The 72,089-nt window shown below is 33.5% G+C and overlaps 1 protein-coding gene across 1 annotated transcript; it reads right to left on the bottom strand.

The window, feature by feature from the left end:
• Nucleotides 1–31,767: 31,767 nt before the first annotated feature.
• LOC149543131 (uncharacterized) lies at nucleotides 31,768–53,067 on the bottom strand. The gene is made up of 7 exons (XM_089796248.1): nucleotides 51,530–53,067; nucleotides 50,143–50,318; nucleotides 40,426–40,527; nucleotides 40,248–40,334; nucleotides 40,038–40,161; nucleotides 39,873–39,944; nucleotides 31,768–31,925 (listed from the first exon to the last, which is right to left on the bottom strand). Exons 1-7 carry the CDS (start codon nucleotides 52,764–52,766, stop codon nucleotides 31,834–31,836), a joined length of 1,890 nt encoding a protein of 629 aa, XP_089652374.1. The 5' UTR covers nucleotides 52,767–53,067; the 3' UTR covers nucleotides 31,768–31,833.
• Nucleotides 53,068–72,089: the final 19,022 nt, after the last annotated feature.

The following is a 72,089-nucleotide window of genomic DNA, read 5'->3' as shown; positions in this document are numbered from 1 at the left end:
GGTGTTGGCTTTTGAAACCATAAAGCTTGAAGGCAACCAATTGGGTAAACGAGCCATGAATTGCACACTAACATCATATAGTAGTCTTAATAATAGTTACTACTTGTATATAAAAGATATCCATTAGTAGAATAGAGTATTAAAAAGAAACACACTCTCTCTCTCTCTCTCTCTCTCTCTCTCTCTCTCTCTCTCTCTCTCTCTCTCTCTCTCTCTCTCTCTCACACACACACACACACACACACACACACACACACACACACACACACACACACACACATAGCAGAGATCTAACCAAAGAGTTGATTGAAGTCCAGAACATCATTAACATTGTGCTCTGGTCATCCAATAAGTCTATTAGACCTAGTATCCAATCTGATAACTTCTATTACATCCTCTCTAATTTTCTCCAAAAGAGATGGTGTCAAGGCTTTCTTTAACTTCTTACAAAGAGTTTAATGTCTTCCCAACAGGATCATTTTACCTAGATGTTGAGAAGGGATGCATTTAAGGTCACAAAGACCTTGAGCCATCAGGTCTTGTGCAATGCACGAAGTTTTGGTGATATATTTTTTGCGATGGAGGCTAGGGTGATTAGAAGTACTAGCAATGGCATGCGAGGAGGGAGATTTAAAACCAATTTATCATTAGAGAGGTACATCTGGGAATATCGTAGATAATAGATGAGTTTCTTGATACCAATGGACCTACCTAGGGTACCCAAGATTATAAAATCCAAAGAGGAGTCAAAATATGGAGAGCCTTCAACCAAAATGACTTCAATTTGTTTTGAGGGACATAGAGCAAGATGGAAGGGGTAGAGGTGAAGGATTAGTATTTGGAAAAGAGATATGGTGAATATAGATCTATATTTTTCAATACCAACTCCAAAACATCCTTATGGAGCTAAGTAGAACATTTTTGTGATAATGGCTAAGGAGGGGAAATAAAAATGTAACAACATTTAAATCTCACTTTAAGTGTTACAAACTTCCTAAAAATTAATCATACCTTATCTCAAGTGTTTGACAACTCACAAGTGCCAAACTCACCTTAGAGCTTGAAGGGATATTTACATCTTTGAAGAAACGGGACAAGCTTTCATTTTTTACCACTTTAATATTTTTTTTTTTCCATTTTCTTCTTCTAGTATTCATCCACATTGCTTATGCATTAATATTTTCATTATTTGAAGAGATGTTCCTCCAAACCTCATCCTCGAGCTATCAAGGAGCAAGCAAATTAAATGGCGGGCTTTCATCATTGCCCTTTACAACACTCCAAGAGAGAAAAATCACTCCTTCACAACATATATGTCAATCAGTGGCATTGGCACTAGATCCCATGTAGGAGACAAGATAAATTCTAAACCATTTTCTAAATTTATTTCCCTTTGTGTAACATTAGAATCTCCTATAATGAGCTTCTTTAACTAATGAAGATACACATTCCCATGTTGATGTGCGGTCAGATTGATGACAGCATTCAATCCATAACGTCATCCAATCTTGATTGTTTGCAATATACAAATGTAGTTCACCCCACTCTCGAGCAACTACAGAAAAAAATATGAATAAGACTTACGATTGATTTATTTAAAAGATTAGGAAATAATTAACTACATTAACATCTTGTAGTTTATTACCTCTCACTTTCCTCAATCTACCTTTCCCCACCAAGTACTCCCCTTGAAATTTTTTAGTGGGGTTTGGATATGGGCCTTTGCTTCAAAATTAGGAAGATATTGAGTAATGTACACCATAGTCTAGTATACCATATATTCCTCCATCATAGAAACTTTAGGACGTGCACTTTATCAAACCAAAGCCTTCAAAATTTCAAGTGTCGCTCCACCATCCATATTGACATACTTTATATAGGGTCGACACACAATTCAATATCCTTAACTCTGTGTATGAGGTAGTGTTCTTGTGAATTGAAAAAAATTGGAGGTAGACGCTTTTGCATTTAATGAATTAGTTGAGGAATTCTTGTGTTCCAATATTTTATATCTTTTTTAAGGATTTCCTTGGATGACAACCAGCTATAAGAGATTCAAGACACAAATATATATAAATATGAGACAAATCTCAAATATAATAAATATATACAAGAAATTGAATAGATATCATTGTTTACCTCATGTATTTTCCAAGATCATATATCATTTTTTGATGTTATTGTCGAAGTTCTCAGGGAGAGATAGGGGTAGCACATACTGCAACAATTTTAAACTATATATTTCATTCTTTTCTAACAGATACAATGAAAAGTACATGTACTTTTACAAATATATTGTAAGTAAAAAAGAATGTGACTTACCTTGATGAAGGTATGACAATCATGCATTTTCAACCCTGACCCAAAATCACCTTTCTTTGATATGAGATTGCTTATGTTTGTAGCAAATCCTCGGGAAATATAATTGTTTGTACGACTTATTTTATGACATCACTTTTCTACTCCATCAATAACCAAGGAAGTGCACTCATATTAATCTAATATCTATTTCTATTTGATTGAATGAATTTTTTCAATGCACGATTGCATTCATGAATGTCACTGCAATTTTTCACAATTTTTCCTTTGTCACACCTTCCGTCCAATATTTTCCACAATGTCTCTGTTATATTATTTCCAATATGCATTGTATCAAACAAATGCATGATTTATAAGTCCTTGTAATAGGGAAACCTATAAATTATTTGGGATAATATTTTAGTTCCTTTGGAAGGTTCTTTGTAATGCCTTGATGACCTTCATGAGCATCAATTACATTGTTAGTAAAAAAAAGACAATATCAAAATATAAATTTCAAATAAAAACCATCATATGGGATGGCATTACCTTGATGATTTATTGTATTGTATTCCAACTTTCATAGGTGATGTGTCATTCTTTGTGACTTTGATGTTGTCTCTTCTTTCCTGTCAAAAATATGTTTTTCAGTAGTTTGATACTTATGACTTATGTGGAGGAAGTACCTACACTCATCAAACACATGTTTTCCTAAACTTTTTGAATAGCGAGATTTTATCTTTGGACCACAGACTAGACATGCCAAATTTTTCTTTATTTTAAGACCCACAAGATAATGATACAACTAGACTAAATATGTTGATTTTAATAATTAGAATTATCATGTGTATCTTGAATTCACCATAACATACCACAAAATGTGGAAACCATAGGGCATCATGTATTGTCCATACAAACATTGCATGGAATTGAAACAGTCTTTGTCTAATTGGTCTAGAAACATTGTACATAGTAACACCATTCCATAACTCCACCAACTCATTGATAAGAGGCTCAATATATATATTCATATCTTTAACTTGGTACTTACCTAGTTCAATGAACAACAACAATATTATACAATTAGTGGCCATTTTTCTGCAAGATTTATAATTACATGTAGATAACTATAAAATGTAAAATACCTAGAACAATCATTGCCAACGTAATGTGCTCTCTCTTTATTGACATTTATGGAGGAAGGTGATTGTTGGTAACAAAAATAGGCCACATCGAGTAAACAAATCTAAACTCTCCAAATGGATTGATATTATCTACTACCAATGAAAGCCTAAGATTTTGAGATTCTTTTTTAAATTGTGGTCATTTTTTCTCTATGTCCATAAATGTCAAACCATCTACAAGAATTTTAATAATGTCATCTCAACTTCTATTGCATACATGGTAATCTATAAATTGTGCCAAGCTGCTACACCTGAATAATTGTTGCAAACGTGCAATAATGGGGATGCAACAAAGAACCTTGCAAGACAGATTTTTTATTACTTGATCTAGTTGATATCTACTCATATAGGGCATTCTGTTGTAAACTCATGTTCTTTATGGTAAATAACATGGTCATCAAGACAAGCATCTATTGCTTGATACTTCATTCCAATATCTTTCATAGGAGCACATAATTCTTGGTATGAGCGAGGGAACAAATACTCGCCAATCATGATCTTCAGCTTCAATATCCACACATCCATGTTCCTCCACTTCCAAAACCATACTCCTCGGCATGTGGTCGCCCATACCATGCATTTCCCTAGGGAGATTGGCCTATATAAAAATAATGAACATAAAGAAACCATGATCATGATCTCATCATCAAGTGATTTCATATGTATATTAATTGTTATAACAATATAACAAACAACTTACCAGTGGACTATATGTAACGCCCTGCCAAGGGATCCAAAAGAATTAACCTAAAGTTTTACTAAGTTTGCCAAACATTTTTTTTTTAACAAGAAAGATAAATCATTCACATCAATCGCATAGTAGTGGAAGCAATAACATACAATCAATTGTAAACATACATAACAGATTACATTCCTTAAGGATCCCAAGACGTTGAGTCACATTTAAATTTAATTAATTCTAAGTCTAACATCTACCACATCCACATAAAAGAATAATGAGAAAGTCCAATGTCCATAATATACATTTGTTCTGAATGCCTCTTGGAAAATTAATTCGGAATACTCAATCATCCATTGTACATGTCACAGGGTATGAAAGGCTAAAAGAATATACATGTAATGATACACCATCATCCTTGAACCCATGATACAAGTACAATAAAGTAAATGGAATTAATGACATACATGATACATCCATTCATCATAAAAGATATAAAAATCTAACATACTAGAATAAAGCATAAGTAAACAACATCATCTAAATATCATAAACAAGCATACCAAAAAGCTCTAGCCATGTTGACTACGGATGGATCTCAATGGTAAGAGTAAAAAGCACTACCACTCGACCACATGGAACCTAAATGGCCCACTCCCACCACACTGAGGAGATAGTCCCAAGTCCCAAATAGGATATCAAATCACACAACCCAAGTACTCTCTAAGTCCAAGAAATCCTAAAAGTATACTAACTCAAAGGTTCCAACATAGATCAACATCTAGACCCAGAGGCAGACAAAGACACGTAGGAATCTAATATGCAAGCGAGAAAGTGTCATTGCAAAAGTCACGTAGAAGTTACCTGAGCAATCCCTTAGGAATCTCAGGTCCCTAGTGATCCATGCGGCTACTAGTATCCTCTTGAACTAATGAGGCATACTATGGAATGCAAGGTCGCAACCAAGCGTTCTCTCTACCCCATCTTAGTCTGTATTAGCACTCAAGGCATGGGAGAGAACATGCAATTATCTTGTTAGGTTCATTTTTCTCTCATTTAGTGTAAATGTTTTCACTTATTAAAACAACTTACAATGGGTTTACACTAGCAGCCTCTTAGGGCCCCGGCCCCCATTGCAAGCCACTTCCTGACACTACACATAGATAACCTACACTAGGCTCATGAAATCAAAAATTAAGGAATCATAATAAGATCACCTCGGCCCTATACAAGCGACTGGAAAGCATCAAAAGATAGTCCACAATAATCACATCAGTTCTCCATGAGCAACTAAAAAGCATCAAATGATAATTCACAATATCCATCGATTCTCCAATGAGTAACCAGAAAGCATCCCCAAAATAAATCACTTTACTAATCGAAGACTCCATAATGGTCAAGTCAAAACATGTCACAATATGACATCATCAAGAACAAATCATCCAAAACATCTTAGTCCTCTCAAAGCGACTAGAAGGCAAATCAAACATGACTGATCAATGACTCAAAAATGGTTAAGTTAGGTATCTCATATACATACACTTCAGCTTCACACAAGAAGACTAGAAACAATAACAAGTAGTAAATACAACCATATCATAGAGCAAACCATCAAATTACTATGGTTGGGTAAAAAGATCAAGATCAAATCGACATGACAACACAATCACATAACCCCCGAGCCTCTGGTAAACATCCTAAAGTGGTCAACACTCTAGGACCACCCAAACCCCAACCATAACCAGTACATAGAAAACATCATAGTTTCACAATAGGTTTGATTTGAAAACACATAGTTTGAGTTAAACAATAAGGTTTCAGTTTTCAGTGTTTGTGTTCAAGTAAATAGTCTTATAGTTCAATTTGATTGATAATATACTATTGAGATAATGTGAGGTTTCCATTTCCAGTTGAACGTAAGTTTTAAACAGATAGAACCCATAGTTTACCCATACAAATTATCCCATTCCTATTTCCAAATGAAACGCACAATTACCCTTAATTGATTTCAAGTCAAAGTCCTAAAACAATCTAAGAGTAATAATTAAATTATTAATAATACTCGTTGATCTTTAATTATAATAATCTACGCTTTTATTAAAATTAGTATTATAATATTAAACTTACTTAAACAAATTCCCTTATTAATTAATCTTAATTAAATCAAACTTAAATTTAATTAATTAATAATAAATAAAAGAACTACATTACATTTATTAATAATTTATTTAATAATAGAATAATTAAAAAATAATAATTTAAATTCAATGTAATTAAAATTTTAATATAATTTAAAAAAATTAAATATAATTAAAATTAAATAATAATTATATTAATGAAATAATTTTTAAAACTTTTTTTTAAAAAATAAATAAAATACAAATTAAAAGGCATTTTTAAAGGCCCATCGGCCTGCCACTTAGTGTGGTCGTCGCAGCTCTCTGCTGCTGCCACAACAGAGTACATTGCGACAGCAATTGTACCTGTTGCGTCAGTAGCAGAGTACGTTGTGGCAGTGATATGACATAAAGAGGGGAGGGGAGTGCGTGGGATATTCCCCACCCCATCTAATGTATTAATATATATATTTTTTATTTTTATTTTTATTTTTATTTTTTTAAAATATAAAATTTAGTTATTTAACATTTTTAAAATTTTAATAATTTTTTTATTTATTATTTTAAAAATAAATGTTTTTAAATAAATTTATTTAATTTATTAAATTTATAAAATATAAATTTTATGAAACAAACCACCTTCTTCTTTTTATATATATATTTTTTTGAAATTGTTTTCATCAATATTCTGATAGAGAAGATATTTTTAACCATCCGAATTTTCAATCTAAAATTTTCATTTAATTTAAAATTCAACCCTTCCCGATTACATCCTGATTTCTTTAACCTAGCAAACGAGGATTCCTGATCACTTTTCTAATCTCTACGTATGTCAAATATATTGAAAAGCATTTAATAATTTACAATATGAAATATTTAAGCTTTCATCACAAAGAATTCGGATTTACAATCCATAGGCACGAAGAAGACAGGAAGGGATAATTGCATAATTAATCAATGATCAAAACACAAGACCCTACCTGAACCTGATGCTAATACACAACCCCCGAAAACTATGAGAGAATTTGCTCCTCTTCAAGAACCTTTCACTGAAAAATTTTCCAAAATTCTCCTTTTGAAATTCGCTTTCAAAATTCATGTCCCCAGATTCTTCTCCCCAACTTCGTCTCTTAAAATTCATGGTCCCTCAAAAATGAACCCCAAAGTTGTGATAAGGAGTTTTCTCCTCAAATCGTGGCACTAATTGTGCATTCACCCAAGAGGACTCCTTGCTCACCAAACTCAAACTCAAAATTAACTTTTATTAATCTTTCTTTTATCTTGCATTAATCTTTTCCATGCACATTTATGAATTATTAAATTACTTTATTTAATATTCACTCGACTTCTATTTTTAATTAATTTATTACTTTTAATCCCATGTGCACTTTATGAAATTAAAATATCTTTTTATTTAATTAATTTCTTCTATTTAAACTCATGCAATCTAAAATCTTTTATTAAATAATTATATTTTCATTTTTTTAAAATTATTTTTGAAACTTAATTGATAAAATATTTGTTAACTCAAATCATAATAATATTTAGCATTTATTTGAAAATGAACTCTAAATTTATTATTATTAAATTAACTAAATATTATCACGTTCTAAATTTATCCTTAAACTTTTATCTCCAAATTTATTTCTTTTTATTTAATTAATTTCTCAATTAATTATATATAATTAAATATTCAAATATCATAATAATTTCCCATTAATTAAATCATTAATTAATCTTTTAATTAGACTAATTAATAGAAAATACACCAAAGACTCATAAAGACAACATATGAAAACCCATCATAGCAAAACACATACTAAATCAAACAAAGGGTTATAATCACGAACTAACGTTATTCGACATATTCGGAGGGTACTAGACTCAGATACTCGTCCTAATTATCAATTAGGAAAAATGGCTTAAGGGTTTAGGATTTGGACTTAAGAATTTATATCCCCTCTCTTACCATTGAGATAATGCGATAGGGTACGCTCATCCTGGCAATTCAGGGAAGTTGATACCCGGTACCTGTAACCTGCATAAAATCCACGCATGTACATACACAATATATACTAAGCTAAACAGGCAATGGTAGGAAGTGGTGCATTGTGTAGATCCCAACTAGCAGGTGACTACGACTCCCTTCCTTAACCACATCAAAAATGTCATACATAAAGAAAACAAACATGCACACTATACACATGCAGTATGGGGTAAGTATCCATAAGAAACACATATTATAATCTATCTAATTAATCATCATCATTAACCAAAAACACTAAATAATCATCATACATACATGGAATATAGAGTACCAAGTAATCGCATCATATAATAAACTGAATGTAAAACAATATCTAATAATCTCCAAAATAATAGTACTAATCATCAAACATAAGACTAGCCTAAAAGAGTTTGGCAATGAAAGCAAAACGAACTAGGGGCAGGCACTACACTATATTTGAACCCCCCTTCAATGTGACCATTGTCCCTACAATGTATCTTAGTTGTTTTGATTGGAAGTCTTCTAGTGTTTAATTAGCCCTTACACCTTTTGCAAGGACATTAACTTTTTCCATTGCCTTCTCTTTGAAAGTTAGACACTAATCTAGCGATTATCTCCCTATTTCAGTCTAATTCACTTCTATTATCTGACATGATCCTTTTTCTTAGGAATATTGTATGCTTGTACTCTTATTCAATTGGTTTTACTTTCTAGATCTATAATTGATAACCATTTCACCATACACATTAACATTAGAGAGAAAACCTTGAAAATGAACAATGAATTTTATGATACAACAAATTTAAGTTTGACGTCTACTAATATGAAAAGCCTTCAACTAAAATTAACCCTTTTTAAATCTCAAAACATATGCATGTCCAATTTGAAATAACTTGGCATATTTTCATACAATATTAAGTCTATGGTGGTCTATGGTTAATTGAAGTCATTTGTAGATTGATTCATTGATAATCCAAAATAAATTGAGAGGTGTCTAGTTAGTCGAACCATTCGTATGTAAGGTTCATGGTCAATCAAAACCACTCACACGTAATACTTTGAGATGTGTGGCATAATCATAAGATGAACACAACAACGATGATTTAAAAAAGTGACTAATATGACAAATATGAAATATGATTAGTAATGGAGTGGTGGGAACCAAGACGAACTTAGATGTATTTCATTCTCTTCACAAAGTATATAAAGATTTTCCTCATTGGATAAAACTATGAGTTCTCCCTATTTTAAAGATTTCCCTCATTGGATAAAAGTACTATAAAGATATTTCATAATTCTCCCTATGATTTGTACTGATAAATTACGAGTTGTGCCTAGTGAATGTGACTATTGAAACCATCTACATATGAGTGTAGATATGAGAATGGTATAATAACATGGTGTTGATGTGGGGTTATGTTGATTATGTGACTTTGAGAGTTGTAACATACAAGATAAATATTAAGTATGTGCTCACAAAATAATGGTCTTTCCTCTCAACAATTGCAATGAAGCAATGAGCTAACATACCTCAATAAGAGTACAAGAACTTGTAATGCAACTCCTTTATGAATGCCTTTGGGGTTGACTTATATTTTTTTTTAAATGAGTTGTCATACAAACAATAAACATTGCAACATTCAATATTAAATCAATTCAAAGGACAATGTTAACTATTACACATGGTTTTTAACATTTTTTTAATACACATTAGAGGTTCAAAAATTGGGACATATAATATCTTACAAACCTCAGGTCATCTCAATGAAGGGAACAGTTGTGCTAGGTAGTGATACCCTTCCTTCTCCACTAACAAAGATCATTGTAGAGACATAGATCACAAGGGCACATCAAGAGACAAAAAATACATTCACTCCTGAATCCTAGATTCCAAGATCAATGAATGAATTGATGTAATGATATTTTAGATTGACATGAAGATGATTGTGTAGGAAAGAAACTAGAATTAGTTGATTCACATGAAGATAACCTTGTAGGCATAATCTCAATGAAAGCAACAAGTGTGATATACCAATTGACGATTAACCAAGGTAAAATGCCTATTACACCAACATTGTAGAAATCCCACAACATTAGAAATTAGAAGTTGCATATAGGCCCACTACTTGAAATGTTACATATGTTTAATTTTATATTGATATAAAGAAAAAAGTGAATAAGAAAGACAAAATGTTATCTTTATGAATTTAATATTTTTTACAATCATCAACAAAAAGTCTATATAGAATAAGATATCTCTTAAAAAGAATGATTTTGATTGTTCAATCAATAATTAACTATATGATAAAGATGTAGATGCAAAACACAGTAAGATTATATTTAGAACATTGACAAACACAAGTCATTAACGCTTCACCTCTACAAGCAATGTCATTGAAGTGAATAGAAGGTGGATTATCAATAGGATCAACATCCAAACAATAAAAGACATGCACAATATATAAACAATGCATATTGCTAAAAAATAGTAAATTTTTTACTATAATGATGTTTTCTCTACATGGGCAGTGCCCAAAATATTGCAAGAACTCATGGGCATCATAAAAGCAGCCCAAGAACAATTTATTTTTGACATAAATAATCATCTACACATAGATTTCCTTAACAGTTTATTATAATTTTTATTATAATTTTTATGAAAAAGATGCAACCGAAAAGGAATAGCAAGAGTCATGTAACTAAACAATCATTGGGAAGTGAAATAGCTTGTAATTGCCACCGATATTATAAAAGGCAGAGATGGATCGATGAGAGGAGCAGTAGAGGATGGACTGAAATAGAGAAATCATAATTTTTCTCTAGCTATCGATAGCCATAGTCTATATAATAGTTTCAGATATTTGCATAAATGGATTCAATAAATTTCATGTTTTGTTTTTATTCATTTTGCTTTGATGGTGTCGAGCTTCTCAAAGGCCTTGTTCAGCTAAATTGTTTCTAAATGTTGGTATTCAGTTCACAATTTTGGAATTTCAATATACTTCTTTGGCATCTCAAATCTATCGATCCATACTAATGGTTCATATTAGAAATCAATTTGTGTGTTCAGTAGATTTCAGATATAACGAAATGGGTATCAGTTTTCTCTCAGAATTAGTTTTTTTTACATTGAATTAGTACATTCTTATATGAAGTATTTTCAGACCAATTCATAATATGTTTAGACTCATTCAAGTCCCCATTTTATTTGGAAATGGACAATGGTCTTACATGGTTGCTAATTCCCATCAAAATTTGATTTTCAAAATATCTTTCCATGGAATCAGTTTTGAAAGGCATTATGGGATGTAAACAAAGAAGGAAGCCTATCTTAGAATCGGACCTTCAATCTCAAATTCTACATAATATGCAGATTTCAATTTACCATAAGTAAATATGGTGTTTCAAACCCTACAAATCTTACTTGGTGTTTGAAATTTCTAAATTTCAATAAAGGTTAAAAACAGAATTTGTATAAGAATATTGATGGGCTGAAAACATCAAAGATGGAATGTTATAAATGTTGGGAATTATTTGATGATTTTTTTTAATAATGTTAATTGGACTATAAAATTGAAGAGTTTGATGAGAATGGAATGAAAGGTGGATTCATGGACTTTGGCTACAAGAAGTGAGAATCAGAATGAGTTAAATTATTGTAATTGATTTAAGTGTTGAAATTTTCTTCTAATGGACACATTTAACAAATATTATTTCTTAAATATGTGAATTTTTTGTTATTGTTTTGAGAAGTTCTATGATGCTCTACATCAACATGGCATGTCAGTAGGAAGATTAAAGTATTTAGCTTGAGAAATGGTTGGTTTCATTCAATTCAACATAGAAACCAAAATTAATCGTTCATTGTTTTTTATTAAGTAAAACAGGTTTTGAAGGGTGCCTGAAACCCTATACAAATCTTAAGATTTTTAGTAAGTTTTGAAACAAGACTGGGACGGATCTGATTACCCCCTAAGAAGAGAGGAATCCATGGAGATAAGAAAGCCTATCTCTAGCACAAACCAAACATCCAACTAGGAGCCTAACATCCCAACAAAGGAATCCACTTCCAAAAACTAATCGCAACAAGGGAGCTCACAATTTGCCCTTTGATTTAGAGCCTCCCATGCTCGACCTAAGAATCATATCTATAGGATGAATAGAGGGCTTAGATTTTTTTTTCCTTTTTACATCAATCCATCCATCCTGCACCCTAGCTACCTCATCTAGCCAAGCCTCAGAGAGGAGGGCGGGAGAAGCATAAACACCAGACATAACAATCTCCTTAGGAGAAGCTGAAGAAGACAGGCCCCCATCAAGACAAGGAATAGCCAGATCAGAGAAAGGAGGGACAAGATCCTGACCCAAAGGTCGGGCATCCATATCAACCAAAGGCCCTGAAGTAGTGTCTGATGGGAAAGAGTTGGCCATCGAGGGAGAGCCATCCACAGGATCCAGGGACACATCAAGAGACTTATGCCCCATATAGTGCTCGGAGGAGGGCCCAGGCCACCAGGTAAGAGGTCATCGCAGCTTGGACTTCATAGTAGAGCAACGAGTAGCCATGTGACCTATCATATGACAAATCCTACATCTAAAGGGTAAACCTTCGTAATCTAGAACTTGAGTCCAAGAGCCCTGCGAAGAGACTAAGTAGATTTTCTCTGGGAGGCCCTTTGAGACATCCAACTCAACAAGAATACGAGCACATGTCGAATGGAGAACATCAGAAGTAGCCGAGTCCACCAACAGGAAATTTTCAATAGCATTCCCCACAACTTCCAAAACAGAGTCAAGCCAAAGGTACATAGGGAGATTAGGAAGCCGCTCCCAGATAGGAACCTTGTTGAAGGATTTCGTGAGCGAATCAAAATCCATACGCCAAGGTTTGGCCGTGAGAGGGTAGCGATCCAGCCAAGAAAAACTATCACACAGAATAGTCTTCCTGTCTTTGGCAATTTCAAACTTGACAATGAAGAAACTTTTAGCATTAGGGTAGATCTAAACACCATTGTCTAAGATTGGTTCCCAATGCTAAGAGATCCAAGCATGGAGATTAGAGAGAGACGGTCAGAAACCCCAGAATAGAAAAAATAGCAACACGGGCAGAGAAGTCCTCTGCCATACTAAAAATTTCATCAGCAATACCTTGGTCTAAATTAACCCTTGCTAGGCAAGAGACACTCACCAGAGAGGCCACACAGGGACGAGAAGGCCCAAAAGAGATACCCATGGGAGGAACCGCGCCATGTAAGCCAGCCTCAAAGGCAACCACATCAGCAAAGGAGACCCTACCCCGCGGGCTAGCAGCCTCAGGACCCACAGAACAAGCTCCAAAAATAGCAAGCAAAAAAGGGACGCCACCAATAGAGGGCGGGAGAGAAACCCTATCCTCCCCAACTGCAACATCCACAACCTGCTTGAAGGCAGCGGGGGGAAATCTTTTGGTGCAAGCACAGAGGCAGTGACCTGAGAAACCACCAGAGCATGCACGTTTGAAAGTTCTCGTGAGTGAGAAGCCATCAAGCTTATGTACATAAATGGTAGAGTTAGTTGGGGGCTTCTCGATGATTCACTGGTAATCAGTAATAACTAGATGGGGAAATATTAGAAGTTTCAAAAGTAAAATTCAAGTAATACTTATAAATGTCGATGGACCAATACCAATGACATTAATCATTCATTGTTATGTTTACCAATTCTTCATTATTTTTTCCTACGTTATTTAGTGCTTGGTGATCTCATTAACTACTTGTTGGGTAAGGACATATTCTCTAGTTTTTTGTCACGTCTTATGCACCTTATGTGTATTTATGTTACTTTGTTCAATTCATTTCTTTTCTCTAAGAAGATTGAATCAAAGTGGTGCAGTTATGGTTTGGTGTAATAGTCTTCATAGAGAATCATCACATTTATCTATCACTTATTGTCATCGTGATTTCTTTATAGAGTTCAAAACAATACAGTTATGATTTGGGTTAATAGTCTCAAAGGAAACCGTCAAATTTATGTCTCCTTTATCACTATGATTTCTTTATAGAATATAAAATAATTTTCAATTAGGATTTAGCAGTGAAAACTTTTTAGACTTGTCATGTTTATTTAACAAATGAAGGTATAGAATGGATAGTTTTAGAAAACTCATTACAAATTATTAGCATTCAATATGCACATATCATCATTCAAGAAAGAAAATAGAAAGATATTATGTACAGATGAATGTATGAATTGGACAATTTTGGAGTTCTTAGTATAGACACTCAGCATTTGAATGTGAGTAGAAAGAAACTAGAAAGACATTGTGCAAAGGCAGAAGGTATGAAATGGATAATTTTGGAGTACTTAGTAATGAAAATGATCACTGCAAAGACATAGATCACAAGGGCACGGCAAGAGAAAAAATATATATTCACTCCTAAATCTTAAATGATCATATGAATTGAAATGGGCATGTGAAAAGAAAGAAAATAGACAGAAATTGTGTACAGATGAAGGTATGAAAGGGAAAAAAAAACCTATAGAAAAAGGCATGGCAAGAGACAAAATATATATTCGATGTTGAATACCAAATTAAAAAGAGCTCTATTCAAGCTTGAGTCCCTGCCTTATGTGAATATTGGATGGTAGGATGGTAGGTTTTGAGAGAAAATAAATTACATTTTGAGAATAAATACATTATGAGAAATGTAGATTGATGGTGGTTTAAAGAGGAGTTTGTTAGTTTAAATCTGAGATGGTGCTTGGTGTATTGACCTATTTCAGAAAGGGAGTGTGTGCCAAATAGAAATAACAAAGAGAACTAGTTATAATCGTTTTTGAACTAAGCCTCATCCTATCCCATATATCAACTACAGTTGACCGAGCATACATATTGTATCCAGATAGGAGGCCTACATATCTCCCTACAAACTATGGCTTGTGGATTCTTGTTTAAATGGCACACTCAATTATATTCTTTTTCTTTATAAATCTTCTACCTTGTACATTTTTTTTTCTTCAATTTTTTAAAACTTTAGCATAGTAAGAAAGCTATGATATGTTCCCCTTTAAATTAGATTATAAAAATTGCCACGTCCTCTAGATTAGAAAAACCTCCCAGATTGTCTAAGGTTTGTTTGTCTTCTTCTTCTAAGCATTCCTCCACTCACTATTCTTTGCAAAATTTATTAGACAATCCTAACATTTTATTTTCCCATATATCCACTCACTATTCTTTGCAAAATGTATTTGAGGATCCTAACATTTGATTTTCCAACATATTTTGTGAATTTTAGCTTCCTTTCCAACTAAATATAAATGATAAATCCCTTATGTGCAATCCGGAATAAAATCACCTTATATGAAGAATAAAGACATTAAATCAAGGAAAGGAACATGGTTTACCTATGAATGGATGATAGAGAAAAATAATGGTTGTCAGGCCTTCTCACAAATCATCATCCACTTAGCTAATGACTTTCTACAATGGGACAGTGTGTATAGTAAAATTTCTTCTGGAAAAGTAAATAATTTTCATCAATCTTTAGACTATGCAATATTAATTTTCATGAAAACCACTTTAGGTCCAACAGGGTAATACATTGGTATCATGGGAATAAATAATGATCATAGACCCAATATAGTTTTCTATTGAATAGAAAAGTTGAAGAAACAATATTCATGTCAAACACCTTTCCTAGCATCTGCACATTTTATCCATACATTTGATTGTTGCCTTCCATCTTCCATAAGGTCTTCCTTGTGAGTGTTTCTTAAGTTGGAAAAATGCTTGCATATCTCTTCAAACATTGGAATAACATATGCATCCCTCAGGTTTTGCAAAAGAACCTACTTGCACCAATAATCATATGAACAGGGTTGCAAAAAATTATCTAATTTTTATTCGTGTTGGCAACAACTTCAGTAGATAAATGAAAGCAACTCAATAACCAAAGCACAACTAGAATTAAAGCCACCACCACCATAGCAGGTGATGGAGATGACTAAAGAATTGGAATCACTAAATAGTTTAAAAGGATTGATTTAAGCCAGCACAGTTGTAACTCTAGTCGCTAGAGCTCAAATTCATATAACAAAATGGAAAAAAGATTTGAGGATGAAAAGAGACAAGCTCTGCAAACCACCTTTAAAACTATATAGCTTAGCATAAGCTGATATAGGATAAATTGACGACATAGCTCTGCTGCAGTGATAATAGTAACCATAGCTCGCACCTCTTCTAGTTGTCCATTCCATAAATGGCAATGTCATGTTGCCACTCCTCCCTTGACATGATCACAAAATCCTACGAAACCCCAAATAAGCCCTAGAATACCTTGGCACTTGCGAAAAGGCAATTTATTATGAAAAAGAAAAAATTTACCTCAATCTTCTACATTTAATTGGCATGGGTTCTTAATCAAATGTTACTTATGGCATACGACTGATATATATCTATATCGGAGCCTCAAAATAAGAAACAAATAATTTTTCTGATTAAAAACTTTGAACATAGAAATGAACATAACAATTAGAAGATGATTTTCATGAATATCCACTAGTGAGGAAAAGATTCTAAATACTATAGCAGAAAAATCAAACATAAATATAGAGATAATTAGAATGTACCACAAAGTATAACACAAATTGAATAAGATAAAGTTGGGGAATGACCTTAAAATAGAGAACAATTACGAGTTGATGGCCCAAAATGGTAAAGGGGTATGATAAAAGAGGATGAAGAATGTGAAGATCTCTCTTGCATGGATTCAAAGGCGGTGTATTATGGAATGTTTATCTGCATCCAACATTTTGGTCTCCCCATCACAGTCTAGAATTGCTTAGCTTCTCCACACCACCTTCTTCCCTAACTGGTGCACGTCGTTAAGGACCCATTTGTTTGTTAGCATAAGAATAGAAAATTAGAATAGGAATGGAAATGTGGAATGGGAATGGAAAAGAGCAATCCCATTCTTGTTTGGTTAACTTGGTATTTGATTGGGAATATGTTACAAAAATGGAATAAGAATAAGGTGAAGTTTTGTATTTTTAAAAATAAATATAATATAAAAAAAAATTTTAAAAAAAAAATTTAAAATTTAAAAAAGATTTTTAAAAATTTTAAAAATTTAAAAGAATTTAACCAAATTTTTTATTTTTTAAAAAATCAAATTGGGAATAGGAATGGCCCATTCCAATAATATTTTTTTTTTGGAATGGACATATGCTCATTTTGGGGGCCAAATTGGAATATGTTTGCCTATTCCCTATTCCGATTTGGGGTATCAAACAAAGAATACATTTCCTATTTCTATTCCAGCAAACAAATGGGCCTAAGCCACTTTTCCTAGCATGTATGCTAAGTGGAAAAGCATAGACGATATATGTAAGGAAGATTTTCAATGCCACATGTTGCATTCTATTGCCACCACTTATCACAACATATCAAATTCCTTTTTTCTATCAATTTTCTACCTAGAAAAATGGAAAGACTACAAGGAAAATAATCTCTAGCCAATGAGAAATTTAAAAAATTGAATTAAAAAATCTATTTGAATAAAAATTAATGAAAGGATCATAGTTTAGGAAGATTGTTTTAGATTTTCACAGTTTCCAAAGTGGCAACTAATTCAAAAGAGCCAAGTGAAAACTATAGTCCTCGCTTTTAGAAGGCCGCGACTAATAATATAGCAATCTCATTTATTGTAATTGTTAAATCTTATAAAGAGTAAACAACCCTTCAATTAAATATATTTTAAGAAAACACAAAATTTCTTCAAAATTTTTTAGAAATCCAATGCATCAGTATTAAAAGCTTAGCAGTTGTACATATTTGCATTATTACAAGTGGAAATAGCTGAAAAGCATAATAATCTCATCACTATAATTTTTAAGTCATATAACTTGGATCCTCCAATAAATACATTACTGCAAAATCAAGTTATTTTTATCACTAACATTCTAGCCATATCATAGAAACACTTTAAGAACATCAACATTTTTTAGTATTACATGATTAATGTAATAAACATTTGATCCCCACTTCTAGGGAAGATGAACTTTGCCAAAAACTATAATTCCAATTTGGATGAATAATTGTTGGGTTTGTCGTACTATTCTAAGGCCCTACTGGCTCCATCTACAGTGTTAAAAGTAGATTAAATATCATAAAAGTAAAATGTTCGAGAAGGCATGGTCGTCAGAGACCATCCGTTCAATACAGACCATCTCAGCTACCTAACATATGCAACTGTCCAGTGCAGCACAATGCAATCAATTTATTTCATTGTTCATCTTATTTGTCCACCATTAATTCTCGAGCTAACTTTATAATATAGTGTATGTATAATCTATTTCCTTATAAATAGAATAAGCTAGGCCTGTGATCTGGATCCCGTATTTGGGTTTCTCATCTATTTGGTTCTCTCCCATGCTTTCTCTTCTGCCTTGTGTTCAACGCAAAGAAGCACTACTCACATACATTCCAATAATAACCTCCTCAATCCTCCCTTAGGAGTCCATGCTAGAATGGAGAATGCTTCAACAAGAAATGAAGGGATGGGAGAGACTATGACCTGATGCTAATCGCCCCTCACCTTCCCTATGAAGAAAAGCTTTTGCCCGTCTAAACAATTGGCAACTGGTGGAGCACTTCTCGACCTTTATAAGTTGTGTTAAGACTAAGTTCTATTCACCCAGCCCCCACCATAATTATGTTAGGATATCGAGTGCCCCTCTAATTATAGTTTGTAAAGCTCCCCCACCCCTATATTTTAAGGGCACAATAAAGTATTTTGGATCAGGTGGAAGCTATGATAGATATGTCTAGACCAGTGAGTATCCCTTTGTGTAGTTCCTTCTCTATTTGTCCTATCAATATTGGATCTACCAGCAGAAATGTCAACTACAAGATCCAACTTCAACATATGCCTTTCGAAAAAGATTTGGCAAAAGTTTTGAACAAAGTCTTGAGTTTTGCAAAGGAAAAAAATTGAACTTTGATTCAAGAAATCTAGCCAAATACACAGTGTCAAAAGAAAAATAAAAATATGTTAAGTAGTTCCAAAAAAAAATGTAGTTCACACTATATATATACATATATATATATATATATATATATATATATATATATATATATACATATATATATATACATATATATACATATATATATATACATATATATATATATATATATACATATATATATATATATATATAAATATTATATATATATATATATATATATACATATATATGTATATATATATATATATATATGTATATATATATACATATATATATATATGTATATATATATATGTATATATGTATATATATATACATATATATGTATATATATATATATATATATATATATATATATGTATATATATATATATATATGTATATATATATATATATATATATATATATAATATTAAAAGATAAATTGACCAAATATACCATATAGTTGCTTGACAACCAAATATATTTACCAACTATACTTAAAATGGATGTGACCATATCTCTAGCTTTCCTCTTTTAATGCTCCAATACTTGTAGTAGCACTTCTCTTTGTTTGTTTTTGATTTTGGTTATAGTTGCAAATCTTCATTCCAAACATAGTACTTTTTGTCAAAATAGATTGCTTAGTGCTTACAATGCAATCTTTTATACTATCATTCTTGAAATCTCACTGCTAGCTTTGATGCCATGAAGTGAAACTAAATAGAAATGTGCAGGAAAAAAAAAGAAATGTGATCCTTTCCATCATAACAATTGAATGTAGAGTTTCATACTTATGCATTATAAAAATAGGATAGGAGTCTTTGTAGAAGGCTCAATATTTTACTCACAAACTTATGACTGGCCTATTTTAAACAACATTATAAGTATAATGATAAAACCATACAACACATTTCATTTAGTATAATGAGGATCATTATTAATATATTAACATAAGTGATTAAAATACTACATCAATCTTCAACACAACACTTCAACATTAAAATTGAGAACAATTATGAGTTGATGGCCCAAAATGGGTGTGATAAAAGAGGATGAAGAATGTGAAGATCTCTCTTGCATGGATTCAAAGGCAGTGTATTATGGAATGTTTATCTGCATCCAACATTTTGGTCTCCCCATCACAGTCTAGAATTGCTTAGCTTCTCCACACCACCTTCTTCCCTACCTGGTGCATGTTGCTAAGGACCCATTTGTTTGTTAGCATAAGAATAGAAAATTAGAATAGGAATGGAAATGTGGAATGGGAATGGAAAAGAGCAATCCCATTCTTGTTTGGTTAACTTGGCATTTGATTGGGAATATGTTACAAAAATGGAATAAGAATAAGGTGAAGTTTTGTATTTTTAAAAATAAATATAATATAAAAAAATGTTTTTTTTTAAAAAAAAAATTTAAAAATTTAAAAGAATTTAACCAATTTTTATTTATTTTTAAATCAAATTGGGAATAGGAATGACCCATTCCAATAATAATAAAAAATTGGAATGGACATATGCTCATTTTGGGGGCCAAATTGGAATATGTTTACCTATTCCCTATTCCGATTTGGGGTATCAAACAAAGAATACATTTCCTATTTCTATTTTCCTATTTCTATTCCAACAAACAAATGGGCCTAAGCCACTTATCCTAGCATGTATGCTAAGTGGAAAAGCATAGACGATATATGTAAGGAAGATTTTCAATGCCACATGTTGCATTCTATTGCCACCACTTATCACAACATATCAAATTCTTTTTTTCTATCAATTTTCTACCTAGAAAAATGGAAAGACTACAGGAAAATAATCTCTAGCCAATGAGAAATTTAAAAAAAATGAATTAAAAAATCTATTTGAATAAACATTAATAAAAGGATCATAGTTTAGGAAGATTGTTTTAGATTTTCACAGTTTCCAAAGTCGCAACTAATTCAAAAGAGCCAAGTGAAAACTATAGTCCTCGCCTTTAGAGGGCCGAGACTAATAATATAGCAGTCTCATTTATTGTAATTGTTAAATCTTATAAACAGTAAACAACCCTTCAATTAAATATATTTTAAGAAAACACAAAATTTCTTCGAATTTTTTTAGAAATCCAATGCATCAGTATTAAAAGCTTAGCAATTGTACATATTTGCATTATTACTAGTGGAAATAGCTGAAAAGCATAATAATCTCATCACTATAATTTTTAAGTCATATAACTTGGATCCTCCAATAAATACATTACTGCAGAATCAAGTTATTTTTATCACTAACATTCTAGCCATATCATAGAAACACTTTAAGAACATCAACATTTTTCAGTATTACATGATTAATGTGATAAACATTTGATCCCCACTTCTAGGGAAGATGAACTTTGCCAAAAACTATAATTCCAATTTGGATGAATAATTGTTGGGTGTGTTGTACCATTCTAAGGCCCTATTGGCTCCATCTACAGTGTTAAAAGTAGATTAAATATCATAAAAGTAAAATGTTCAAGAAGGCATGGTCATTAGAGACCATCTGTTCAATACAGACCATCTTAGCTACCTAACATATGCAACTGTCCAGTGCAGCACAATGCAGTCAATTTCTTTCATTGTTCATCTTATTTGTCCACCATTAATTCTCTAGCTAACTTTATGTGTAATCTATTTCCTTATAAATAGAATAAGCTGGGCCTGTGAGCTGGATCTCGTATTTGGGTTTCTCATCTATTTGGTTCTCTCCCATGCTTTCTCTTATGCCTTGTTTTCAACTCAAAGAAGCACTACTCACATACATCCCAATAATAACCTCCTCAATCCTCCCTTAGGAGTCCATGCTAGAATAGAGAATGCTTCAACAAGAAATGAAGGGATGGGAGAGACTATGACCCGATGCTAATCGCTCCTCACCTTCCCTATGAAGAAAAGTTGTTGCCCGTTTAAACAATTGGCAACTGGTGGAGCACTTCTCAACCTTTATAAGTCATGTTAAGACTAAGTTCTATTCACCCAGCCCCCACCATAATTATGTTAGGATATCGAGTGCCCCTCCAATTATAGTTTGTAAAGCTCCCCCACCCCTATATTTTAAGGGCATGCAATAAAGTATTTTGGATCAGGTGGAAGCTATGATGGATATGTCTAGACCAGTGAGTATCCCTTTGTGTAGTTCCTTCTCTATTTGTCCTATCAATATTGGATCTACCAGCAGAAATGTCAACTACAAGATCCAACTTCAACATATGCCTTTCGAAAAAGATTTGGCAAAAGTTTTGAACAAAGTCTTGAGTTTTGCAGAGGAAAAAAATTGAACTTTGATTCAAGAAACCTAGCCAAATACACAGTGTCAAAAGAAAAATAACATATTATAAAAATATGTTAAGTAGTTCCAAAAAAAAATGCAGTTCACACTATATATATATATATATATATATATAATATTAAAAGATAAATTGACCAGCTATACCATATAGTTGCTTGACAACCAAATATATTTACCAACTATACTTAAAATGGATGTGACCATATCTCTATCTTACCTCTTTTAATGCTCCAATACTTGTAGTAGCACTTCTCTTTGTTTGTTTTTGATTTTGGTTATAGCTGCAAATCTTCATTCCAAACATAGTACTTTTTGTCAAAATAGATTGCTTAGTGCTTACAATGCAATCTCTTATACTATCATTCTTGAAATCTCACTGCTAGCTTTGATGCCATGAAGTGAAACTAAATAGAAATGTGCAAGAAAAAAAAAGAAATGTGATCCTTCCCATCATAACAATTGAATGTAGAGTTTCATAATTATGCATTATAGAAATAGGATAGGAGTCTTTGTAGAAGGCTCAATATTTTACTCACAAACTTATGACTGGCCTATTTTAAACAACATTATAAGTATAATGATAAAACCATACAACACATTTCATTTAGTATAATGATGATCAACATGATGAGGATCAATATTAATATATTAACATAAGTGATTAAAATACTACATCAATCTTCAACACAACACTTCAACATTTCATAACAAAACACAACGTGTAGCTTAAGTACTACTTGTCCATCTTTTAAACAAATCAATGGTCTTTGATTCAAACCCATAGATGTATCTACTTTAAGGTTTTACCTAATTTTACCATCCAATAAAAGGGACAGAGAAAATGTCGAAGTTTATAATTTAGTGCATTTATCCCTTGTAATGTGAAAGAGTGAGGGAATAAAATAATAGGAAATTTTAACTCAAGGAACATGTGTGGCCTAACATATTTCAACATGTTGAGTTTGAAACATTCTATGTATTTTAGAATTATTTAAAAATTAAAGTCAAATACCAATAATCACAACCACCCTTTTAATAACATTTAAATCGGAAATTAAAGACTATAAAAAATGAATCTGATTAACTAGAAACTATCACCATTAATTGTACTTGAAAAAGATATTAGTACTAATGAAGAAATAATATGATAAGAAAAACATTAGAAGAAGTCCCAACTGCTATAAAACAAAAGTAAAGCTAGAAAAGGGAAAGACATCTCAAGTGGACAACCCCAACTTCTTGTAAAATTGTTTTATTTAGGAGAAAACCTTGCCATTAGTTTATAAAAAAATTTGATGCTTCTTGCATGTATTAGTTGATCATGTAGTCATTCAGAAAATTTTGATTTGCAACAACTATGAGTAAATGAAAAAGATATTAAAAAATATTAAAAATATAAATCAATAAGTATAAAAATAAAAACATTGTGTATTGGGAGCAAACAAATGCATCTTAGCAATTGAATGAAATCTTATTGTGGTATTCAAAAATCTCTGAGCATTTCTAGTGGTTCTCCAACCACGATCATGAGAAATGATCATGAGAAACAGAAATTAGTATTGTACTCACATCTGCAATAAAAGCTACTGGCACCATGTCTCTTTTCTGCATCTACCTCCTCCTACTCCTCTTTCCCACTACATCTACCCTTAATACAATAAACCAAAACCCTCACACTTCAAAGAAGACGCTGGTTAGCAAGGCAAGGCATCATTGCCACCTGTCCTTGCATGTATATTAAGTGGCAAAGTATATACGATGCACGTAAAGAGTTTTTAATGCCATTTGGAAATAATAGATTTTTCTTCAAATTTTTTGATTGGTAAAAGAAAATACTATTAGCAAAAATAGTTTGAACCAATTAGAAAATAGAAATAACATAGCAAAAAATTGACTTTTATAAATGAAATGAGGAAGACCATAAGTCAAAAAAATTACACAAACTTCAAAAACAAATTAATAGAAAGGAAGACATGTGAAAACTATAGTCTCCTGCCTTGCGGGCAGGGACTAATAAATTAGGACATAGCCTAAAATTGATAAACAATCCAAACAATCAGGACATTAGAATGGATTTCACAAACAAACAGTCCAAACAAGACTCAAAAAAAGAATCATTTTCATAATAAAAGGATTTTTTTTTTAAAAGCCTAAATGGCATATTGTAGTTATCCAGTTGCAAGTTGTTCTCTCAAATTTGCAACAATATTTCCATGCTACCCTTCCTTTACGCGTTCAATAGAAATGGGCTTGGATTCATCATGTGTTTGGATGTTGTAGTCGCTAGTCTCAGTCGCTTTCATTTCGCTTGGACGCCGGAGGAGTGTTTTTTATTTATTTGGACGCCAATTCATATTTTCATCAAACCCATCTTCTTCATGTACATTTATATTTTCCTGACATCCATCATCTTCTTTGTGTTGATTCACATTCTCATGAGATCCACCATCTTTGGCACATTCATATCTTTGTCAAATAATCAATTCCAACAAACGACGCAAGTGCCTTGAATTTTGACAATTCGGTACAATGCTTGGCACTATCGTGATGCGCATGAAGCTTAGGTTGGGAAGTCACAACCACAAAAGAAATCGAGAAAGAAATGACCAGAGCATCTAGTGGTTGCTATGGAGATTGGTGTCTTTCCGTTTAATAATATAATTTTTTGTCATTTTATCATATCCAATTTAAAGCTTTAATGAGTGTTGTAGTATTCTTGTGTGGGATTGTATCGTTGGATTCACACTACACAATGAAAGCAATATTAATTAGGCAGTTTTCGAAGACTAAGAATGTCGGCCACCTTTAAACATCACACACTAAATTACACACTAAGGGAAGAATTAAGCTTGGAAAAATAAAGTCAACTTTGACTATTTAACACTTTTGGTCTAGGAATTAAGCTTAGTGTGTGATGTTTAAGCCGTTCCAAGAAGGTCTACTTATAGGAAATAGAATAGTTGAGGGGATGAACATCCTTTGAGAATTAAGTGATAGAATTTCCTTGTGGAACATTCTATTAATGTGTCATGACACCAACACTACTTATTATTTTTATCGTGCAGCAATAAGGTAGGAAAAAGCTAATTATTGGATTTTTTAATGCTTTTTTTTTAAAGGAAATTTGTGAATCTAAATGTTTTAGAAGGATGTCACTTTCTTGTCTTTTCTTTTGGTATGTTTTGGAATCAATAAGTTCTAAAGTTGGTTCAACTTATTAATCGGCTAAAAAGAAGCTCCAATTCTTAAGAATTAACAAAGAGAATTATCTAGGTACAGACTCAATGATTTTACCATAGAATCAAAAACATTTTGCTTTCAGAGAATCATTAGTTTATAAAATAGTTTTCAGTTAGATTTCAAATAACAATTATTATTTTAAAATATTAAAATATGATGCTTACTACAAAAGATAGAAAGAACAAATTTAGAATGTGAATTCAATTAAAATATTATTATGGTCACAAATGTCTTCGAGTTAACTAAAAAATTTTACAAAAATGAAGTTCCATGATAGCAATATCTTCTAGATGGCCTTTTAATTTATGACTTACCAAAATTTGTAGTTCAGAAAATCTTTTGCCCAAGAAGGTTCAATAAAATGTCACAAAAAATTCCATTAAGTGTTACCCTTTATTTAAAATTTACCAAATTCTAAGTTTAAGTTAACCTTAAATGGGGAAATCATCACTTACATTAACAAGAAAGATTTACATGCCTTTTAAATTGGACCAACTTTGAATAATAACCTTCCTTGATGACCTTGATAGGTGTGATGAAAAAGTTGCTTTGCAGGTTTGTGAAATTTGTTTGATTTTTCTTAATTTACTATGTTCATGCTTCTCGGTGAGATTGTGTGTGAGTTTATCAGCATCAACATTTCAAATCATACTCAATGATCCATCATAGATGAGAGAGCTAAGAACGATGTTGACAAACTCATACACAATCTCACCCAAAAGCATGAACATAATATCATGGATTGTGGAAATCTGTTGTAAATTTTCTTAATTTATTAAATTTTAAGGATAATGATGATAAAAATCTAGCGAGAAAGTTTATTTGGAAAATCATTCAAATTCCTTTGAGTTTGCTAGATCCTGCAGATAAAGAATGGAATAAGTTTCTCTAATAATTTGTTGGGCACAAACCACCTATAGATACTACACTTGGAATGGAAGGCAATGAAGATACGGATTATGGTGATATAGATATGAATAATGATAAATTACCATTAAGTTTTGTTTCCACAAAACACAATCAATGAGTTTTTTTTTTTTATAACTAAGATAGAGAGGTACTGAGAGGACGGTGATAGAAGCAGCTATTTAATGTCAAATCTCCTCACAAAACTAGTACAAATGGTGCTCTTATCTACTTTTTTTACTATTTCCTTCCATTATGAAGATGAGGAATGTTGTCAAACATTGTAGTTGCCAATGTTTTCGTAGACATGTAGGCAAAATGTGATAATTCATTTGAACTCTTTGATATAATGTCTCAAAGAGATGTCATTTTATGGATTTCAATTATTTCAAGATATACACAAACTTACTTCATTGGCGAGGTTTTGGAAACTTTCAAGGATATCCAAATTGTACATAGAAATCATATGACTAACCCTTATAACATTACATACACAATTGATCATTATGTGAGTGTGGTCAAATTTCTTGCCAGTGTCAATTATCTTGAAAATACATAAATCACATATGAATATAAGCCTAGGATTTTCATTTTATTTTTTGGAATTTTTCTTTCAAATTTAATCCATGTGCCATAAATGGGGGCTTTGGAACAAGATATGGACATTCATAAAAGAAAGGACAAGTTTTAGCAGAAGTTATAGTGCCAATTTTTGTGGCAAACATATATGCAAAAGTTAGGAAAATGTGGAACGCACATGAACTACTTAACAAAATTTTGTAAAGAAATGCAATTTCCCGACATGCCTTGATTATAAGATATGCACAAAATAGATTTGTCGAAAGGTCTTTCGATATTTTCAAGAAAATGAAACTAGCAGATGTAAACTTGGACTTGACAACATTTGCCAATTTTCTCCCTTTATGTGCTAAAGTGGGAGCTTTGCAATAGGGTATGGAAATTCAACAAATTGTGAAGACATTTTTTGTCAAACTTTGTACTCACCAATGCTCTAGTAGATAAGTATGGGAAATAGAGAATCATATATAACTCATTTGAACTATTTGAAATAATACCGCAAAGAGATGTCATTTCATCGACTCCTGTGATTGTAGGATATGCACAAAATGGTTATAATTGGTAAGGCTTTGGAAAGTTTCATGCAAATGCAATTGTACATAGTTGGATAATATGACTAACCCTTATCACATTACACATCCAATTGATCATTATGTGTGTAGTTCAATGTTTTGCCTATCATAGCTAACTTGAGAATACATATATCACATATGAATATATTCACATATATGCAAAATGTGGGAGTATGTGGAAGGAACATGAATTATTTGAAAAAATTCCACAGTGGAATGTGGTGTCCTTGAATGCTTTGATTGCAAGATGTGCACAAAATGAATTTTTTGAAAAGGCTTTAGAGATTTTTAGTTGAATGAATCTAGAAAGTGTAAGCTTGAACTTTTTTTTAAAATCCAGTATTATCCCTTCATGTTCCATCGTGGGAGCTTTACAAACGGGTATGAAGATTCATCAAATTATGAAGAAGATGAGTTTTGTCAAACATTTTAGATGTTAACATGTTGGTAGACATGTATGCAAAATGAGGAAGCATAGATAATGCATTCGAACAGTTTGATAGAATGCCTCAAAGAGATATCATTTATAGACTCCAATGATTGTAGGATATGCACAAATTGATTTTATTGAAAAGGCTTTGGAAACTTTCAAGAAAATGCAATTGTACATACTTAAATTATATGTCACTCCCTAATCACATTAAACCTACAATTTATCATTATGTGTGTATGGAAAACTTTCTTGCTCATGCTGACTATCTTTAGAATGTGTAGATCAAATATGAATAGAAGTCTACAAGTATTATTCTCTTAAACATCAATACAAATATTAGTGATAGTCAAATTTAAAAGATTTAAGGATGCAATTCAATTGGAGGTTTGAATGTGATGCATGTTTGTTGATATAGGAGATATATCACATCCAAGAAGTAGGAGATGTATTGAAAGTTAGAGAACATACTCCCTAGAACGACAATTAGAGTTGTTAAGAACCATTAGGTATGCACTGACTGTTATACTACCACGCATTTTTAAGAGAAATTATGGTGAGAGATGCAAACTATTTGCATCATTTTAAATGTAGAAAATATTCTCATTGAGATTATTGGTGTTGATAAATGAAATAGCATGGAAAATAGGCTTTTACCAATACAATGAATTATTTAACGTGTATAACACTATCAGCATAATCCTTTCACCCTTAAAATATGCAAGTGCTAGTATTATTTGTGTTCCACTCTATTTTGAGTGGTATCAATTTGATTATGTTGCACTACATGAAGTGTCTTCCCTTGTTGATTGACAGTTATACCCTTGGCACAGAGCCATGCCCATATTCTTCACATAAACCTAGCCAGATGTAGTTATTCTTATAGAAATACATTGTCTTAGCAGCCCATATCCATTAGCAGGATGAATTTCAATTTTATGGTGATCAATTTGATAGGTTGGTATGCAGTCTTGGTTGATAGATCTTAGTTTTTCAATGCATCTTAATGACTTGTGCTTTGGTGGTCATCACATTCTTTTATGTCAATAATTTTGACAAATCTAGACCACATCCTTTGGATCGCATATTTGTTTGAACAGATCAAAATCATTTTTTGGTGTCTCCTTTGTAGTGATTGGGTGATTGGGTGATTAGGTGAGTTAGTGTAACAGAATGATTAGTGGAAGCCTTTGCTCAGTATCCATTTCTATAATGTGTGTAAGTTAGTGTAACAAAATGATTAGTGGAAGCATTTTCTCAGTATCCATTTCTACAATGTTGTAAGATGGATTTTATTTTGACTTAAGAGATTAAACCTAGGCTGATGATATTTTCGTTGTTTAAAATTCTATGTCTAATACTTCTTCGTGTGTTTGTTTACGTAAGCTATGTGCAACTTGCACCTTTTCATACCAAAATCTAATGTTCACTAAGTTGGAGGTCATAGTTGAATGCATTGGTTCATTGTTCATGGAATCTTGCATTTCATATTTTGAATTCATTAGTTCATTGTTCATGGAATCTCACATTTCAGATTTGAGAGATGTTTGAGGGGATTCCTCTTCTTTTTTATGACACTTACAATATAAGTAGAGAATCTTCTTTGATGTCTTTGAAGACAAGTATTCATGAGTATCTTCTTTTTACATTTCTTTGTTCAATTTGGCTATGCTTATGTGATGGATTCTTCAAGCTTAGAGACTCCCATTTAGTTTTCAAAGACATCACTCTTATTTGATGATAGTTGTGCACCAATGTTGTCACTTCATCTTTTTCTTTGGAGCTTGTTTACAATCAACTTCCATTTGGTTCTTTGTTTGTTACCTTATATTATGATTAGCCTTGTTTCAGATTGGTTTGTTACATCTTCATCATCCAAATCAAAGGACATGACACTATATGAATAAATTTTAGAGACAATGTCATCATATTACATGTAGATTCCACTTCCTAACTCCTCTCCATATTGGAAAGCATTCATGCATATGTACTCGATTTATTAAGTTTCTAAGGGACAAAGTGTTCTTTTAGGCATTGGACTATGTTTTGTCTTCAAACACTCACCATTTTTGCAAGAGATTGTTCATTATAGGGGGTGGTTAACTATGGCATCTTCATCTTTCATATAGGGGATACTTGACTATATATACATGATGTATGTAGTACTTAAAGGATCTCAATTCCTTATGCATCATAATTTATTTTCATCTCTTCTTGGAAGAGGAGTTTTCTCCCACATGGTTTTCTCCTTTTCTCCACTTTATGAGGGATTTATTTCATTGTACATAGGTACATAACATGGCTTATTAGGTGAAACTCCTATTCCATCCTTGTTTAATAAGTATTCTCCCTAAGTTGCACTTAAGGGGGGGTGTTGGTATAGTTAAGGTGTTGTGCCCGATGATAACCTTACTTAGGTCCTAATTACATATATTACTTAAGTTTAGTTAATGATAACATTACACTTCAAAAATAACTTCACTTTTTCTGATTATATTATGCTATCACTTATCCACCTTTAATGGTCTTATTGCAGTATCACTTCTCCACCATTAGTGGTCTTATCACACTATCTTTTTTCCACCTTGTGTAGGTGATAGGTTGTGCATTGAATAGTATTGTGACGCTTGTAATTATTTTGTTTATTCACCTTGCCTTTATAAGCAAGACTTGGTATGTAGATTTTTATGCCCCTTAGCAATATCATCATTCTTGCATTAATGCAATATTCTTGCCTTTCTTCTATGAACATTATTTTGATCTTTCTTTTATCTTGGGATTGTTGCATAGTCAGTTAAAATTGTAATAAAACAATTATAATTGTGATAATAATACCCAATACTTATTTTAGAACTCCTAATTAAAACTTGAAATTAGAATTCATCTTTTTCATTACATAATTGTTTATTATAAATTTACAATATATAAACAAATAAAATAGCATTTTTACGAGATAATAAATGATATAAGATTCAAATTATTCATTAATGATTAGCAATTACATTATACATTGATATGTCTCAATAATAATAAGAAGAAGAAAAATATAAAAACTCTGAATGGTAAAATTTTATAATATTATATTTTACTTATTAATATCATATGATAGCATCTTTAATTTGCCTTCCATAATTTAAAAATCAATCCACTCTTCACCAAAATAGTATGGTTACACCTCCATACACATTTTCATTAACATAAAAGTTTCTCCAAAGTTATGAGAGCTTAGACATTGAATTTTAAATATTATGGTGTTGAAATGACTGAAACTTAAAGAGATATATATTATCAAATATTTTTACATGAAAATAATAGATTAAAAGAATTCTATTATTATTTTTCATATAAATACAAGTTTGTAAATTTTTAATTATATTAGTGTATTTTTATGTAACTAAATGGTTCGTGGTTGATATTTTTGCTATCAACCAAACTAAAACAAAAGTAAATAAATCATATTATAATAAATCATATTATTTATTAATAATATACATCTCATATTTATATGTTCATGATATATGTTCATATTATTTTATTTCGATCCAAATCCAAACCATTTTGAAAGTGTTTGAGTTAAAAAATTCTTTCCACTTGATGATGACGTAGGCGTTGCTTGTGATTTCACTGCAGTCAAAAAACACATAATTAATATCCAATCTATTTGATATAAGAATAATTTATTTTTATAAAAATAAATTTGTGATAGATAATATATAACAAAAATTATAAATATAAAAAAATTACTTAACAATTAAAAGCCACAAAATTTTACTTGAAAATTAAACATCTCAATATAGAAATCATTAAATTTGTATGTTTGCTTTCAAAAAAATATCTCTCTCTCTCTCCCTCTCTCACTTGAAAATTGAACATTTCAATATAGAAATCGTTGTATGTTTTATTTCAAAAATCTCTCTCTCTCTCTCTCTCTCTCTCTCTCTCTCTCTCTCTCTCTCTGTTATGAGTTTATGGTATTAAGGGGAGCACCCTTCATCAAGTGGTACTAGCGCTAGAGTTCTTGAGTGTGTGGACAGATCGCTGACTGTAAGGCAGTTTGCACCAAGATTGTGGTTTGGGTTGAGCATGTAGAGAGATCGCCGATTGTGAAGCAGTTGGCACTAGGGTTTCAACGGAAGCATGAAAATACCTCCACAAAGAGAGCATAGCAGAAGAGTTGTAGGTGTTACACCTGAGGGTTTTTGAGCCCTCTGAAGGCAAATGCAAGCATTGGAAGAACAAATGCGTAGAGGAATGAATCTTCTCGTAAGAGATGAAAGCGAGGATGAGGACGAAGTAGAAGAAAATATCAATGCAAAGGAAGTTCTAAATCCAGAGGAAGAGAGGCTTTTTAGGGCCATCTCCAAGATTGGAAAAAGACCTAAGTTTGAGGTTCCCACATTTTCAGAAAATCTTAACCCAGAGGAGCTAATCGATTGGATCAATGAACTAGAGTACTTTGAGTATGAAGATATTGATGATCCTAATAGGGTCAAGTATATGAAGGAAAAACTGTAGAGACATTCGAAGATCTGTTGGCAAGAGGTTCAATTGGAGCGAAATAGAAAGGGAAAGGACAAAATCACTAGATGGGATCGAATGAAAGTTAAACTGAAGCGACGATTCATTCCCATGGATTATGAGTTTGATTTGTCGAAAAAGGTTCAAGGGTTGAAGCAAGTGGAAAAATCTATTCAAGAGTATATCGAAGAGTTCTACCGAGTTCTCATCAAAACCAGCCATTCAGAAGCTGATAAGGAGAAAGTCGCCCATTATCTTAATGGGTTAAGGTCAAGCATTCAAGACAAGCTGAGTCCAATTTAAATGAAAAGTATTGAGGAGGCATACCACTTTGCACTAAAAGTTGAGGAGAAACTGAGCAAGAAGTTTGACAACAAGAATAGAGAAAGAGGTTGTGATGGAAGATCTGGCAGACGATCTTATGGAGGTCATAATGATGATCAGAAGAACAAGGATGAGGTTGGAAGTAGTAGTCAAAACCAAAGGGGAAACAATTTCAATCATTTCCATGATCAGAACAATAGAGATCAAAGATGAAGAGGTAGAGGGCAAGGATTTGGAAGAGGAGACTTCTGTGGGAAATGTTTTCACTGTGGAGAAGAAGGGCATAGAGCATTTAAATGTACCCAGCGCCAAGGAAGGACATATCGAAGAATAGAAGGCCAGGCCAGAGTTGCACATGTTGATGAAGATATCAGATCCTCACATTCTAAAGATGTTGAAAGAGGATAAGTCCTAGTTAATAGAAGAGTTCTACTGAGTGGTAAGAATGAACCTGATCAAAGAAGGAGCTTGTTTTGCACAAGGTGCAAATGTGAAGATAAGTGTTATGATGTGATCATTGATGGTGGAAGTACCGATAATCTAGTCTCAGAAATGATGGTCACCAAGTTGAAGCTGAAGAGGCAGAAACACCCGCATCCATACTGTATTGCTTGGGTGCAAGATGACCACAAGGTCATGGTCACTGAGCAGTGCTCCATGAAGTTCAAAATTGGAAGCTGCCAGGATGAGGTACTATGTGATATCATACCTATGGACATATGTCATATGTTGTCGGGTAGGCCGTGGTAGTTTGACAAGCATGTTGTACATGATGGGCGAGAAAATACCTACACTCTAACCAATGATGGAGTGAAACATAAGTTGAAACCCTTGAAGAATAAAGAAGAAAAGTTATGTAGTGTTGCCAGAATATGTTTTGTTGATGGAAAAGAGTTTCTCAAAGGTATGAAGCGTGAGCATGTGTGTTTTGTTATAATTCCAAAATATAGTAAAGAATAAATAGAGGAGGTACCTGCAGAAGTTGCAAATATGTTGGGAGAGTTTTTGGTATTGTATCACATAATGTACCTAATGGATTGCCCCCAATGAGGAAGATCAGTCACCAGATGGATTTGATTCTAGGAGCCAATTTGCCAAACAAGGCAGCGCACAAAATGACACCAACAGAAAGTGAAGAGTTGAACAGGCAAGTGCATGAGTTGTTGCAGAAGGGTTTGATTCAAGAGAGTTTGAGTCTGTGTGTTGTACCAGTCGTATTAGCACCAAAGAAGAATGGAGAATAGAGGATGTACACAGATTCTCGCGCTATCAACAAGATCACAATCAAGTACAGATTTCCATTGTCAATGATGGATGATATTATGGATTGTTTGAGTGGGGTTGAGTATTTCACAAAGATAGATTTGAAGAGTGGGTACCATCAGATCCGTATCAGAGAAGGTGATGTGTGGAAGACTACTTTCAAGACAAGGAAAGGACTATACGAGTGGTTAGTCATGCCTTTTGGGTTAATGAATGCACCGAGCACTTTCATGCAGCTCATGAATGAGGTGTTGAAGGAGTTCCTGGGTAAGTTTGTCATTGTTTACCTAGATGATGTATTGATCTTTAGTAAGACATTGGAGGAGCATTTGATTCATATTCACAAGGTGTTTAATAATTTGAGGGAAGAAAAGTTAATGATAAACCTGAAGAAGTGTAGTTTTCTAAAGGAGTTGGTGTACTTGGGATTTGTAGTCTCAGCAAAAGGTCTAAAAATGGACCCAGAGAAAGTGAAGGTTATCCTTGAATGGCCTACTCCAAGGAATGCAACTAAGGTAAGATCTTTTAATGGACTGGCTAGTTTTGTAGAAAGTTCATAAGAAGTTTTAACAGTATCTGTGGACCCCTGACTGAAACAATGAGAGGGGATAGGAAATAATTTAAGTGGACTGTAGAAGCAAATAAGAGTTTTAATCTGTTGAAACAGAAAGTTACTGAGCAGCCTATTTTAGCACTTCTTGATTTTAACAAGGTGTTTCAAGTAGATTGTGATGCTAGTAGTACTACAATAGTTGTTGTTTTGAGCCAAGAAGGTAGACCAGTTGCTTATTTCAATGAGAAATTGAATGATGCAAAAAAGAAAATATTCTATTTATGATCAAGAATGTTATGCTATAGTTCAAGCATTGAGGAAGTGGAGACACTATCTTCTTCCTAAGGAGTTTGTTTTGTACACTAAACATCAAGCTTTGCAATATTTGAATAGTCAAGGAAATTTGAACCAAAGGCATTTGAAGTGGGTTGAGTTTTTGCAGAGTTAATACATTTGTTTTGAAACACAAGAGTGAGAAGTCTAATAGAGTTGCAAATGCTCTTAATAGAAGACAACTTTTGCTAACAGAAATGCAAATAGAGGTGGTTGGGTTCAAGAAACTCAATACTTTGTATCCAGATGATCATGATTTTGGTGAAGCATTGAAGGCTTGTACAGAACTTGTTACACTTGACAAGACAAAGTGGTTGGATTTTATGATCCAGGATAGTATGTTGTTCAAAGGAAGCCAATTGTGCATTCCCAAAATTTCAATGAGAGAGAATCTCATTAAGGAGAAGCATAGTGGAGGATTGGTTGGACATTTTGGCAAAGATAAAACCATAGCTTTGGTGGATGAGAATTATTACTGACCACAATTGCAACAAGATGTGAAGAAGTTTGTACAAAGTTACAGAGTATGTCAGACGGCGAAAGGAGTGAAGCAAAATGCAGGGCTGTGTCAGTCATTACTTGTACCAGAGAAGCCATGGCAAGATGTTAGCATAGATTTTGTTCTTGGATTACCGAGGACACAGTGCGAGCATGATTCTATTTTTGTGGTGGTTGACAAGTTTTCAAAGATGACACATTTTATTCCATGCAAGAAGGCTAGTGATGTTGTTCATGTGGTAAGAGTTATTTTTCAGAGAAGTGGTGAGACTACATGATCTGCCAAAGAGTATAGTTTTAGATCGAAATACCAAATTTGTTGGGTATTTCTAGCATACATTATGGAAGAAGTTGAAGACCGATTTGAAGTTCAGTTCATCACATCATCCACAGACTGATGGACAAACAGAAGTTGTGAATCGCAGTTTGGAAAACTTGCTGAGATGTTTGGTTGGAGACAAGCCAAAAGGATGGGATATGATTTTACCATAGGCAGAATTTGCATATAATAATTTTGTCAATAGGAGTACTGGTAAATCACCATTTTAGATTGTATATGGGAGTAGTCCCAGAAATGCTTCTAAATTGAAGCAATTGGATAAAGGAGAGATAAGTAGTGCTAAAGCAGAAGATTTCGCTGAACATTTGAAGAACATCCATGAGGAGGTGAGGAAGCACATCATAAAGATGAATACGCAGTATAAGGCTAAGGCAGATGTGAAAAAGAGATATAAGGAATTTCAAATTGGAGATGAAGTCATGGTTCGTTTGAGGAAGGAGCATTTTCCAATGGGTACATATAATAAGCTGAAGATGAAGAATTTTGAACCATGCAAGATCATGAAAAGGCATGATTCTGGAAATGCTTATGAAGTGGAGTTTCCTGCTGAATTGAATATTTCACCAGTATTTAATATTTCAAATTTGACAGAGTATTATGACAAAGGTGATGGAGATGAAGTTGCAGAAGCGCAATGGAGTATTCTAACGGCTAGTTCAGTTACCAAGGAGATTGAGGAGATACTGAACAGTCGTATTGGCAAAAGTACAAGGAACAAAACTTATGAGGAATACCTGGTCAAATGGAAAGGGAGGCCAGTAGAGGATTCATCATGGCTATCAAGGGAGGAGGTTAACCATCTTGGTTTTCCTCTGAGCACCTGAGACATGACTGAATCACTTCTCAAATTACCATGGGTGTCTGATGTAGGAGTATCCTGGGTGTAAGAGCAATCTTACATCACCCAAAATATAAAAGCCTACAACGCAATGGTAACTTGCGAGCCTCTCATGTGGGAGGTCTTAGGTTCGAATCTACCTTTGCTTAACATATAATAATAGTTAATTCCAACAAATAATAATAATTAATTTAGGCTTCAGCCGTTTACCAATCAAAAAAAAAAGGACTAGTAGACAGGGTGGTTGCTATTTATGGGAACTTGCTATTTTTAGTAAGTTTTTCATATGAGCTTGGAATGTTCTCATTTTCTACAAAAAGGTCCATTTTAGAGTTGTAAGCCTACCATAAAAATCTCATTGCTCAAGCATAAGTATCGAAGAAGTTATTTCGGATTTTCGGCAGAAAAATTTGTAGAAAAATCTTCAGGCTCACTGTTGGAGGCCTTAGAGTGCCCGGATGAGGTTTGAAAACTCAATGGAAGGGCAACAACACAATTACAAGCATGTAGATCAAAAGCTGGTGTTTCCGAAAAGTGGCTATAATAGCCAATCGGAGCAACTATTCCTGAGTTATGGCCTTTCAAAGTTGGGCTGCCCGAAATATCTAAAAAAATTGTCAAAGATGTATTTGGCAGACTTTGTATGTATTGTTAGGGTCTATCAACCCTAAGTATTAAGTTTCATTGTCTAGAACCTTCCTGAGCAACATAAAATTGCCTATTTAAGAAAGGCCAGAACATTGTCTAGGATAGCTCTGGGTGATAGTTCGCAGCTTGTCTTGCAGATTATTGTAACAAAGGTGCCCATGTGGGATATCAAATTATACTTGTGAATTCTATAATACTGCATTTGTGGCGCAAATAAGAAGTCCATATTTTGTTCTCGCATTTGTTGTTGTTTCTTTGTTTTTGTCTTTGTTTCTGTCATGAGTTTATGGTATTAAGGGGAGCACCCTTCATCAAACACTTTAACCCTCTTCTTCATTCTTCACTTGATCATTCTTTCAAGGTTGACATGACTGTGGATCCTTTACTACAATATTTGGAGTTCTCTTTATCTTCAAAGAAGACATTTGAGTCTTTGGAGATTGGTATTCATGAGTCTCTTCATTTACTTGATACGTCACATTGCTTGTTCAGGTTCATCATACTTATGTGTGGGAGACTCTGATTCAATTTTCAGAGACATTGTATATTATGAGGTTTCTTCCTACAAATAGGTGGTCCATTTTGGAGTTCATACCAAAACCCTCTTTTAAATCATTAGGTTTCTTCATCATATAGATTATGAGTGTAATAATATATTGGGCAACTTTTGGAGTATGGATTTTTTATCTTCAAGTGGTTTTCCGCATGTAATTCATTGTGTTGTGGTAAGCTTGTTATTTTAATTAAGTTTTTGTAACCATTGCTAAAATCTAAGAATTTTTTTTGTAAATTTTGTCTAAGGAAAGAACCTACAATCTAGAGCCCAATGAGAAGCACACACGAGAGAGAGAGAGAGAGAGAGAGAGAGAGAGAGAGAGAGAGAGAGAGAGAGAGAGAGAGAGAGAGAGAGATTGGAAAAGAATAAATTATATTCTCAACACTATGATTAAGCCAAATAGCTGAAATATAATTAAAGTTCGCATGCTTATATAGGAAAGGCATTAAGAGAACATGAGCACATGTCCACCAAAGATGGATCGTCCTTCATTGTCTAATGAAGTATGTGCAACAATGTGAGGATGATAAGTCATAAGTCCACTAAAGGTGGACACAACACATAAAGTGACAATATGATAACTATCACCACCTAAAGTGGAATTCCTCATATAGTATGTGCTAATAAAGATGCAAACTCCTAAGTGTCTCAAATGCAAATTACTATGCCTATTATCATAAGTAAGCTTAAGTAAATTGTAGTTATATATCATTGCCCAACTTTTTTTTCTACAATAAATCAAAAAATACTAATAAATGGTTTGATCTAGATTATATTTTTACTTAACCTTCTAGTTTTCAAACTTGATTTTGGAATGAGTTTAATGAATCTATTTGATATGTCGAAATATGAATGAACGAAGAATTTTGATAATGCTTAGTAGATCAAAATAGTTTATGGGACTAAGAAGTGGTGACTTGTACCAATTGCAATTTTTTATTTACTTTAATATAAAAATTTAAAATAAGTAAATAAAATTCCAAAACTTTATTATAATAGTATATTATGGATTAAACTGAATGAACTACTTTCTCCAACACTTTGAGCCATGCATGATCCATTATAAAGATGAAGAAAGTAGACAATATGAGAAGAGAAGTCAAATGTTAATTAGCAAACTAGCATAGTTATGAAGATGCTCTATGTTATGAATCTAGATCTTTTCTAGTACAATTTATGATGTTAAAAATATTCTTAAGACTTTTTATGTGTTGTAAAAGTGTTGTTAATGGTGTGATAGTTTACTTTAGGTGTCTCTAGGTTGTTTTGCAATAGGCCCAACACCCTAATTTTGTTGCTTTAAATATATATAAAAGCATAGTTCTGAAGAGAGGGTAGATAAATAATATAAGTATCAGGAAGAGGGGGAGGGGATAACCAACCAAAATGTTATAAAACTACATGTATTTTTTAATAATGAGAGCTTTATTTTCCAATCATCTAAATCTAGATAAAACCAGATTCAAAAATTTTGATGAAGATGATAGTGATCATTTGCAATATAATGATTATTTAATATATTATATCTACTACTCATATCCTATTTCATAGTCATTTAATCTTAAAAGAAAAATTACATATTATCACGATATATTTGATAAGAGGACCTTTAATGAAGATTTATATTTATAAGGAAGTTAATTTGAACTATACTAATATAAATTAAATAAAATGAATGTAAAGAATCTTTAAAATTCTACCTTTTATTATAGCCTCTCCATAGTTGGTTCGCAAAACTTCTTCGAACGAGTCATCCTTATGTTTCTCATTCACTATATAAGAAATAAGAAAAAAGGAACGCCTAAGTTTCAAGTATTAAAGAGTTATACCACTTAAAATATTTGATATTAATAAAAGAAACTCACATAAATGTAAAAGGTTATTCTTGTGATCTGGGCTTGCATCAATTAATAACAAATCAATTGCTCGTGCATCCTTGTGTTTGACACAATCAATTGAATTTTCTGTATCCAGAAGAATTCCTGCAAGCTGATAAAAGAATTTATCATTATTATCATCTTAGTTTACATGTTTGAAATATTGTAATATTTTGCTTAAATGGTAAAATATCATACCAAAAGTTTCCTTAAAAAAGGAGCTTCCAATAGCTTATAACCTCGCTGGTAGTATTCATCTATAAGAAGTGTGCACTGAGAAACAACCTTATCAAAGTAATCACAAATAATAAATATTAGTTGTATGTAAGTAATTATGTAATAAAATGCTTAATTTATAATACAACAATCAAATTACCCCATCTTGATCCTTATTGTTATGGATATTGGTATGGAGTGCATCTTGTCCAATCATTATAACATTTAGTTTTTTTGCTTGGGAAAAACTCTCCATGTCCACCTAACCAAAACAATTGCAAACATTATATATAAAAATAGCATAATAATTTAAAAACGATAGATTATAAATAAGAAGTATGACTAATATTATGATTTAATATGATTAAATAAAAATTTGAGAAATACATTTTAACAAATAACATGTTTATTTTAATAGAATATTCAAGTGAAATAATATTTATAAATAATAATCTTATATTTAATTATTAATATATTTAATGGTTTAGTCTTGATATAATTTCATTTGTTCATGTCTATATTATGTTTTCATACATTTTATATTCATCCATCCTTATTTACACTCACTTTCATATATTCATATCTTTCTTTGAAACTACCATCTACCATTTAACTTCAATCTTCACTATTTCATATTTTAGTCAATCTTATGATGTTTAGCAATGAACTTAAAATTATAATTATATATAGGTAGCTAGATCATCCTAACAACTATAGACAAGTGTCCACCTTAATCTAAGTGGCATCGAAGGAACAAGTATGGTATAGATAAGACGTGTAAGACGATTATTATCAGCATGTAGTATAGTGTTTGTTGTTGAATTGTTAATTACTTCTGAAGAACTTAAAGATTATGCTACTCTCATATATTAGGTATGAAGGAGGTATTAACCCTTTTAAGAATGCCTAAATGGCTATGACAACAACCTTTAATTTGTGTTTGTCAGTGTGTGGAACAATCGTCAAGTGCATATGGGAGGTATGAGCTTTAAGGTGGGCATCATATCCCAAGCAAGAAGGATAAGTTGGAAAGGGAAAATAATGGAAAGGCAACATAAGGATCTTATTAATGCAAGCACAACCATGTTACTAGGAAGTGAAAGGCTTTAAAAAAATTCTTTGATGGTTCAATAGAGAGAAGCTCTTGCCTCCATAAAATCAAGTATGATAGTGATCATGATGTATTTAACTTTAGAGGATCATTTTAAGAGCTTTAATCATTACTACTTTGCCCACTTGAACCACTTTCGACAGAAAACCCTTAGTAGTTGTCCCTTTCTACTTGTTTGGCTCGCTTTATCAATGAACCAAAAGTTTTGTCTATGAAAAGATCTTGTAAGGCCTTCATCCCACTCCATTAAGAGCTCATATTATGGCTTTATCAATCTCATCTTTTTGTATGCCATTTAAAATCCATTAAGGTCTATAGTGTTCAAGGTTTGTGTCTGAGTACTTCTTGTAAGATATTGTGTTCTCCTACAAGAGTGTCTGTCAAGAAAACTAAGAGCCTCATGTGGTGATGCTTTCCCATTAAAAAGGAAAAATGAAAAAAACATGCCCCTTGTTGGATATCAACCCAAAGTCTACCCCTAATATTGGTGCTAAAACTAGCTCTTCTTTCTATCCGTCTAAAACCAAATCTCGAAATACCCAAAGTTCTTCCCTTCAAAAGGATGTTGTTGTGAGCATTTGCACCCTTAAAATAGCCCTTCAAGGACTCTTTCTACTCCAACAATCACACGTTAAGAAAAGTCTCATTGGGAATCTAAAAATCCCCAATGCCAAAGTTTTTAGTTCTCCCATGTGTGCCTATCTTAAGGCTGTGGATTTTTTGAGCAAGTTTTGCATGTGTTACTTTTTTCAAATGGTGTTAAGGGTTATAAAATCATCCACCCTACCCCTCACAAGTTTTTATTAAGAAGAGTGTTTGTTTTATGAAGAAATCTTCCAGGTCCACCCTTAATGCCTATTGTCCTTTTACATTCTCATTAGAGTCACTTGGGCTTGCTAATAATATGTTTAAGGATCCAATTATTGTTAGAATTAATAATCTTTCCTTGGTTGTATTTATTTATTTATTGGGATAAACCAAGGTATCCCTTATGTATTATTTATTTGTCCTCTAGTCCACATGTAAAGGACATGTCATTTTTGTCCTATTCTCCACTTGTGAGGACAACTCATTTTTTGTATTTACTTTAATAAGGAAAATAGATATTCCTCCTTAAGAGGAACTTGACACTTTGCACACACCTTTTATGAATGTGGCATTCATAGAAATGGGAGTTGCACATGCAAAGACATGCAACTCCTTTCTCATCTCTTTAAAAGAGATGCTTCTCTCTCTCATTTTCATCTAGTCTCCATTATTCACATCAAGTTTTTGATGCTATTGTAAATGAGCTATTTTGCTGCATTTCTTCTCTCTCTCTTTCTCATTCTTAGGCTTTTGCCTCATTCATAATACTCACAAGGGGTTTTCTTTGCTTTCCCCTTATCAAATCCTTGTCTCTTGTGTTGCTTATCTTTGGTATTGCTCCATTGATCTTGTATCATTTGTATGGTAAAACTCTTCTTGCTCTCTTGGATTAAATCTATTATTTCATGCTATTTCATTTTATTATATTTTATCATTTCAATCACTTTTTCTAACATGGTATCACAGCTTTCTAATCTTTGTTTTAAGCTTTTGTGAAAGTTACCATATTGGAGAACTTTGTTGAAAGGAGAAGTGAAGAAAAAAATTCATATCTATTTTTTTTGCAAGTTTTTTATTCAATCTTCAAATTTTTTTTAACCCTCTTTGGAAGGTTTACCGCCAAAGAGTTCTTCATTTTTATTTTTTCTAACCTCCTTTGGAAGGCTTGCCGCCAAAGGATTCTTTATTTTTAATTTTTTTTATTATATCTAACCCTATTTTTGTTGCAAGCTTTTTAAGTTTTTAAAATTCAAGTTTTTTTCTGTTTTTGTTTTAGAAAAGAAAATACAGCAGTTTGTATTTTTCTTATATCTCATAATCTATGATCCGGGTTTGGTTGAAATTTTAACAGCATTTAGAAAACATAAAAACGAAAAAAACCCTTTAAATTTCATTTGTATCAGAATAGTATTGCAAAAGTTATTGTACTATATGTGTAGTATTATTTGTTTTTCAAGTTTTAAAACAACAGTTCGTATTTTTATGATATCTCTCAATCTGTGATCTAGGTTTGGCTGAAATTTGAACAGCATTTAGAAAACATAAAAATGAAAAAACCCTTTAAATTTTATTGAAAATAGAGTTAAATTAAAAAAGTTATTGCTCTCTGTGTGTAACACATTTTTCCAGTTTTTGAAATTTTTATTTTTCCTGTTTCTTCAATCTGACCAGTGGTTTTGCAAGGAACATTTTAGTTTTTAATTTTGACTCTCTAAATCTCTTAATAATTATTTAACATTCTTGTGGATAATAAGTCTCACTTTTTTATTTCAAATCTATTATTTAAATTTTAAACGTAATTTTTAAATCATGTTGACTTTAATTCCAAAAATCAAGTTAAATAACTCAAACTATCATGCTTGGAAAACTCATCTTTCGTTTATATTTTGTTTTAAGCATATTTTAGATGTTGCTACTGACCCTTCTGTAGTTCCTAGTACCTCAGCTACACAAGATGAAAAAAATGCATGGAATACTAAAAATGAGGAAGCCCTTGGCCTCATTGGTATATCTCTTAACCCAGATTTATATGTTCTAATTTCTCATTGCACTAATGCCCATGAAGCTTGGGATATTTTAAAGCAATCGTATGACATGCCATCTGAATCACGCAAGATTCAATTGCAAGACAATTTGGAAGACTTGAGGTATATTGATTTCAAATCCATGGATGAATTTTTACTTAAATTTGATTATATTAAAAATCAACTAATTGGATTAAGTGTTACTCTCACTGATATTAGATTAATTACAATTATTTTTAAAAAATGTCTTCCTAGACAATTTCAATAATTTATTACTAATGTTCATTCTCAACTTGCTATTTCTACTTTGTCTACTCAATTAATTTATAGTATTTTTCAAAATTTGTTACGTCAAGAGGAAGCTAAGTTGTTACAATTTGGTACTCTTAGATCTAATGAACATGCTTTTGTGTCTAAAAGTCAAAATCAGAATTTCAAATTTTCTAATAATGATTCTCCCAATACTTATAATAATAATAATCACAATAATCATCCAAACACTCATCGTAATAATACTCATCAATCTAATAAAAAACTCCACTGTACTTATTGTGGGAAAGATGGTCATGTAACTAATAATTGTTTTTAAAAACAAAAAGATAAGCAACCTATCAATAACAATAATCAAAACTCTCATCCATCTCGTCATGTTTTTACTGTTAGTTACAATGTTCCTAAAAAATTTAGAATGGATTATTGATACTGGTGCATCTCAACATGTTACTTTTAATAAAGAAGTGTTTGATTATTTAAAACCCGATCCTTCTAATATTCCAATTCAATTAGATGATAATCATAATTGCAAAGTTGAAGGATTTGGTAATGTTAGTATTCCAAATGGAAAATTACATGATGTCCTTTATATTTCTGAGTTGAAATACAATCTTCTTTCTGTTATAAAATTATGTCAAAATTACAAAGTTGAGTTTCATAGGGACATGTGGTCTGTTATTGATCCTAACACTAATGAAGTTGTTGCTAATGCTAAGTTAGGCCATGATAACTTATTTAAATTTTCTGGGTTCACCTCTTCTAGACACTCTTTGCACAAAGATATTACTTTTAATATGGAGCATGAAAGGCTTGCTCATTTGAAAAATGAGCATATCTCATCTAATATGGTTGAAAATTTACCTCCTATTGCTTCATCTAAGATGGCATGTACAAAGTGCATGAGTGAAAACATGCAAAATACCAAAGGTTATCAAGCTTATAATCCTATTACTAACAAAGTGCACATAGCACGAAATGTTTGTCTTGCAGGAAATGGTGTGCATGATTCTTCTAATGCTCAAAATGAACAAGTTCATGGAAGCAGAATTGTGTTAGTGGAGGACCAACCTCCTCTAAACCCTACTCCTCATATATCTACCTTTATTCCTCCTATTCTTTCTTACAATGGTAATGGTAATGATGCATTTATAGATCATGGTAATAATGCTAATATTGATAATGGTAATAATGCTAATGTTGAAACAAATGATGCATTCATACATCATGACTCTTCCTTTAGTGATAAATTTGTTACCAGAAAAAATAAATGGTTTCAAAAAGTACTTAGTAAAAGAGATCAATTTTTAAAATGGGTGGACTTCAACTTAGGAGGACTAATTACTGCAAATATTGTTTGATGTTAATAATTCTCTTTCATCATCTTTGGCATTTCTCTTTAGTATGTTGCCTAAAAATTATGTTCTATATATGATCTTAATTCTATTTGCATGTTTCATACCATGATAGTTTAGGTATATTTATTCATGTGTATATATGGGGGCCCACATATATATCCTGATAAATATACAAATTATTATGTCTCTTGTGACTTATCAAATATGAGTGCATTCTTTATTTCACATAAGTAAATTTATTTTATTTATTTTTCTTATTCCTTGGGATTATGAGTTATTATACACTATTGCCTTCAACATTTATTTTGTTCTACTGATTGGCACATAAGTGCAGTTTATGCTTTTTTAGCATCATTATATTGTCATATTGGCACTTTATGGTTAATACCATTTATTATTGGAGTTTTCCTCCAATTTTAGTTAATTTGACCCATCTTGAAGGCATTTTACTCTTATTTGAAGGCAGTCAATTGATAATACTCATACTCCTCCCCTTTGATATCTTTGAAAACATGCCATATAATGTTATGTATACTTCTTTGCTTAAATCATGAGTCATGCAGGTTATGGATTGATCACCCATTAACTTGCAGTACAATGACTTATTAGTGGACTGTCTATATCCACATGATTGAAGCATTGTTGATGTTGGATTCATTAGCTAGCCTTTTCTATGGTCTTTTCTTGAAATTTTTTATAACATATTTGTTCTTTGCAAAATATGATTTATCTTGATTTATTTGCGGTACCAAGTTACACTTATATTTACTCTATGAGAATTTACTTATACATAAAAAGTTTCTAACTTGAATATAAGATGAAATTATCCTTGTGGATAGTTGCCTTTGTTTCTATGTTTCAAGTAATCCATCAAGACACATACAAGATATCATTATTTGTTGTACAAATCCTATGCCACATGAATCCACTTGAAGATGTAACACACTTGAAGAATTATCAACTTGTCTTGGCTCTCCAATGATGTACCCATGATAATAAGAAACCTCTTGCACAATGAAGATATTTCAAAAAAAAATCAAGTTGTAATATTGTAAATTAGTTTTGACAACATCTCCCCAAGTAAAGATTAAAGGGGGGTGTTAGAATTAATAATCTTTCCTTGGTTGTATTTATTTATTTATTGGGATAAACCAAAGTATCCCTTATGTATTATTTATTTGTCTTCTAGTCCACATGTAAAGGACATGTCATTTTTGTCATATTCTCCACTTGTGAGGACAACTCATTTTTTGTATTTCCTTTAATAAGGAAAATAGATATTCCTCCTTAAGAGGAACTTGACACTTTGCACACACCTTTTATGAATGTGGCATTCATAGAAATGGGAGTTGCACATACAAAGACATGCAACTCCTTTCTCATCTCTTTAAAAGAGATGCTTCTCTCTCTCATTTTCATCTAGTCTCCATTATTCACATCAAGTTTTTGATGCTATTGTAAATGAGCTATTTTGCTGCATTTCTTCTCTCTCTCTCTTTCTCATTCTTAGGCTTTTGTCTCATTCATAATACTCACAAGGGGTTTTTTTTGCTTTCCCCTTATCAAATCCTTGTCTCTTGTGTTGCTTATCTTTGGTATTGCTCCATTGATCTTGTATCATTTGTATGGTAAAACTCTTCTTGCTCTCTTGGATTAAATCTATTATTTCATGCTATTTCATTTTATTATATTTTATCATTTCAATCACTTTTTCTAACAATTATACCTAGGCATATTCTTGGTGATAATGTATCTTCTTTTTCTATTTCAAATACTAAGAATGATAATGAGAATTTACTTCCTTTCCTAGTCAACATTCATAGGTTTAGGACTCTCCTCTTGAATCCCCAAGCACATATCCATTGCAAGCTTGACAAACACTACATATTGTAAGAAGTTAGGTTGTAGATCCATCAAACAATAGCTAGACACCTTCACAATTTAAAGGACATTCATATGTTTAGACTAGTTATGCCTTCGATCTAAAGCCTTAAACAAATATAACATTCATATTACCATGAAAACAAAGTATAGAACTCCTTAGTTAGGAAGCACCCTTGGGATCTACTTCCCCTTCCCAAGGGAAGGAAAGTTTATTAGATAATATATATTATGGGTGTATTAGTGGATAAGTTCAAAGCAAAGTTGGTTTCAAAGAATTTTTTCTAAAACTTGGTGATTACTCTAAAAAGTTCAAAGTTGGTGAAAAACTATTCAATATATAATTATAAAATAGTGCTAACATCCTAAACAATGATGGAATTCAATGTAAATCATAAAATAGCTCACGACATATACAAAATTTAAATACAAGTATATTGATGACATCGATTATACAATTGTCAAAATATAGTAATTCCAACAACCTTTTTATTCTAGTCCCAACATTAATTTTTAGGTGACATTGAGATAGTTCAATTGTCTTCTCTCTAGATTTGTAATTTATGGATGAGTGGTTGTTTGATTTAGTCTTTTACTATCAATGCCCTATCAAGATCCATTTCCTTTTACATAATTTAAGGTTGTTAATTCAATCAACACCGTAATTGATGTTTTCATTTAGTTGCTCCTTATGACATAAAAAACATTGTAATATTCATATTTGAAATACAATGAATACAATGAGATTATCAATGATCTATATCTTTGTAGTTGTTTAGAAAATTTCACATAGTATCAGAGCATAGGTGCTAGGAGAATATTTCTTGATTGCAAAAATTGAAGATCATATCAACTTTCACGAATGAAATTTTCAATGTCTGTCATTTTCATGTCATTCAGTTATTTTGAATGGAAGCCTATAATTCTAGTTCAACCCACAAGAAGAGGCTTGTGAAGAGGCTTGTGTCGAAAAACTATGGCAATAGAGGTTGGATTGAGTTCTACACTACTAACAGGCCAAGGTTATGCTCTCTTCGCATGGGTCTTGCCTTCATTTCCTCTCTAGTAACGCATTGTTTTTTGTGGATTTGTCATGCCTCTTTGTGCAAATGCTTCTTTGGTTTCATAGTTGATCAAATTTTGACATTTGATACCTGTATTTTCAATAAGCAATTTATTATTACATGATTGAGTACTGTCGTTAGGGTCACTCCTACAAACTCATGTGTCATTTTCATCATCGAATGATAGATGTTTTGTCTCTTTTTGTCATTGATTTATTGTTTGGGAGAACATATGCATATTATTGACTATTGTATCTTTGATTTGATTGATAAATATTTTGCCTTTGTTTGTCATCTATTCATTGTTCGAGTAGTGTCGTTGAGGACATTCATGCATATTGATATTGATCTTGATCTTGGTTTATGAGGAGTCTTTTCATTCAACACTATCACACTTGTGATTTGACAAATGTTCACAACTTTTCTTGTCACAAAAGATTTTATTTCTATAGATTTTGAGGGGGGGTGGGTGGGTTGTTCCCAGTGATTTTCCCTCTTTCCTCCTTACTTCGTTACCTTTTATTCATTTAAGTTGGAATTAAGAGGGTTGTTATTGTATAGTAACTCCAACAACCTATTTAGTTCAGTCCCAACGGCGATTTTTAGGTGACATTGAGATAGTTCAGTCATCTTCTCTATGGATCCGTAATGTATGGTTGAGTGGTTGTTTTAATTAGTCTTCACTATAATGCCCTATCAAGATCCATTTCCTTCTACATAATTTAAGGTTGTTAATTCAATCTGTACTGTGATTGATGCTTTCATTTCTTTGCTCCTTAAGATACAAAAACATTGTAATATTCATATTTGAAATATAGTGAATACAATAAGATTTTCAATGCTCTGTATTCTTTTATAATTGTTCTGTAATATCTATTTATTATCTACAATGTTCTATATTCTTGTTACTTCTAGTTGACCTATACAGAGATAGTTGTTCAGAAAATTTCATGGGAATCTCTTACAATTAAGCAATAAGGGTGATTTACAACACACTAGAAGAACCACACGTGCTTTCTAAACATCTCCATAGATTTTATTAGCGCTAAATATGATCAACACTATCCAACCATATGGGAATCTAAGATCCACCCCTAAAAACTACGAGATAACAATTAATCAATCAAGAAACAAAAATGTGAAATAAAGTGAATATAATTCAATAGCAATTCATATCACTACATCTATATAAATAATTAATATTACCAATCAATGATATCAATGGTATAATTTAATATTAAAATTTAAAATAAATTTTATTTATGTAACAAAGATTCAACCAATAAAAATATAAGAATTTGTTTTCCCAAATCTATCAAATTGATATAATTTGATATTAAAATTTAAAATAAATTTTATTTATATAACAAAGATTCAACCAATAAAAAATAGTGAAGGACTTACGGGTTCAACAACATTAATCAAAATTCAAGCACATACATCACATACTCCAGTGTGATAAGAACTCTGTTTTCACAAATCTATATAAATTTTATTTATATGACAAAGATTTAACCAATAAAAATTAGTCAAGGGTTCAGGTTGGAATGAAAACAAATGAGGAGAAAGGGCTTAGAATACCTCGTCTACAAAGAGCAAAGATCGAGCGTCTATGCCGACATGGTGGAAGAGGCAAGCAGCCTGCTTCTGCTCTCGCATTTGTGTTCGCTTCATGTTTATCACAGGCACTGCTTCTGCATCCCCTGTTTCTGCCAATAACCATGCATATCCTATCGTGGCTACCATTGAGCTTGTTGCTGCACAAAACAAATTATAAATGATGATGACATCATACGATTTATGTGAAGATTTTGCAGAACGAAGTGTTCTTTTTAATTGGAAACTGATAACATCTGATATGTTTACACCTCTTAGGAATAAGAATTTACAAAATTTCTCTAAAGAATTTACTAATCTCAAAACATAAAATTTGATAGTTTCAACACCTTAATATTAAATTTATTAAAGTTTATCTATAAAGACCCTTGTTACAACAACCCACAAATAAAAAATAGATCTTGGTAGTTTTTGGCAATGTCAGTGCAAAGAAAATAATTTTAGTAGGCCCCGCTCTATCCTACACTTCCTCTTTGTTTTTTCAATAAATTTTGTATCCATATTTCAATTCAGCTTTTTGCACTTGCAGTTAAAAATTGGACAATATAACAGATATCTGAATGAAATCAAACACCAATTTATGCACTAGACAGCTGCAATCTATTTTCAAATTTCAAAAGATTTTGTTCTAATCTCTATATCGTATGAGCTGTTCTACAGTTTAGTTTTTTGTAATAGTCTATACTCATTTTATAGTTGGCAATATCAGTGGATGAATTTTTTTACAGACAGCGTATGCTGACTGCTTTTTATCCTCGCTGTATTATTTTTCTGCTTTTTATCCTCACTGTATTATTTTTCTGACTTTAAGCTTTTTGACCAACTGAAAAAAGATTTTATAGTCTATACTCATTTTATAGTCGGCAATATCAGTGGATGAAATTTTTTACAGACAGCATATGCTGACTGCTTTTTATCCTCACTGTATTATTTTTCTGACTTCAAGCTTTCTGATCATATTTCTATTCTTGTACTTTTTCATCTTGATGATGGATCGTGTAATATGATCTGAAATGTTGATGGTAAAAAAACACACACAATCAAATCCAGAAAACAATTTATTTACAAATGGATTGTGGAAATTGAAAAAAGATTGTTTGAATTTGCGAACTCGTAGTTTAGATTATGTTCTACGATCAATTCATATTTCAAGATCATTACATTGCAGAGGCACTAAGATGGATAATCAAATACATTCCAAATATTGATTAAAAAAATATACGCCTAATTCAATAGTATATACAGTTTCCAGAAATTATATTGATCTACAGAACAGATTGTGGAAAAAATAAGCCAATTATTATGGAGGGAAACTCCTCAAATGAAGAAGAAATAATTGATTGTTTCTTACAGGGGTTAGTTGCAGAGAGAACAATTTTAGCATGCCCTGGCGCTCCACCCTTGACTCTGTCTCTCTGCTTCTTCAAGAAATTGTTGAGGCAACTCACATCCTGCTTCTCAGATGCAATTCCAGAGCGGAGCGTAGCAAGAGCAGCAGGAGCACCACAATACGGAGAAGCAGAAGCCGATCTGACATGTATCTGCATTGATCTTCTCGGTGGCGAAAGGACTCCAACAGCACTCTTCTCCTCTTCTCCCCCATTACTGTACTTCTCCTCTGTTCCCCCGTTGCTATACTTCTTCTCGTTTCCCTCACTCCTATGCTTCTTTTTTAGCACATCTCCCAGCGTTTTATGCCCTTCGTTACTCTGGCGACCCGGCACCGGCGGCTTGGAAGGACGAGAACCCACCTTCTTTTGCAAAGAAGACTCCTCTGGATGCGATTCCTCCTTTTTCAAAATGTTCCCGAACCAGTTCTGGACATTGTTCTCCTTTGATGTGAGCGAATTGGGGACGCCACTAGATCTGGAAGAGGGCAAATTAGGGCGGGAATCTGAGGTGAAGGAACTGGAGGCAGCATTTAATCTGGAAGAGGGCAAATTTGGGCGGGAATCTGAGGTGAAGGAACTGGAGGCAACATTTAATCTGGAAGAGGGCAAATTTGGGCGGGAATTTGAGGCGAATGAATTGGGAACGGCATTTGATCTGGGCGAATTCGAGCGGAAATCTGAGGTGATCGAATTGGGGGCGCCGGTAAATCTGGAAGAGGGGAAATTTGGGTGGGAATCGAGCTTTGCAGAGGCAGACAGAGGGGAAGAATCAAAAGAACGTCTTGCGGAGCGAGAGAGATGCTCATGCCGAGCGTAATTAAGAATTGAAGGCCCTGGAGAGGGTTGGGAGTGGAAAGACCGTCGGGCGGCCGAAGAAGAAACAATTTGCCGCGCCTCTTCCAGCCATTCCTGCGTTCGACGGCTACGGCTCGCACCACTGTCTCTACCTTGAATGTTCTTCTGGTTAAGCTCCAATTCTTCATCTTTCTCCTCCTCCGCGTACTCTTCTTCTTCTTCCTCGTCATCTTCATTGGCGAGATCATTGTTTCGAGATGGAATTGGAGAGTAATTGACTGTGTCGCCAAAGAAGAAGCGATCGTTCATGAAAGCAGAGAGATCTGGAAGGGGCTCCGCATCTGGACGCTTTGTGCGGCGAGACTCGCCCAGGCTTTTTCTTCTTCCTCGTTCTTCGCCCATGGTGGATTTCAGGGTATGGAATTACGGGGTAATGGCGTTTGAATGAGAATGATACAGCCATGGGAGGGTAAATGGGGGAAAGATCGATGATGACGATGCGGGAGAACAAAAGACGGGGGCAAACGGCAGGGGACATATGCTTGCAGACAACCATTTTAATGAAAACAATGGCAGCGGAAAACTCGACGATGAAAATTAATGCAGGAGCTGAGAACAATGCTCATCGTATCTGTTGCTTTTATACCGTCGCGGACCGGCTGGTTTTGGAAAGGATTATTGTGTTGTTTCGAATTGGAAACTTCAAAATTGGTGAAATGAATGTTTTTATTGTTTCGAGATATATTTCGTTTTTATAGCTGGCTTATGCTTATGTATAATGGGATTATTCGATGCACATAAGACTTTTACAAGGTTTGACTTTTTTATTTTTATTTTGAAAATATAAATTTTCAAGTCAAGTGCATGTCTAATAGCGAAACAATCGATTAGGCTAACTTCGCATATCTATCATTTTTAATTCGTATGGCGAAATTTGTCAATTTTTCCGGTGAATCTTTGTAGATGAATGAAGAGCTTAAAGCTAACCTTTCACCTTTCGTGCATTTATGGAGCTCTATTTAGAACTCATAGAGTGTGAGGTGGTCTAAAAGTACCATTTTAAAACATTTGCTTGGAATCCGTTATGTTCACCCCCCTAATAGTTGCTCACAAAAAATAGTATTTTTTGCTTAAATGGACCAATCAATAACCAAGAAAGCCAATAAATGATCAACTATTAGTACATTTGTGATTAGCTATTAGGCCATGTGCTATCATTTTTGGGGGCCTCTTATGAGCGGTAATTGGGCTTTTTGACATGGCGGTCATTCAAACATGGGCGGCAACTAGATCGTTTCCCCTAGGGTGGATGTCAATATTTCTATTTTTATATGGCGAGCTATAATAGTTTGAGTAAGTATATAATTAAATCAAAAGATGACTTCTCAGTTTATCAAAATCGTCAATAATTTGAGTAAGCACAATTCTAAATCAAATGATGTCTTCTACTAAATATTCTAGTGTAAAGGGATCTAGTCTATCAAAGTAATCGATAATTGGAGTAAATGTACATATAAATTAAGATCATGTCAAAATTATCAACATTTTGAATAAGCATACATCTAAATCAAAATTCACTTTCGTTTAATAAGCCACATGAAATATGATACACTCTATGAAAGTTGTCAATGATTTGAGTAAGCATACACCTAAATTAGACATCAACTTCAACTAAGTAATCTCATGCAAGAAACCAGTCAAGTCATCTACAGGTCAAATTTGGTTTAAATATATCCCCAAAAATTCGAGTCTTGGTGGATGTTTTTTCAGTCACAAGTCATCATTGCCGCCAATTATGTTGAATAATGTGGATAACAAAGAGGGGGATGAATTAGTTATCATAAAATATTTTTCTTGATCTTAATTGATCCAAAGTATTCTAAATCATTCAAATAATTAAAACAAATATGAACATGAAAGTTGATAATAGCACCATACACAATGAACACTAGATTTTATGTGGAAAATCTAAGATGGGAAAAACCACATAGAATGTTAATTCTCAAATGTGAAACATCAGTTAAGGTGATATTATTAAAGGTTTTTTTTACAAATGGTGGCTCACTGCCAAGTTACTCGCTCTAAGTAGGCTCACTCTGACTATTACATTCTAAAGTAAAATGCTTACTACCAATAGAAAAAGGCTCACTACTAAAAGAAGAATTATAAAAGAGTAAAAGGTTGATTATAGTGCAGTTTTGTGCTAAGAATCTTGAACCCATATGTACCTCATGCTTCTCATGGGCTCATAAACCTCCTAAAAAATGGGCATCCTCCCTACAACATATGATTATCTTGCTTCATCTACAAGCAAGCAAACCTCATTAGTAAAATAACTATCACCAACTGCAACATGAGAAAAAATTATTATTATTTGATGTCTCTAGCCGCACACTTTTGCATACTCAACAATATCCATAGTTTTTCTTTCATGTTTGTATCAATCACACACACAAACATTGGCACAGTCATTGTAGTAGGATCCTCAAAGAGGATAGTCCAACCATGTAGCAAGAGTCACACAATGAAAACATCAATAGGAGCGAGGGAGAAACAAGGAACAAAGGGAATGCAAGATCAAATGTTCACTTTATTATAGATTCATAAAACCTCATACAACTACCAAGTAATATGCATGCTTACAATCTAAGCATATAGACTTGATTAGAGATCAAAGTTTATATCAATCTTTCAATGTTGAATTTCAAGAGTTATCATTCTTAAAGATCTTTAACAATGATCAATTACATCAATTTGTATAATAGTCAACAACATTCAATCGGCCAAGAAAGTTTGCATTCTCTAAGGTCGAAAAAATATATTATCAAATATATGGCAAGACCTAAGTTTGGAAGTACTCCATTATGATCAAAAAATAAGTTTTAACCCATAGGTAGGCTAGCCAAAAGCTTAGGAACCTCAAACTATGAGCCAGCACATAGCTTTACAAATCATGGAATTGATTTGCATAATCAGAAACTCAAACTCCTCATTAGAATATACAAAAAAATAGGTCTACACAAGAATCCAACAAATCTCCACCTTGAAGAAATGATTAAGGTGAGAACCCAAACATATATGAAACATGATGTTAGGTCTACATAGATAAAGAGAAAGTGTGAAGGGATGTCAGAACAAACATAGAAATTGTCTAACTGGAACAAACTAATGACAAATTTTTTTAATGATGAAAGATTTTCATGAACCCAAGATGCTCTTGTATCAAATACCCTACATTATTTGAAAAGTGAGACACACTTTTATGGGATAAAGGAAAACCAAGAAGGTCTATCTCAACTAGGGGAATCCAGAGAATCTTCAACTATTATGTTCTTCCTCTTCTCAAGATAACTTTGAGGTGGGGCAGGGGTAGGTTGGGGGGGGAGATCAACTATGCAGTTATAGAAACTCTCAATATTTTTATTAGTTCTGAAACATGTAAACAATAGACACAACAACCATAGAAAGACGTGTAATAACACCAATTTTTTTAATAGGGAAACCCCTAATCAGAGGGAAAGACATGGTGGGGGTGGTACCCACAAAAATGATGTACTAATTTAAAATTTCCTTGTTAAAGGATAGACCATATTAGGAGTTAATGAATACAATCAATACATGGGTCCCTGTTAGGAGATTCCAACCCTATTAGGAGTTGAAATGGGGACCATTGAACCCACTATCCTAATATCCTCTGTACTATTCCTTTTGAATAATATAATTTGAAACAAAAATTGTCCAACCAACAACTTGTCTTGCCAAGTATAGTTCCTTGTAAGCTCATCATGCCTCAACTACATCGATCTCTACTTTGATCTTCACAACTTTGCATACCAATTTTGTGCAATGGATATTGCAAAGATATGACTACATACCATACATTGCATCTAATGGAAATATCTTTCCTTTATATCAAGTCCTAAAACAAATTATTGAATTGGCCTTGAGGCTTTCCCAATTTACAATAATAATATAGGACCATCTTTGCAATACATGTTACATTACAATTTTACACTTTAACCAAGATTATACACAACTATTGGCTTGTAGTCTTCATAACTTTTCACTCGATGATCTCCAAATTATAGGCTATCTAAACCAAAGCATCTCTATCATGTCTTCAGCCTCTATCTCGGTATGCTCAAGCCAATTCAATCTCTGTGAGAAGATAGAATCAAATCAACAATACCTGCTTGTTAGATAACTAAGAGGGGGGATGGGGGGGTGAATTTGTTATGTTCATTTATCCTAAGTCGCTTCAAACAATTTCAATACCAAACAACATCATAAGAAATCACTCAATGTACTCATTCAACTTATCATTTAACTCTTACAATCACTTTACACCAAACCTATATCTCACTATTTTGTTTTTTACTGATTGACATAAATAAAACTTGGTTATTACCAACCATTAACTTAGTTGTTACTGAATTGTAGTAAAATAAAGATGACATGTAAAAAAACATGTAACTTAACAACATTCACACAATTTCACACAAAGAGTTTTAACATGGAAACCTTGTAAATGAATAAACCACCTTAGACCGGCAACCCAAAATTTTCACTCTTCTAAAGTGAGTTTGGCTAAGAGCCAACCTTTTTACAAGGTACATACACATTGTTAATGAGACCTTGTTAGAGGATTTACACCAAAATATTATCTAGACATTATCACTCCTTGATCTTGTCTAAAGAATGGCCTTCTCTAAAGGACTTACAGACATCACTAATCAATGTTAGCATATAGGATTTCACAAACTTGTTAGGTCCACTCATTCTATGAGATTTCCTACTACATAGATTAGAAAGTGATAGTATAAGATGATTTGTTAAGTACAACATTACCTTTCTCGTTCAAATCTCCTTTATGCTCTTGTCTCTTTATGATCTCTATTCTTTCATCTCTTCACTCTTTTCTCTTTTCTCCATTTTCTTGACTGGCTAATTCACTCCTTGTAGTGCCTACCCCTAGTTTACATTTTGTTATTATTGCCAAACTCTTTTAGGCCAATTTATGCTTGATGATTAGTAGCATTATCTTTTAGATTATCATATATTGTTTTATATTCAGTGGATTTTATGATAAGACTGCTTCGTACTATTTACTTCATGTATGCATGATGATGATTATTACAATGATTTCAATTATTTGATGATGAGTAGATAGATAGATTATTATATGTGTTTTCTTATGGATACTTACCCCATACTACATGTGTATATTTTCTTTATGTATGACATTTCTGATTTGGTTAAGGAAGGGAGTCATAGTCACCTGCTAGTCGAGATCTACATGATGCACCACTTCCTGTCATTGCATGTTTAGCTTAGTATATTTGTGTTTGTACATGCATGGATTTTATGTAGATTACAGTTACCGGGTATCGACCTCCCTTAATTGCCAGGATGAGTGTACCCTATTGTAGTATCTCAATGGTAAGAGAGGGGAGATAAATTCTTGAGTCCAAATCCTAAACCTTTAAGCCATTTATCCTAGAAAATTAGGACAAGTATCTGAGTTGATTACCTTCTGAATGTGTCATATGACGTAAATTTGTGATTATAACCCTTTAGTTTGATCTTGTATGTGTTTTTCTATGATGAGTTTTTGTATTTCGTCCTATAGGTCTTTGGTGATTTTTCTATTAATTAAGTCAAATTAAATAATTAAATTAATGATTTAATTTAATGGAAAATTGTTATGATATTTTAATACTTAATTATATTTAATTAATTTGGAGAATTAATTAAATAAAAAAGAATTAAATTTAAAGATAAATTATAAGTATAATTTTAGAACGTGATAATATTTATTTAATTTAATAATAATATATTTAGGAGTCCATTTTTAAATAAATGCTAAATATTATTATTACTTGAGTTGATAAATATTTTATCAATCAATGTTTAAAAAATAACTTAAGAATAGAAAAGATATTAAGTTATTAAAATTTTTAAGATTGCATGATGTGTTCATGAGATTAAAATTTAATAAATTAATTAAAAAGAGAAGTCAAGTAAAATTAAATAAAATTATTTTATAATTCATAAAATGTGCATGAAAAGGATAAAGAAAAGATAATAAAGAGTTAAAGTTTGGTGAGCAAGGAGTTCTCTCAAGTGATCGCACAATTAGTGCCCCAATTTTAGGAGAGAACTTCATATCACAATTTGAGGGTTCATTTTCGAGGACAATGAATTTTGGAAGAAGGAATTTTTAGAAGAGAGAAGGTTTTGAGAGGATAAATTTCTCTCACAAATCTTTTTGGGCATAGTGATTTAGCATCAGGCTTAGGTAGGGTCTTGCGTTTTGATCACTAAATGAATTATGTAATTCGATATTCCTGCCTACTTTTTGATTGTAGAAATCTATTTTCTCAAATTTCATTGTATGAATCTTTCAACTCTTCATTATGAACCATTTGCTATTCGTATTGAATTCCATCTATATATCAAGATTGAAAGACTAATTAGAAAACCTCGTCCTGTAATTAAAAGGAATTAGTTTATAAACTAGGAAGGGTTCGAATGGAATGTTAAGTTTAAATAGAAAATTCAATCGGTTGGTCGTATTTTCCCTATCAGGGTATTGCTAGATTTTATTATTATTATATATATTATATATATTTGGAGGGAGCGTTGTTGTTAACTTATAATTTATTTAAAAAAAAATTAGAATGAAGATTGTTTTTTTTTTTAAATATTGGAAAGAAATAAATTTAAAATAATAATATATATAAAAGTGGGAGGCAGGGTTGTGACATCCCCACCCCCCACCATACCTACGTCTGCAGCAAAGGTTGCCACAACCTTTATAGGCTGCATAGCAGGTCTATTGCCATAGTGTTAGTGAACAGTTTTTCCCATGGATGTTCATATATCAAAACTAAGAAAAGAATGTAAACTAACAAATGAATTCCTACCTAAATGATTTAGGAATTCTCTGCTTAAAATTTCTTCAAATGAAACAGGTGCAACTACCTTTATTGCATTGAAAGTTTTAACTAAATAAACTCAACAGAATAACTCTCTAAGAATGTAATCTACTGGAGATGTTGGAACAACATATTTTATCTCATCAATACGAAACAAATCTTAATGCAGAAGAACCACTCAACTTTAATTATCAAAATGATCCACATAGCTGAATAATTAAATTATCGAGCAGGAAAATTTCATGAACTCATTTCCCACAGAATTTCCAAATTCAGAGTTCACATTTTCAAAATCAATAATAGATGCAGCTAAAAGCTTAAATAGTATCTATACAAATACTAAAAATAAGTAGACAACAGTACCCACTTACAAAGCTTTCAACCCAAAATCAAACTATAGAGTTTCAAGTATCTGTTGAAGTTCTGAAATGTTACTTATAAACTTGGAAATAAAACTGTAAACAAAAGTAGTTCTGTCTACTAGTCTATGGGAGAAATTCAAACCCCTCAAATAATACTAATTATTGCATTTATAGGCATGGGGCTGGACATGAGCCAAAAATTACCCCGCTAGGAGTTAATTATCTTTTGGAAAACTTAATAACTGATATTGCAAGAAAGCCAAATGGTAAAGAAACTACAGCTAAGCAGTTCTTGATTAGTTTGGACTGTCGCCACCAACCGCTCCTCTTTCCAGCTTCCATGTTTCGTAGACAGTTGAAAAGGTGGAAATAATGGATTGATGTGGAAGACCAATGTAGGCGAGCTTTTGTTTCCAAATTTCCTTCATCTTTTTCAATTCAGCAACCTTTTCTTCATGCATCTCCAAGTGCTTCAGGTTGATAATTAACATAGCTTCAGTGTGAGCCACGTTGGAGAAATCCTGCTTGACTGGTGTCCTCTTGTCCTGCCATTCCTGAAATTTATTTTGGACTTCTTTGATTATCTCATCTGATTGGGCAACGGAGTCATCTTCTCTTTCCATGAATTGTTTTACAAACCACTTAAGGTCATTCTGAATAATCTGATGTATAACCTTAAGTTCTTGCAATGCTTCTTTGATTTCAGATACCCCTTGTGCCAGTGCTTCATTTCGCCATTCGATGCAATCTTTTATGACATACAAAGTTTTTTCATCAAGACCCGCTGCAAAACATTCAGCTTGAAATTTCTACAACTCGAATTCTTGCACATCTTCTAGCGATATTACCACTTTTTCCCAGTTATTCTTCTCTTTTTCATATCCATCGTTACTTGCCTCCACCTTTTTAGTAATATTTGATATCTCCTTTGAGGCGCGATCTAAATGTCCAATGTGTTTTATAGTATTAAGCAAAACATCTTGTACCCATTCACCTGCTACATTGGCTAGTGCTTTGCACTTGCGTAAATTCTCCAGTGATTGTTGGTTGGTTGCAGAGGATACATTAACAATGGCTGACATCTCACGGATCGGCTTGGCTTCAGGATGTAAGATAGTGTTAATATACTACGCCATGTTCTTAATTGTTTCCTTCATCTCTTGCTTATCTTGCCCGTCTTTCCACACCCTTTTTGCGATCTTCTTGTTGGATACTTCGAAGAATTTCATATCTGTCTCGCGGTTTGCCTTTCCAAGGTTGACCTTGGTTATCTGATAATCCTGAGAAACTATGGAGTCTTGAGCACTTCCATCAGGTGGTGTGGCTATCTCAGCCACCCACTGCCCTGAAGTTTTGTCAAAGTTGATCCTCGACTCTGTTCTCGCTTTTTTCACTTTAGGTGTCTTACCAAGGCACTTGCTAACCAGGTCATCAATTGGCATGGATATAGGAACAATGCTTCTTTTCTTTTCCATTGATGTCTCCAACCATTTGGGAGTTGCTTGTTCTTTTTCTGCAGTGGAGGAAATATTGACTATAATGAGGTTACCCTGTTGATTGTCAGTGGTCGCTGACAAGCTCTGAGGCTCTGGTAAATTGTCTGCCATGGGTGGGTCTTCTGTTGCCTCAAGGTCCATAGTTATAGTGCTCTTACTTTTAGTGATCAGTGCCTTCTTCATACTCGAGCGAGTTATCCTTTTACTCTTTGGAGTCTCCTCTTGAACCTGAAGTTGAAGTGTTTTCGAAACTGCTTCAAGTTTGACTTCAAGTGGACCTGCAACAAATTCAGGGACACTTTGATTAGTTTTCTTTTGAGCAACTCTTTTATCTCTACTCCTTGAAGATTTCTCAGAAAAGCTTGGAGTAACTGCCACCCTTGATTTTATCCATTTGGCAGTTCTGGCTATCACATCCTTGGTATGGGCATACACATCATTGTCTTCTCTTTTCTCCCAGTCGATTTCCGGAATAGGCATGCATTCAATTTGATCTATGTAAAATTGATCAACTATTTCCTTAAAGTCATCATCCTTCAACCCATAAGTATCCAGCTCCACGTTGAACATGATGACCTGCTTAATAGTTAAGTGTGACCAAAGCTTCTTCCTCACCTCAAATTCATTGTGGCAATTCGCCCAGAAATCCTCTAGCTGTGGGGAGTGAAACAGAGAAAATGTATTTTTGACATTATTTCTGATAAAGTCGGTGTAATCAAAATCTAGCTAAGAGGTGAAAGGTTTAAGACACAAGCGGGTCAATGACTTGGCTGATAATAGAGCTTCTTTCACACTAGGGCATCTATAATGTCCAATTTCAATTGGAAAGAAGACTGAAGATGATTTTTTAGAAATTTGAAAGGACTCAATGAGAGAGGCAAACTACCTACACATTTCTGATAACACCATAGAGTCTGAACAGTAGCGTGGTAACTTCAAGGGTTCACCAGGAAAACCACCTACTCTGATATAGGTAAATCTGGGAAACTGAATAAAATAGCAACCATAAATTTGAATAGCTTGTTTGGCTTCCTCTGACATCCTATCATTCACTCGACCTTGTAGTTCAAAAGCCAATTTCCCTAGAAAGACATCATTGATTTTCTTAAATTCTTTACATACTGTGTCTTCTTGGAGATCACTGTAATACTGATAGATAAGCATGTCATCTATCCAAGGTGAATGTGGGAGAAAGTCCCAATCTTTGGATGCTGCTAGGATGTAGATCAGGTAAGAAGACAAGAAGAACGGACCGCAGTTGGTCACATTAATCAGGCCCTTGTGCAAGTTCTCAGTATGAGGTCTGACCAATCAATGAACTTGACTCCCTCAACTATCTTCTATATAAAGAAATACATCCAGGATTCCCACTGGAAAGCATGTTTGTTTCCTTTAATTCTATTCAATAGGAGGACAATATCTACAATCTCTTTGATGAAATGCTCAATAATCAGTGGTTTGGGTAACCTAGAACCCCCCTCTGCGGGCTTCAAGAGCCAGGACTGAGCAATCTTGGTGTCATAGCTGGTTTTATTTGCTGCATACAGGCGCTCAGCCTCCTCGAATGTCCAAGGCTCATAGGATTCTTTATGAGGGATTCTGAGGGCAAAATTTACACTAGTTCTGTTGATTTTGACAACTACTTCCCCTGAGGCTTTCTTAACACACCTGGAAACAGGCTTGAAATGATTTGCACACTCAAGGATACATTCAGGGTATTGGATAGCAGCGAGAAAAGCGGCGGCTTCTAATAAACCACTATCAACTAGCCTCTGGTAAATGGGACTTGACAGAGAAGTTTTGGCCTTTTCAACGACTTCAGGAAAATTTTTATTAACCAAAAATGTATCACGAATTTCAGGCAAGGAACTGAGTAATGGAGGCTTCTCCCATTTGGGCATTTTTGGCCGAAAAAGCGTCATGATTATTATGAGAGCAAATCTATAGAACCAAGTTTTAAAATACTTTCAAAACAAAGCAAAGCACAACCAAAATGCAAAGGGGGAAATGGAGATGCACTTACAGTTTGACAAGGACATAGCCCAAAATTCGCCTTTCTTACCCAAAAGCGTCGAGATTTTTCTTGGAGAAAATGAGATGAGTGGGAAAGGGTAATTGCATGCATTTAAAGAATGACATGGACAGAGGATCGCAGGACAGATTTAGCAAGTAAAAATCATGATTGCTCATTCGTGTGACATTCATCAAAAAAGGTGTCATTTTGTGTTCTTGATTTAAATACCCTCTCAAATCCACATGCATCTTCCCATCACAAGTAATCGTTAAATGACACCATTAATACTCCATAAGTATTGCTCAGAGTGAATACGTGCTGTTTTAGATTTCTCTGCATATGACTTCAGGTGCTTTGGGAAAACATTATGCTGGGACCCACCTTGGAATGGCTTGGCAATCTTTAATCTGCATACAAAAATCATTAGTGGACAAAATCAACACTGAAATTGAAGTTGAAGTTTTGAGTGTTCGATTTCAACATCAACTTGGACTTCAAGCTTACAAAGGTCGACTCGATAAAACTAGTGTGCTTATTACATGGCAGACCAACAAGACTTTGAACTTGAAGTTGAAGTAAATTACGACTTCAAGTTCAACTTCAGAGGGATGACTTGGGACCAAAATTTGATAGGTGACGACTAAGATTACAAGCTCTAACAATCAGCTCCTGTTGGGCAATGAGACTGAAAGGATCATGAATGAACCTAGGGTCTAAGGCTTGTAGACCGACTCAAAAGACAATGACACAACACACCAAACTCAACAAGAAGGGAAGGAAAGCCAAAAGATGATATTTACAATGAAACGCGACACAGACCTAAAGATGATACAATTTGAGATCTTGCCCATTGAAGGACAAGGGAAGTTCATCACCATTTGGATATTGCAGCTTGAAGGCATTTGAACCTAGTTCCTTAGATATTTCAAATGGTCATTTCCATAAGCTTTCGAACTTAGAATGAGCTCCCTTAGGTTCTTTCCTTTTATCCCATAGCAGGACTTGATCTCCTTTCATGAGTTTTTGAGGTCTTGCTTTTTGATCGAAAATATTTTTGACTCTTGCCTGGTGATTTGTGATATGATCTACTAGCTCCCTCCTCTCTTCTTCTATCTTTTGGAGATATAATATTCTCTTCTCAATGGAAGACTGAAATACTTCTCCTTCGATTGCCTTCTGTAAATTCAAAGTGGCTAATTCCAGAGGCAAGGATAGTTGTGCTTCAACTCCATATACCAGTTCGAAAGGTATCATAACTATGGCTCTTTTAGGAGAGGTTTTGTAAGCCCAAACTGCTTCATACAACTTCTTGTGCCAGTCTTTTCCTTTTTCATCCACCAATTTCTTCATAATGTTGACCGGGTTTTTATTTGTGGACTCTGCTTGTCCATTGCCTTGAGGAAAGTAATTTGAAGAATGTGACAAATGGATTCCATGATCATAGCAGCATAACTGGATCTCTCTGTATGAAAAATTTTGTGCATTATCTGTCACTATTTTGCTGGGAGTGCCAAAACGGGTTAAAATGTTTTCAATCAAAAATTTGCACACTACTTGTGAAGTGGTTGCTTTAACAGAAACAACCTCTACCCATTTTGTAAAATAATCAGTAGTAGTGAGTATGTGTGTATGTCCCACATTTGAAGCCGGATTAATGGGTCCTATAAAATCCAACCCCCATTGTTGAAATGGTTCTTCTATGATCACTGGTTTCAAAGGCAAGGCGGCTAACTGCGATTTCCCAGTAAACAATTGACACTTTTCACAATTTCTAACCCAATGATAAGCAGCCTTAAACATACCTGGCCAATAATATCCACTTCTTAGGATCTTGAATGCTGTCACTGTTGACAAAAAATGGCCCCCACAAGCTCCATCATGGAAAGTTCTCAGCAACTTATTCTATTGATCAGTGTCAACGCATCTTAGAAACATGCCATCTAGCCCTCTCTTATATAAGGTATCATCAATTATAATAAATTTAGCTGATCTAAGTTGAAGTGTGCGTCGGTCTTTCCCTTTGAGGTGATCAGGACACCTTCCGTATGTCAGGAAATAGGTAATATCTGAATACCATTCATCCTTGAGACCTACAAACAAACAAGAGGGATATGATTCTTCTTTCTCTCCTTCTGCAATAAGTTTACACAGGCCTTATCCTCGAACTAATTTAGTTGGACGGATATCCAAGTCAAATTCCTGGACTTTTGCTACCCATGTTGTTCGATTGTTGACTGCTACATCTTGTTGTGTGAGAATGCTTTTGACTGCTATGGATGGCACATATACTATAGAATGAGAGTGCAAATGTAATATCTGAAGTACTTTACTACTTTTACTACAGCGAATGCTTGTTTTTCAGATAATGAGTAGTTGAGTTCGTGTTTCTTTAGAGGTATGCTCATAAAAGAGATGGGTGTCTCTTCCCTTTTATTATTCTTCTGAAGTAGCATGCTTGACAGTGTGTGCTCAGAAGCATAACAGTAACTTATAAAATCTCTTTTAAAATCAGGATGAAATAGTGTTGGGGCTTTCACAATAGCTTCTTTTACATCTTTGAATGCTTTTGATGCTGTTTCATCCCACTTGAAGTTTTGCTTCTCACTGAGTAACTTAGCCATAGGTTTGACAACTTCTGCAAAATTCGGCATGAATTTTCTTAGAAAATTGATCTATCCAAAGAAGGATTTTACACCATTTCTATTGACAAGGAGGCATAATTGTTGAATGGCTTTCACTCTTTTTGGGTCAATTTTGATTCCTTCTTTTGAGACCATGTGTCCAAGTAACTTCCCTTCGGTCACAGAAAAAATTGATTTCTTGGGATTTAATGAGATTCCATGATCTCTGCATTTCTGGAGCACTTTCCTCAAGTCTTTCAGTGTTTCTTCCATCTCTTAGAAAACACTGTCATATCATCCAGATATACTGTAATACATCTATCCAATAAATTACCAAAGGTTGAACTCATAGCTCGTTGGAAAGTGGCACCAACGTTTATTAAGCCGAAAGGCATTCTTTTGTAAGCAAAAGTTCCCCATGGTGTTGTAAATTTCGTTTTGTGTTGATCTTCTTCAGCAACTTCTATCTTGTTATAACCTGAGAAGCCATCTAGGAAAGACATCATTTCTGAACCAGCAACTGTTTGAAGGACTTGATCCATTATTGGTAAGGCGAAGTTTTCTTTCAAACTAGCTTGATTAAGATTTCTAAAATCAACACAAATCCTTATTTCTTTGTTTTTCTTTCTGACTGGCACTATGTTTGCCACCCATGTGGAATGGTGGACTGGAAAAATAATTCGAGCTTTAAGCATCTTATCTATTTCCCTAAATATGGCATCAGAAACCTTTGGATTATATGTTCTCAATTTTTGCCTAAAAGGAGAAGTTCCTAGTTTCAGAGTAATATGGTGTTTGTATTTACCATTTCTAAAAGTTTTCAAATCATCATAAGACCAGGCAAAAACGTCTATATATTCTGATAGGAGCTTTATGAATCTAGCTTTCTCACCTTCATCACAACAGGTTCCCAGATTAATGATTTTGGGGTTATGCTTATCACCTAGATTCACTTTTCCATAATTAGCATTTGGATCTTTTCTAGGTGTTAGATCCTGAGCTAGGAAGGTATCTTTCCTATCAAAAATCTTTTCAAGATCAACTAATCCTTTAGGTATAATATTCCCTTTTAGTTGCACCACATCACCTTCTTCATGTGGATCAGGACAAAACTCTCTGCATCCTACATCTGAACCTTCAAAGTAATTCATAGAGAATTTTTCAACACTTTGCAAAAAGGCATTGATATGAGCATCATCTTTGAATACTTGCCAATTGCTATTATTATCAAGAACACTTGGCCTGTGGATGATATCCACCGAATACTTCTGGTCTATGAAATCAAGATGAGGAATTAACAAGGAAGTTGAAACTGCTAAGGAGTCTACTTTGTCATTTCGCTCTTGAGGAATGGCTTCAATTCCAAAGGCATCAAAACCTTCAATTTCGTCCCACACGCGATTCCTGTAATGTTTCAATCTCTAATTTTTTACTACAAACATGATTTTCACTTGTTTTACAATTAGCTCTGCATCTCCTCTGGCTTTCAACAGCTTGATGTTCTTCTTTTTGGCCTCTTCGATGCTGAGGAGTAGGGCTTCATACTCAACTATGTTATTAGTATTTTCAAAGGCAAGCTTATAAGAAAAAGGAAATTTCTGATTATCAGGTGATATGAGGACTATACCAGCTCTAGATCCATTCAAACAATAGCTCCCATCAAACTCGAGAGTCCATAACAAATCTTCACCCAATGGCTTCTCACCTATTTTCTCATCTTCAGACAGAATTAAATAGTTAGCAAAATTTGTCTCTTGATAAAGGATTTGAGATTTGGGGTCATCAGATGGGAAGACTGTATATTTAGATTTTGCTTCAGGTAATAGGGTTACTTTCTCTTTCCCAATAGGTACCACATCTTGAGACCAATCCATCTTAACTTCCCCTCCTAGGTCTTGACAAAAAAATTGACTAAGAAGCATGCCATAACTTGTGGGGATATCTGCTACTAGGATGGTGAGTTTAACCCTTTTCTCTGGGTAAGCAGCTAATGCCACTTGGGCATCTTTAATTTGACCCACCAATGGTACCTGTTTGGAATCCATGGAATAACATTTGCCAAATGTTTTGGTTAAAGGAATATCTAAAGCTTTTGCTACTATTGCTGGCATTATATTATCAGAAGCCCCTGAATCTATGATGCAGTTACTCAATTTAAACCCATGAAGAAAGAGGGAAACATAAAATGGATCAAGCTTGCAGTTATAAGAAGGTTCAGGACTAATGGAGTCTGGTTGAATTACCTCCTCCTGATCATGAGACTTTTGTGCTTCTGGTTTCTTTCCTTTGGAGAGATCTTTTTTGTGTTCAGCAACTACTTCACTACCTTGTGAGACCTTGACATTGTTGATTTGCTTGGCTGCTTTATCAGGGGATGACTGGTTAACATATTCAATCAGCTTATCAAGTTCACTAGGATTCATTCTTAAATATTCCGCAGGAGAAATTTGTATCTTGGATGTCTTATAAAACTCCACGATGTCAAATGAGGAATCGAGATCAGATACCCTTTTTAGGATTTGAGGAGTAGTTGTAAAGATAGGTGATGACTTACTCTCATCACCCCCTTTTACTTTTTGCTCTTTAGCCTGAGTTGGAATTGAAATACCTTTGCCATGAATATCAGCTGCTGCAGTTCATTGCCCTCGGGTTAAGATCGAACAAGAAGCTTCTTCTAAGGTTAATAAGATATCATCACCTCTGTCAGAATTAGATTCGTACTCAAGGTAATAATTTACGAAGTCACCAGGTTCCTTAGAAGATTCTTCTTCTATTATCACATTAGTGGAAGCCACCCTTTCTGCTTCTAGTTGCTGATATCTGATATTTTCAGGGCAAGAAGTTCCCTCATGGTCATTTGTAAGATGGAAGACACACATGTTTTTTTTGTCGGGTGGAGCTTCAATCTGTAACCTTTGTTGACTTGAGGGTAATGCAAATTGTTTCCCCTGATAACTACTTTGGCCTGGATATTTTCTTGGGATATCTTGGTATGGGGTGTTCATTTTAGGAAGTTGTTTCTTGAGAGTCATCACATTGTTGATTAACTTTTGAACTAATGGGTCTAACTTTTTTGAGGAAGGTGATTGAGTTTTAGAACCTTGCATTTCTTTCTTCCATTTTCCTGCAGCTAAAAGATCATCTTCTAGTTCAATGGCTAATCTTTGAGCTGCCTCAACATCTGCTACTCTATTTCTTCTCAAATGAAAACTAATGTTCGGAGGCATCGCATTAACAAAGAATCATTTACGGTTTTCATCATTGGGTCTCTTGGTAGCAAGAATCTTATGAATTATCTTATTGAATTTTGCTACAAAATCCCTCATGGGTTCGTGTACCTCCTTTTTCAATTGAGTCAGCTGAAGTAGCAAGGTATGTTCATCTTCAAAGGATTTGAATCTATCCTCGAAAGTAGTACGCATATGATTCCAGTCAGTAATAGATCCTTGAGGTAGATGATGAAACCAGTCTACCCAATCATCAATTAGAGTTTGCACAAATAATCTCACAGCTACATCTTCATGAGCCACAACAAGGACAACACATGAGGTATTAAAGGCATTAAGGTGCTCATCAGTTGATTTCTTTCCATCACCATAAAATTTAGGCAGTACATCTTTCGCACCTTTAGGAAGTGGGTGTAGGTTACCTCCAAGAGCTAAGGGGCCCACTTGTGCGCCCCAAGGATTAGCAGCCATCGTAGTGAAAATGAGGTTCAAAGGCTAGATGTTTAAATGAGAAGGTATTAATGTCCCAGGTAGAATTAATGCTTGAAGGTTTACAACTATAGGAGTAGGTTTGCTAGGAGAAGTTGGCCTACTTTTACTCTTGATGGACTTCTTTCACTTCTGAGAGAGATCAGGGGCAAAATTGAGACTTTTTACAAACTCATAAGATTCATCAATGAATCCCTTCCTTTCTTCGCTTCAAGTATACCTTTTGCTAGCTAGCTTATCATTGTATAGGTTAATATGTAATACTCAGAATCCTCTTGGAACTAGTATATCCACTATTGCTTCCTCGTTAGCAATAGGTACACCCCTAATGAGTTTGGCCCTTTCTTCCTCTCTTTCAAGTACTTGATTAACTTGTGTAAATTGCTCTACGCTTGTTCTAAGTTTCCAAGCTAGTGCACTTAAGTCAGAAATGATATCTTCTTGTGTGTTATTGAACCCTAAGCCTGGTTGAAGTACTGGGAAAACTTCATGATGCGGTAACACCATTTTATCATTCCCCAGCAGAGTCGCCAAAAACTGTTAGTGAATAGTTTTTCCCATGGGTGTTCATATATCAAAACTAAGAAAAGAATGTAAACTAACAAATGAATTCCTACCTGAATGATTTAGGAATTCTCTGCTTAAAATTTCTTCAAATGAAACAGGTGCAACTACCTTTATTGCATTGAAAGTTTTAACTAAATAAACTCAACAGAATAACTCTCTAAGAATGTAATCTACTAGAGATGTTGGAACAACTTATTTTATCTCATCAATATGAAACAAACATTAATGCAGAAGAACCACTCGACTTTAATTATCAAAACGATCCACATAGCTAAATAATTAAATTATCAAGCAAGCAAATTTCATGAACTCATTTCCCATAGAATTTCCAAATTCAGAGTTCACATTTTCAAAATCAATAACAGATGCAGCTAAAAGCTTAAATAGTATCTATACAAATACTAAAAATAAGTAGACAACAGTACCCACTTACAAAGCTTTCAACCCAAAATCAAACTATAGAGTTTCAAGTATCTGTTGAAGTTCTGAAATGTTACTTATAAACTTGGAAATAAAACTGTAAACAAAAGTAGTTCTGTCTACCAGTCTATTGGAGAAATTTGAACCCCTCAAACAATACTAATTATTACATTTATAGGCATGGGGCTGGACATGAGCCAAAAATTACCCCTCAAGGAGTTAATTGTCTTTTGGAAAACTTAATAACTGAAATTGCAAGAAATCCAAATGGTAAAGAAACTACAGCTAAGCAGTTCTTGATCAGTTTGGACTGTCGCCACCAACCACTCCTCTTGCCAGCTTCCACGTTTCGTAGACAGTTGAAAAGGAAAAAATAATGGATTGATGTGGAAGACCAATGTAGGCGAGCCTTTGTTTCCAAATTTCCTTCATCTTTTTCAATTCAGCAATTTTTTCTTTGTGCATCTCCAAGTGCTTCAGGTTGATAATTAACATAGCTTCAGTGTGAGCCACATTGGAGAAATCCTGCTTGACTGGTGTCCTCTTGTCCTGCCATTCCTGAAATTTCTTTTGGACTTCTTTGATTATCTCATTTGATTGGGCAACGGAGTCATCTTCTCTTTCCATGAATTGTTTTACAAACCACTTAAGGTCATTCAAAATAATCTGATGTATAACCTTAAGTTCTTGCAATGCTTCTTTGATTTCAGATACCCCTTGTGCTAGTGCTTCATTTCGCCATTCGATGCAATCTTTTATGACATATAGAGTTTTTTCATCAAGACCCGCTATAGAACATTCAGCTTGAAATTTTTGCAACCCAAATTCCTCAACATCTTCTAGCAATATTACCACTTTTGCCGAGTTATTCTTCTCTTTTTCATATCCATCATTACTCGCCTCCACCTTTTTAGTAATATTTGATATCTCCTTTGAGGCGCGATCTAAATGTCCAATGTGTTTTATAGTATTAAGCAGAACATCTTGTACCCATTCACCTGCTACTTTGGCTACTGCTTTGTACTTGCATAAATTCTTTAGTGATTGCTGGTTGGTTGCAGAGGATACGTCAACAATGGCTGACATCTCACAGATCCGCTTGGCTTCAGGATGCAAGATAGTGTTAATATACTGCACCATGTTCTTAATTGTTTCCTTCATCTCTTGCTTATCTTGCCCATCTTTCCACACCCTTTCTGCGATCTTCTTGTTGGATACTTCGAAGAATTTCATATATGTCTCATGGTTTGCCTTTCCAAGGTCGACCTCGGTTATCTGATAATCCTGAGGAGCCATGGAGTCTTGAGCACTTCCATCAGGTGGTGTGGCTATCTCAGCCGCCCACCGCCTTGAAGTTTTGTCAAAGTTGATCCACGACTCTGTTCTTGCTTTTTTCACTTTAGGCATCTTACCAAGGCACTTGCTAACCAAGTCATCAATTGGCATGGATATAGGAACAATGCTTCTTTTCTTTTCCATTGATGTCTCCAGCCATTTGGGAGTTGCCTGTTCTTTTTCTGCAGTGGACGAAATATTATCTATAGTGAGGTTACCCTATTGATTGTCAATGGTCGCTGACAAGCTCTGAGGC

Source organism: Cupressus sempervirens, chromosome 8, assembly GCF_028749045.1.
Source record: "Cupressus sempervirens isolate cs-2001-9-10 chromosome 8, ASM2874904v1, whole genome shotgun sequence".
Taxonomy (NCBI): domain Eukaryota; kingdom Viridiplantae; phylum Streptophyta; class Pinopsida; order Cupressales; family Cupressaceae; genus Cupressus; species Cupressus sempervirens.
This window is presented reverse-complemented; position numbering and strand designations above follow the sequence as displayed.

Bases quoted from the DNA above. Each gene is read 5' to 3' on its own strand.
- LOC149543131 (XM_089796248.1), bottom strand. From the start codon at position 52,766: ATGGGCGAAGAACGAGGAAGAAGAAAAAGCCTGGGCGAGTCTCGCCGC. The intron at 40,528-50,142 runs GTATTCTAAGCC...TGTTTTGGTTAG, and splicing joins CTTTGCTCTTTGTAGACGAG to GTGGACATGGAGAGTTTTTC. The intron at 40,335-40,425 runs GTAATTTGATTG...TACTTTGATAAG, and splicing joins ACAATAAGGATCAAGATGGG to GTTGTTTCTCAGTGCACACT.